The sequence below is a fragment of the Episyrphus balteatus genome, chromosome 2 (assembly GCF_945859705.1).
Source record: "Episyrphus balteatus chromosome 2, idEpiBalt1.1, whole genome shotgun sequence".
Lineage (NCBI taxonomy): Eukaryota > Metazoa > Arthropoda > Insecta > Diptera > Syrphidae > Episyrphus > Episyrphus balteatus.
Window position 1 is genome coordinate 81,077,200 of NC_079135.1, and position 72,089 is coordinate 81,149,288.

General features: G+C 31.2%; 5 protein-coding genes and 1 pseudogene across 5 annotated transcripts; 1 reads left to right on the forward strand and 5 right to left on the reverse strand.

Annotated features, from left to right (window-relative positions):
• Positions 1-5,719: 5,719 nt before the first annotated feature.
• On the forward strand, positions 5,720-6,690 carry LOC129909103 (survival motor neuron protein). The gene is made up of 2 exons (XM_055986065.1): positions 5,720-5,862; positions 5,923-6,690. The coding sequence occupies exons 1-2, from the start codon at positions 5,854-5,856 to the stop codon at positions 6,601-6,603; spliced, it is 690 nt and encodes a 229-aa protein (XP_055842040.1). The 5' UTR covers positions 5,720-5,853; the 3' UTR covers positions 6,604-6,690.
• Positions 6,680-10,704, reverse strand: LOC129909102 (katanin p60 ATPase-containing subunit A-like 2). The gene is made up of 7 exons (XM_055986064.1): positions 10,587-10,704; positions 10,053-10,522; positions 9,831-9,995; positions 9,646-9,769; positions 9,396-9,592; positions 9,172-9,335; positions 6,680-6,879 (listed from the first exon to the last, which is right to left on the reverse strand). The coding sequence occupies exons 1-7, from the start codon at positions 10,596-10,598 to the stop codon at positions 6,695-6,697; spliced, it is 1,317 nt and encodes a 438-aa protein (XP_055842039.1). The 5' UTR covers positions 10,599-10,704; the 3' UTR covers positions 6,680-6,694.
• A 1,120-nt stretch (positions 10,705-11,824) lies between these two features.
• On the reverse strand, positions 11,825-16,041 carry LOC129909104 (beta-parvin). Its single transcript, XM_055986066.1, has 7 exons — positions 15,762-16,041; positions 13,449-13,538; positions 13,228-13,382; positions 13,041-13,157; positions 12,779-12,963; positions 12,355-12,713; positions 11,825-12,270 (listed from the first exon to the last, which is right to left on the reverse strand). The coding sequence occupies exons 1-7, from the start codon at positions 15,880-15,882 to the stop codon at positions 12,194-12,196; spliced, it is 1,104 nt and encodes a 367-aa protein (XP_055842041.1). The 5' UTR covers positions 15,883-16,041; the 3' UTR covers positions 11,825-12,193.
• Positions 16,042-18,602: 2,561 nt separating this feature from the next.
• LOC129909105 (ras-related protein Rab-40C) lies at positions 18,603-27,266 on the reverse strand. The gene is made up of 5 exons (XM_055986067.1): positions 26,868-27,266; positions 19,901-20,046; positions 19,649-19,842; positions 19,352-19,574; positions 18,603-19,278 (listed from the first exon to the last, which is right to left on the reverse strand). Exons 2-5 carry the CDS (start codon positions 20,022-20,024, stop codon positions 19,058-19,060), a joined length of 762 nt encoding a protein of 253 aa, XP_055842042.1. The 5' UTR covers positions 20,025-20,046; positions 26,868-27,266; the 3' UTR covers positions 18,603-19,057.
• A 1,918-nt stretch (positions 27,267-29,184) lies between these two features.
• Positions 29,185-30,682, reverse strand: LOC129909107 (cytoplasmic dynein 1 intermediate chain-like; annotated as a pseudogene).
• Positions 30,683-36,247: 5,565 nt separating this feature from the next.
• Positions 36,248-53,015, reverse strand: LOC129909108 (ras-related protein Rab-18). Its single transcript, XM_055986068.1, has 3 exons — positions 52,780-53,015; positions 36,436-36,868; positions 36,248-36,370 (listed from the first exon to the last, which is right to left on the reverse strand). Exons 1-3 carry the CDS (start codon positions 52,836-52,838, stop codon positions 36,278-36,280), a joined length of 585 nt encoding a protein of 194 aa, XP_055842043.1. The 5' UTR covers positions 52,839-53,015; the 3' UTR covers positions 36,248-36,277.
• Between the last annotated feature and the right edge of the window lie 19,074 nt (positions 53,016-72,089).

A 72,089-nucleotide genomic window follows, 5' to 3' on the forward strand; every position in this document is an offset into this window, starting at 1 on the left:
TAGGGAACCCGGCCGAACAGCTCTGATGTTGACGATTTTTTTTTTCAAACGTAGGTAATTAAAAATACTTTAAAGTCTATAGATTAAAAATTGCCGGTGTTGCCGTATTGTTTTTTAAAATTAAAATTAATTTCTTTTTAACAAAACCATTTTTTTTTTGCTTAAATTTCATAAAACAAATGATAGCAAAAGATTCTCTAGGTAATTTAAGGAAAATATATAAAAGGCAGTAAGGGACAATCTTCCATCGTTTAAGCGATAAATGCAATTTTCTAACATTCTGACCTCACAAAAAAAAATATTTTGAAAACAACGGCAACACCTACAATATTTTAAAATACATTTTTAAAAAGCCAGAAGCTCATTCTTATCTCTTAAATTTAAATCCACTAAATTTAATCAAGACTTTTTGAAAAAATGGTCCTCAAACTCAGAATTAAAAAAAAAAAAAGTTATTAGAAAAATTTAAAATTACTTTTTTCCAAACTTTTTCTAATAAAAAATGAATTTATTTAAAAAAAATGTTTGGCCATAAATATTATCAGTTGAATTTCGAAGCAAAAAAGGTAAAATATATCACACTTTTGATAAAAAAAAATGAAAAATTACTTCAATTTCAATGGTTTTTTTTTATTAAAACTGAATTTTTGCATTGGAATAAATAATTTTCTCAAATACTGTGGTAAATAGGAACTTTAAATTTTTTCTATTTAACTTTCAACAGTAAGGGTTATTAAATGAATAAAAAATAATTTTATGTTTAGGTGTTGAACTTAAAAAAAAAATAAGTTACATTTTTTTTCAAAACTTTTATTAAAAAAAGTTCTTCGAAAATGAAATACTTTTTAATTTTTTTCATAAACCGTAATACATATTAACATTTCCTTTTATAATTTGAAATCGTAATAAATGCGGCCAAAAAAAATTGAAAATAAATGCATTTTACATTACGACCAAGTTTAAAAAACGACATGTTAAAATTTTTTCAATAATTTTTTTTTTTTTCAAAAATCTGAGTTCAATTACCATTCTTTCAAAAGCCGTTCATTCAATTAACTTCATTTTAATTTTACATATATGACTAAGCTTCTAGCTTTTAAAAAATGTATATTTGAATATTGTAGGTGTTGCCGTTGTGTTCAAATATTTTTTTTTGTGTTTGAAGTCAATTAATAAGAAAATTGCATCTATCGCTTGAACTATGGAAGATTGTCCCTCACTCCCATTAATTTTTTTTTCCTTGAATTTCCTAGACAATCTTTTGGCATCAATTAATTTATGAATTTTAAGAAAAATTTTTGAAAAAAATTTGTTTTTGTTCAAAAAAATCTTCAATTAAATTTAAAAAATCAAAACGGCAACACCGGCAATTTTTAATCTATAGACTTTAAAGTATTTTTAATTACCGACGTTTGAAAAAAAAGATCATCAAAATCTAAGCTGTTCGGCCGGGTTCCCTAATATTGCCAATTTTTGAGCTTTAGTTACTCCACTATACTTTTAATTTTTAAATCAAATTAAATTCAATGCACGACCTGGGTCGCACGTAGCTCTAATGTGAAAAATTGCTTTAATTTTGTTTTAGGTTTTTATGTAATTTAATTTAAAAATAAATGTTTAATGAAAAGTAAATAAAATGCGCGTACTTGCTGTTATGATAAAAGTTTCTTAAAATATTTACAGCGTCCATTAAAGAATAGTTTTAAATTAAATTTATTATAAGTTTTTAAAGAAAAGTATTAATAGTTGTTTTAACATAAATGTTTTGCAAATTTTAGCAGCCGTTTCATGAAGTAGTTTCTTGTATATAATGTAAAATTTTTCTAAAATTAAAAAAAAAAATGGTAGGTATGCCATTCTTAAGAAATTATTGGTTCACATAATTTGAAAAATAGTTAATTTACCTAATTCTTTTAATCTAAAATTGATATTTTTAAAAATGTTTCTATATTTTCAAATTAAGATTACTAATACGAATCTAAGAACCTTTTTGGAAAAAAAAACAACTTTATTCATTTTGGGCATAAAAAGCCTAAACAAAATTAATTTCCTTGAAAGCAAATAGTTTCAGTGGTTTGAGGAGTTTTGTAGCTCGAAAAATTAGCAGACACAGAGACAAGCAGATTTGAGAGACCCCACTTTTCTGACATTCTCCATCTTCATCGCCTCATTGTTTTTATATTTCAAATGTTTGTATCAAAATTTGGACACTATAAAAAAAAACATCTTAAATGAATTTTAGCTCGAAAAAATATATGCAATTTGATTTCTCTTATTAAAATGCATTTTTAGAAAAAAAAATATTTTTTTAATAAATATTTTGGTTTTCAAAAAAAAAATATTATAAAAATAACTTTTATTTGCCATTATTTAGCAAATATTAATAAACACTAAGAACCAAATTTTCCAAAAAACTAGAATTTAATTTTTGATTTAAACTAAATTAAAAAAATTATTTTTTATAAATATTTTTGTTTTGAAAAAAAAAAAAAAATATTTTAAAAATAAGGCTGTAGTGATTTATTTTTAAATGCATTCACTTTATCGGAAATTAGATTTTTCAAAAAAAAAAAAATTCAATCATTTTTTCAAAATTTAATTTTTGATTTAAATTAAATTGTTTAAATGTTTTTGCATTTAATTTTCGCTGCAATTGGACAAGGCCTTAGAAAGAAATGAAAAATTAAGAAAATATAAAAACGGCTCTGTGGAGGGTACCATTTATAATGTTTTTCTAAAAGAAAACTTTTTCATAAGAGATAGAGACTATAACTGTAAACACTTGATTTTTTTTTATAAAATCATTTTAGGTGTTTTTGAACAAAAAAATTGGTATGCTATTTTTATTTTTTTTTAATACAAAATAGAATGCAAAAAAAACAGACACGATTGAATAAAAATCTATCATTCTTATCTTAAATAAGTGATAAGAAATTTCGATTCCGATTAAGGGTTTATTTTTCATTCACTTTTGGACTTCCATTTGTTTTGTTTTTGCTATCTACTTAATTTAATTTTTTAAGCTGTAATGAAACTAAAATCTTAAAAACCATAAAACCTTTAAAATTAATTTTATTTTAAAAATTAATTTTTCATGAAATTTAATTTGTGGTTGTTTGCGAATTGCGAGGATGATTGTAATCAGAATTGTTAAATATTTTATAATTATTATTTTATTTAATGCAATACTTAGTAATTAAAAAAATAAAATATTTATTACAAATTAAAAAAATTGCATTAAAAAATATTTAATTCAACCGAAAATTATTTGCATTTGATAAACAAATATGTATTGCATTGCAACCAAAAACATTTTGCATCAAAAAAATTTTATTGCAAATAAAAAATGTCTGCATTAAAAAAAAATCAATGCAAAATGTGTGCATTAAATTATTTTTTTTTAATCTTCGTCGAATTTCTTACATTTTGGCTATTTGAATATAAATAAGCTATTTCAACTATTATAGCCCAGTTCCATTGGAGGTGGTAGTTTATTCGTGAGTAGAAATCTAGTACAACAACCAACGGCGGATGCCCCCCCCCCCCAGGACTGGTTCATACTTAAAGCAAATCAAATTTAAAGCGTTGTTAAAATATATGAATAATAACACAAAGAACTTGAGTGAAACTCTTGTCTATTTCTGGCTGGAAATGCGAATTAAATTGTTTGTTGCATCTCTTTCCCATGAAAAGTTCCACCTCACAAATAAATAAACGACTATTTGTTGGGTAAACACGAATTTTTTTTTGATAAAAAAAAGTGAATTTTCTAAGTGTTTTTTTTGTTTTTTTTAACTTCAAAGTGATTTTGATGAAAAATTTTGATATGGATATCGACAATCAAGGTATGAATGGTATTCTAAAAAAAAACATTTGTTCGTTTTTTTTTTTTAACATTAGTGTTTTTAAAATAGCGCAACACGCCACAACATTGCATAACCTATATATTATTGAACTGCTGGATATGTAGAAAACTCTTGCGTTTCAAGAGTTATCCCAAGTTTGCACCCCCGAAAATAAAAACAACTTGAAAAAAACTCCTCAAAAATTTACATAAGTATACCATAGTACATGTTCTCGGTAAATGCAAAAAGCTTGAATTCGAAAATGTTTGTATCAGTATTTAAAATTTTGGGTTATTTATTAAAATTTACACTTTAATTACTCAAAAACCGTAACATTAATCAATAGGTGTGTTTTTTATTACCACCGGTCTTAACTGGACAAAAAAAAAAACGCCTCGGGGCTTAACCTGAAATCTTGGCAGCACTGTATATCGAATGTTCAGCAGACACAACAAAAATTTAGAGGTGTCATATTTTTTGCTTTCGTCCTCTTCTTGAATTTTTCATGTATGTTTTACAAAGAGATACAAAAATGTATGTTAGCAAAACTATTTTAACACATTTTGTCCTTCCAAACGTCAGTTTTCACGTTTTTAAAGAAATTCTAAACAATTTATGAAACAAATAGTTTGGTAGCACAGATTTAAAACTCTTCAAAAAGTTAAGCCCAGATAAATCTCCGGGCTAAACAACTAAGCCCAAGGGGCTAAGGTGTTGTTGTATTACATGTAAATTGCTTAGCCCAGACTTCGTTTTTTTTGTCTAAATAAGACCGGTTATAATAAAAAAACACTCCTAATGTAACATAAAATCTTACGGTTTTTGAGTAATTAAAGTTTAAATTTTAATAAATAGGCCAAAATTTTAAATACTGATACAAACATTTTCGAATTCAAGCTTTTTGCATTTACCGAGAACATGTACTATGGTATACTAATGTAAATTTTTGTTTACACTATTGGAAAGTAGAGATTTTAACGAACAAAATTCCCACCGATTTTTTGAAAAAAGCTGATATTTTGACACGTGAATTTTCGATTAAAAATTAGGGTGTTTTTTTGGTATTAGTATTAGTATTCGGGACATAATAAGGTAAGTTTTCACCAAATTTCGTAGTAAAAAACATTTTTTTTTGAAAAAGATAAAAATAAAAAAACCAAAAACTCGGTTTTTTGAATTTTTCACATAAATTTTGAGGTTAGGTATGTCGAATTTTATTTTATTATTAAATCTTTAAGCCTAGTACTCTGCTGAAGCGAAACGAAAAATTTTGAAGTCACCAAAGTCTACAGCGAACATGTCAACGAAAAAATACCATCGGGTATTATAGAAAAATAAAAATAATAAAAGTACACATCAAAAAATTCAACAAAAAAAAACATCCGAAAATAAGTTTTAAAGCCTGGTACGCTGTTCGAGATAAATTTTAGCTCCCATACAAATTATCGAAAAATTTTAGCCGAGCTAAAATGGATCCCATACAAATTATCGATAACTTGTATGGAAATTTTATCTCGGCTAAAATTTAGCGCGAACAGCGTACCAGGCTTAAAGCAAAAACAAAACAAATTTTATTTCATTCAAGATTTCGTTAACGAAATTTTGTATGGAAAATTTCGTTCGCTTCAGCAGCGTACTAGACTTTAGCGCGATGTTTCGTATAAATCATAAACTATCTGTCTTTCAGCGAATTTTCATGATCATGATAATATTATTAGAATGTACATATAACGTAAAATTCAAAACAAATGTGCGATGAATGCGAACACAGCATTACACCAACAATTCACCAATAGTTAATTTCACCATCACTGAAGTGAAAATGTCCCACTGTCTGCTGTCAAATAAATAAAATAAATTATACAGCGCTGAACGTATTCATTCGGTCCGTGTCTGTAATTTCCTACACAAACCAAACAAAACAGATCGAAGAAAAAACGACAAACAAAAAATAACTTAACTGTTTTTAATCGTAAAAAAATAAAATCTTCGCATCAAAAATTTCAGAATGAGTGTGGTAAGAAATTTTGTTGATAATTAAACAAAATACTAAAACAATCTTAATTCATCTATTCAGATAAATACAACTGATTGGGATGATACACTTTTGGTCAAGGCCTATGAAAGTTCACTCAAATTGGCCCAAGAAGAACTAGCACGCCGCATTGCACGAGCAACAAATGGTAAGAAAGTTCCGACAAAAAATCGTGAAGATGCTGCACCTTCATCCGTCGTCGCTGAACCCACAGCTTGCACATCGAATTCTAAACAATCTGAAGAAGAAAATCCAAGTTTCACTCTTGGTGATTACGCCAGAGCCACTTACGACGATGGTGTCGATTATGAAGGTAAAATAATTGCTCTGGACGAAGAACAAGGTACTTGTCGAATTCGTTATATTGGTTACGAGAATGAACAAGAAGTTCGCATATGTGATTTGGTTCCATCTTGGGGCAAGAAGAATCGTCGTATGCAATTCAATCGGGCTAAACAAGAATTAGACCCTAACGAGGCTTCCACCAGTGGGTGCGATGCCAAGCAAAAAATCAAAACACAATTCCCAACGGCACCAAATGGTTTCCCGATTGGAGCTATACCACCACCGCCACCAATGCCACCAATGTTGGGTCAAGGTCAGTGTGAGAATTCGGAGCATCTGTCTGCCATGTTGATGTCGTGGTATATGAGTGGCTATTATACGGGAATTTATCAGGGCATGCAAATGGCCAAAGCAAATAATACCAAACAAAAGAAGTAGTAGACAACACGTTATCATTCTTATTAATCTTTTATTATTTCATTGTATAATCACACAAAAAACTATAAATAAAAAAATCAAAACATACGAATTATGATCCATTTATATTATTCCAAGTTGTATGCTTTTGGACGAGTTTTTCGTCAATAGGTTTTATTATTTTAAAAGCTTGTCTTAGATCTTCGATGGTAATTTGTTTTGTCTGAGGGTTTTGAGTGCTGATATTACGTATTTGATTCATTGCTGCTTCCTTGCATGCAAGACGGATTTGGTCCCCTTTAAATTAGAAAAAAAAGTTTAATTATTTGAAGAAAGCGTAATATTCAGCCTTAGCACGAATTCCATTCCTATCGGAAATATGCTACAGTTCCCGGAAAAAATCATGAAATCAGTTCTTAATGGAAAATTTTATACAAGTCGACACTACGATCGGATTTTGTGATTGTTTTTTTTTTTTCGAGAATGGTAGAAAATTTCCGATACGAATGGAATTCTTGATTAGGCCGATTAGTTTGAAGAGTAGGGGTAAGGACAGAAATAAAAAATACAAACATTCTTCTCTATATCCACCTTCAATTTTATAATTCGATTAGTTTATTTATTCCTTGGAATAAAAAGTTTTGTCTTAATACGAAAAAAAGGCTTGAAAGTTACTTTCCTCAATATTGTTTTATATTTGGGAGTAAGAAATTATCGCTTAGGCCTAAGTCAGAAAGAGTACTCCTTTTCTTTCCTTGTTAATTTTCTCTTATTCTGGGGTAAAAGCATGTAACTTGGTACAATGGAGTTAACTCGACGTAATTGGAACAGTGGCAGTACATAATTTGGTTCAAACAAGTGTTCTCCATTTAAAACCTTCGGTTGAACCAAGTTAGAGGCTGCCGATGCTAAATTTTATCGACCACACTCGATTGTATCAAGTAACATGCTGGGGTCTCTGACTTTTTTTCAAAAGGAATTCCACACTTGGTTGATGATGAAAGTTGTGTTAGCCCAGTTTTTCACTGTGAGATTAAAGGTAACCCCAAGTTTGCTTTTTTGTTTTAAAAAAGTATTTTGACCTTCGAACGAAACATGGCATTTGATTTCTTTTAAATTACAAGAAGTTTTAGAAAAAAGTTAGAGCAGGTTTTGTCTAAAAACGGAAACGAAAATTAAGTCCGTAGGGATTATATTATATATATTTATATATTTTTTATATATTTTACTTTTATATATATTATATATATTTATATATTTATATATTTTATATATTTTGTCAAAATGAGACAACAAAAGGTACAAAAATTTGTTTTTAAATTACAAAATTAAAAAAAAGATAAATAACAACATACATTATGTATATAGATAACAAGAATATAAATAAGATTTGAAAATAAATTAAAATATAAATGAGATGAAATAAATTGTTAATACATTTTTAAATTACTAAGAAAACGAATAACTAGGTATATAAAATTATTGACTTTAAACAATGAAAATAGAAAAACGACAAAGGCAACGTATCACGAAGATTCTTCATCTATCATTTTTTGCAAGATTTTTTTCTTAAAGCATTCTCTACTTATGTCAAATGAGAACAGGTCAGAGTATTTATTAAAAGTTTTTGAACATCTATTAAATGATTCATGGGAGGCATAATTAGTCTTTGAAAATGTTTCCTTTAAAAATCTGGTATGTCTTAGAGTGCGCACATTAGAATTGATTGTAATTTTAGAACATAAGTACGAGGATTCAATATTTTCTTTGAGAAGATCAAACGCGGATTGAAAACGATTGTTCTGATTTCCATTCGACTTTTTTGTTTGAGAATATTTTTTTCCGGATTGAAAACGGCAAAAATTTGTCGGATTGTAGATCCGTTCATTATTCGAAACTCCTATGAATCCGCAAAATGTGTTAGAATACGGAATTCGCAGCAGCTAAAATTCGAAAACGAAAGAAAAAAGAATTCGAATGGAAATCAGAACAGCCGTGTGAACCAAAATTTAAAATTGGTTTAGTTGTTTACAAGAAAATGAGAAAGCCGGAGAGCGGTTCTAAGACAATTACCATTAGAAACGGTTCCGCAATATTTTTTTAAAATTTTAAATCTAGGATCTTGAAAATTAAATTGAAAATTGATCTGCAGAAGTACAAATAGTACAAATTAGATGACAAGAATTTCAATGACTAGACACAATTTTCAAATTTTTAATCGCGGGAAGCATGTTGTGTTCACAGGCATTGAAATCCTTGTGATCCATTTTTGCGACTGAATAATTGCGCGACTAAAATCGCATGTGTGCGCCTAGCCTAAAAAGGAATCAATTTTCCCTTCTAATGAATCACATAAAACATTAACATACCAAGTTTTAAGAAAAACTTTGATTTGATATAAAAACTGATAGGCAAAACAAATAAACGTGAGAACCTTTTGAATCCTTAAATCATTACTAAACGCTAGAGTGATGAAAAAATCAAATCAAATTGCGTATTTTTTTTTCACAAATTCGTGAAAGCTTCCTAGTTTCCCTTTTTGTGAGCAATTTTTTAGCGAAAATCCAATGATTTTGTATTTTCAATTACCTGTAAAACCCTCACTTAATTTTGTCAACTCCTTCATCACATCAACTGTATATGTTTTTGAATTTTGCAAGTAATATTCAATCATAGAATACCTTGCGTCATTCGATGGTAAATTTATAAGAATTTTCTTTTCAAATCGCCGAAGAAATGCTGGATCAATGTCCCTTAAAAAAATAATCACTTTTTTTTAAATTTTCATTAATTAAAAAGAAACTCTTACTTACCATGGTATATTTGTACTTGCTAATACAAATATGGAAGTATTATTATCCTCTAAACCATCTAAAAGTTGTAAAAATTCATTTTTAAAACGTTTAGATGCTTCATGATCAGAAGCTCGATCGCGTCCAGATGTTAAAGCATCAATTTCATCTAAAAATATCACAGCAGGGGCATGCATTTTGGCATAATAAAATAAGACCTATAAGATAAGACATTTTTATCAAGATAACCTGAAGTTAAAAAAAAATAAACCTTAATAATTTTTTCGGACTCCCCTCTCCATTTCGATGTTACGCAACTAGATGTTACATTAAAAAACGTTATCTGACCTTGAGTTTCCGAACAAAGCACTCTTGCAAGTAAGGTTTTTCCTCCACCTAAAATAAAGACCCGAAAATTTTTAATCACTCTCATAAATCTTTGCTATATATAGCTTTCCTGGTGGCCCATGAAGCAGCAAAGATTTCCATGGCTTGAGTTTATCTGAAAATAGTTGAGGGTATTTTAGAGGCATTATTACTGCCTCTTTAATTGTTTCAACAGCTTTCGTATTTCCGAATATATCTTTCCATCGAAAACCAAGATCTTTATTAACAATTGTTCTAGAAATGAAAAAACTATATCAGACAAAAGGCTAAGATTGCCTGGTATCAGCCTACAATTTTACACATTCTTCAAGATATTTCCATCCTTCGATTATCAAATCACTAGGATTTAATTGAATGCCAAATTCGACTGGATTAACAGTTGTTTCGTGATTGCTGGCACTACTTGATATTTGCTTGATTTGCAAACTTTCATTAAAAGGTTCAGTTTTCTGTGGTGATTCTTCTTTCTTGCTTCTACTTGTAGCAGGACATTTTCTCGCTGTGTTATTAACTTGAATCTTAACACTTGGCGATAATTTCTTAAGAATTTTTGGATTTTTTCCAAATTTGACTTGATAAAAGCTCGCATATTCTAAATAAATCGAATCCAAATCGACATTATCACAAATTTCATAATCATTTTGGAGTCGAGCCTCGTTCTTCAGACATTCACAAGTATCATAAAATCCATTGTCTCTAAGATATCTTTCAATAAGATACAAAATATTACGGCGCCTTTTTCCTGCTGAACGAACGTCCTCCTAAACAGGTTTTCATTTTATTCAAATTTATTTATGTTCTTTGAACGAGTTTTTACCAATTTACCTCTTTTGACATTTTTTTTTTCTGAAGTATAAAAGGAATTAAGGATCGAATTAAAAATTTTCAATAAGAAAAGGTTTATTTTTTGTTTTTACGTTTATCGATTTAATAGTCAGTTGATAGTGCCGGCTACACTTAATTGGTCTCGCAGCAACAGTGTCGATTCAATAATGTTTGGGAAACAATACAAACAAAATGCATGAACTTGCTGTTGAGATTTCAACTTGCTTGAATTTTTAAAACTTGTGTGCCTATAAAAATTTGGTTAACTTCCTAAATGAATTTGAGCTTCAAAAAAGTTCGTTACTTGATTTATTTTATTCAGATGAATTTTTTAGAAAAAAAAAATCAAAATTTTCAGATGCAAAATAATTGAAAATACAAATTTAATAGATAAATATTGGATATTTAAAATATTGGTCGAGTTATCAAAAAAAATATGCCCTATAGATCAAAATAAAAAACGGGTCTGGGTAATTTCACAAAAATAATCCGTAGCTCTATGTACACATAGACGCACAAACCGAAGGACGGTATAACGAAAACCACTATTTTGAACTTCTCCCTCATCGTAATATTGCTTTTGAAACCCCGACAAATTTAAGCATTTTGTTAAGTTCCGACAACAAAAATTGAGGGTACGTATACTACGGAAACGTGGGGTAAAACTGATCATTTAAGCTCAAACATCAATAGGTTAGGTTAGGTTAATACATACATAAGCGCCATTTATGGAAACTTTTAAATTATACGGAAAATATTAATGTACATTTGCCAATTCAGTCTGGCTGCGTAATAAATTTTTTAACTAATCCCGTTATTGGAAAAGAGCTTCTTACCAGTAGCAATTTCATGCTTCGCGCCCACACCTAAATCAGTTTTTGTAGATGTATGCCAATTTGCAATTGAAGTCGATAAGATTTTCAAGATTTCCAAGATTTCTTCTAAGTTAAGATATGTTCTATTGCTTTTGTTGATTTGCCTGGCTGGTAGCTAAAATAGTACGTTCCATCAGAATGTTGCAGAATGGATTTAGATATTATATATAATCTGATATGCAAAAGAATGTCAATCAAACATTAAAATACTATTCGGAATATTTGGGTTAAAATTTGTAAATTTTATTTTAAAAAATATTCATTATTATATAATATTATGTAGTTAAAATACAAAACATTAATAAATTTTTTAATTCACTTATTGTTATTTTTATAATAAATTATAAGGCACATATTTTAAACTGTTAAACACAAAAAAAAAAAAAAAAACTGTAATAAGGGCAAGTTACAAAAACATTTAAAATAGTCGAAGTCGATTATTGGTGAAATTCATAGCAGTCACTCAAGTCGAAATTTTTTCAAAGTGAAAGTTTGTGCAGGCTTTTGACCACTTGTGCTACTTGTAATGTGAAGAAAACCAAATTGTTCGCTTATGAACACGAACCGAAGATATCCGGAAGTAAATGCTTGAGCAATACCTCACAAAATTCTTCTTAAACTTGTACCTGAAACAAATTATGACTTAAGTGACGACTACGAATTCCACCCTAGATTTTAATATTTTGAGTTCTTTGCTAGAAAATTTTTTAAATCTCAAAGAAAACTTTATGCTTAGGCAACATTCCTAAATTTGGTAAATAAGTTGTAAAGTACTCGAAGAGTTGATTTCAAATCCATGTTAACGACATCTGTAAGCAAAAAAAAAAAAAAAAACATTAACAAAAGAATTTAATAGAATTTATTAAAATGTTAAATCAAATTACAATAATTACCTTCAGGTCTAGCTTTTGGTTTTGGCAAGCCAACATCCTGCATAAGATCAAATGAGAATCCAACATTGTGGACCATTTGATCGACATCGCGAGGTGTCAAATGAAATTCGTAAAGTGGAACGAAAAATCCACCCAGTAGTCCCATCAACAAACACAAATAAACACCATCTCGAAAGTCGGTATTTAAGTCATTGACTTCGAAATTCAATTTTGCCAAGTGCTTGTTAACAAATGTAATCAATGATTTCTTGACTACAGCTAGCTTTTCAGGTGCAGAATCGAAGAGAGTGTCGAAAGCATCTTTTTCGCAGCGCATACCAACATCATCGTATTCGGAAGTTATTTGTTCTTGGAATTTTCTATTTAAATGAAATTGACTTGAAGTTTTTCATATATTAGTATAATTGATATAAGAAAAACTTACTGTGCGTTGAGAACTCCAGCGTTTTTCTGTGCAATAACTACTGTAACGAAAATATTTTCTGGCAAACGAATGGGAGCACGAAAATGACGAACTAGTGCAACCAACAAATGTAAAATTGCTACAAGATTCTTGGAGTGAACACTTTCAACAGACCATTTTGGAACTTTATGGTGGAAACCAAGAGTCTATACAAAACAATTTCATAAAATAGTCAAATTGTGTTCACAAGTGATTTAAATGAATATGACAAACAATAACTTACATGATTAACTGCTCTTAAGACAATACTAAGCTTTTGGCGTTGACCTTCTTCCGATTGGGTAACTTCCAATACATCAAGTTTTCTGCCTGTCAATTTTTCCCAAAGCTTATGGAGCACCTAAAAGAATAAGACAAATAATATTATAAGCTTAAACTCAACTATGATATTGTTTCCAATTATAACAAACCTGTCCATCATACATATCTTCATCAAGTCGCTGAACAATAATTCGTTGTTCAGCAAGTTCATCATTAATCCAATCGATCAAAATTTGTTGTAATTTAATTAACTCAGGATCCCTTGCTGATTGTGGATCTATTACAGCTCTTTGCTCTAGATCGCCTAAAATTGTTTATAATTTGAAGTTATAACATTTAATTAAATATAAGATCTCTTATAAACACTTACGAATAACATAATCCTCTGGAGGAATATCGCACTGATTTGGATAACCAGGCGAATCGATAGCATATTTTCCTTCTTCTTGAACTTCTTGAACTGAAGAAATAAAAATGGAAATGATTTATGAATTTTATATATTAAAAGACGGTGGTTATATGAAAAAATAATAAAAAAAAAAAATGCTAAAAATGGTGGAATGGTCGGAGTTGAATTGCCTTAAAAATTCTGAACTAAATACTAGATTCATTAAAAATCTTCACGACAGTATGGAGAAATGGTTTGCTATTTGAGGTCTTCTATTCTATTATATGCCTAGAATGGTTACAAAGTTCTAAATACGATGGAATTTGTGAATGACAAAAAGAAAATATAGATTTTTTTCCGTAAATTAGGCTACCAGCTTTTAATACCTTTTGAATAAAGGTGCAATTGGACATTTTGCTTGACCGCTTGATAGCCGAAAAGTAAACAAAGAGCGGTGGAACTATCGGATCCAGGAACTGTTATACCTGAGTTACTTTTTCAAAATGTGGGGATAAAACATAAGCTATATTTCTGAAGAGCGAGTTCCAAAAAGATTTCAATTTCCCTATGCAGGTGCTAAGAGCCAGCAAAAAACTGAAATACGAAACAACTTCGGATAAACGAATTAATATTATAGATGGAGCTACATTATTCCGTCACGATTTTCAAAGACACTTATTGATGTTTTATGATGGTAGAAATTGCAACTCAATCGAGCATATTGCAATCAATGAAAAGCACTCCTACAACAAACTGAAAATACGTATCTTCAGGTCAACTGAAAGGCGCTTTTTTTCTAATTCAGTATTGTAGCAGTTTCAATATTCCAATACAATGTTCCACCACGAAGTAAAAACAAAGGTAGGTCTAAAAACTCCTGGTACAAACAAATGCAAAAATACCAGCATTCAGTTGGCCTCAGAAATGGAACAATACGAAACCAGGAGACTTACCACAGATTCAAACTTGCCAAATGCCTATAATTGTTAATCACTGTTTCTATGGGTCCAAAAAAATTGTTTTATAAAACACTCATCATTCCAGTTCGATTTTAAAGTACAGAAGTGTTTCGTCTCTTGGAAGCGGATAAGAGCCATTTTGGCGTTGCTTCAATTGGCAGGAAAACATTTTAAAAAGATACAACGACGTACTGAAAGGTTTCTTCATGGACGTGTAACTGGTACAAAAAATACGTATTAAACATTTGAATGGGACACATAGAGCGAATTAACTTCGACAGTCCAGTCCGTAAAGTATTTAACGCCGAACCAGAGAATACAATTAATTGAGAGATTTCTAAAATGATTTTAATGGAACATTTTCGTTAAATTGTTTACAAGTCAGAAATGGAGAAAACGGTTTTATAATAGATACTGTTACATAAAAACTTCTAAAAAATATTTTTTTTATCAAAATCGTAAGACCTGATTTTTACCATTTTAATTTTATTTATTTTATTTGGTATTTTCCACCAGCCCTATAGACAGGCAATTTTCTAAAAAATTGACTTAATTTGGAGAAAAATATTACAAATCAGCGGTTACACCTACTATAAAGTTGTGTACCTTTTTGTTATCCAAAAACCTAGTCTATTTCCTTGTTTAAAGCTGTTTTATGAAATAGTTTTTCAAAAATTAATTTTCAAAATCAAAATTTTTTTTAATGCAAAACGTTAATTCTCTTCGAGGGAAGAACAAAATATTTCCGGGTGGAAAATTGTCCATGTAAAGCCCACAATAGGGCTAATTGACACCATGAAAGCTTTCGGACACATCATCAACGAAAAACCTTTATTTTTTTTTCGAATAAATCGAATGAAAGAAAATTCCTAGAATTAACCTACTCAACTATCAACTTATACACAATTGTTCCACTTCTTTGTTATTATAAACTATCGAGGTGCGTGGGATTAAATATGGCATCAGAACAGAAACTTCATAATAAGCAACCATGATAGTGAGAACTAAATCTAAAAACATAAATCCAATTGGTGCAAATTATAAACAACTTCCAGACTTTGCCAGCGGATGTGACTCATTTGGACCTTAAAATTATTTACTGTCACATTCAACTGAATAAAAATACAATTTTCTTAGAGCATAAATCTTGATCTTTGCTTTAGTTAGAAATAAATTGACGAATTTTGAAGAAACTCCGAAAATAAAATCATAAGTTAAGCACACATTCGATTTGGGAAATGATAACGCCCTAAATGGTAAAAAATTTCTAACACAATATTGAATGGAATTTTATTTTCGCATTATGTAAATTAGATCATTTTATTAACAAGTTTACCTTCCTTGATGCGCTTTTTCCTGCCAAGTGTTCCGAGTTTATCCCAGAAACTTTCTTCTTTTTCTCCACTTTTTATAGCATTAGGAGCCCGAGGTGATTTTGGACGAGGAATTGTTGACATTTTAATTTTTTTTTACAAAATTTCACTTTTCACAAGTCTGTGCGGAAATGTATGCTCCTTTTTGTTTATATTTTGCGCTGATGTCATGAAATGATGAACTGAAGACACTTTTTTTCTACGACTACGACATATGTCGACCATAGAATATAAATAAATAAAGATGTGAGAGGAGTGAGATGGATGTTTCTATTTTTCACCAACGTGTAATTGAAAGAGATAAACAGCTATACCTTAATTTTGTCTATCTCTTTCTTTCATTATTTTGACATCTATCAAAACCTAAACAGTATTCCCACTTTAAACAACAATTATTTAGCACTTTTCATTGACCATTTTTTAGTTTGATTTCTTCGATAAAAATGGGTTTGTAAAGATTTTTATTTGAGCTGTCAGTTTTTGTAAAATCAGTTGATCAAAAAAGGCTTTCTTTTTATTTATGTCGTTTTCGATTGGCTCTCCGGAAGCGTCCGGAATCATTCAGAAGCCTTCTGAAACCGTTTTATTGGCTTTGAAATGACAGCTAGAACGCTTTTCAGAAGAGAAATTCTCTTCTCGATTTCAATTCAGAACCCACTCAAGAAGCACTAATACATGAACACTCACATGTCAAAAAAAAGAAACTCCGTCAAAATTTTTGGTTTTTCATTCAAGAATTTATTATTTTTTGAAATTGAAATTAATTTCAAAACAAAAACGGATAAATAAATGCGATGATTTCATCATCTTCTTCAGCGTAGTCTTCAAAATTATAATTTTTCAATGTTTTTCGTTTGCAAGAAAAAAAAATACTAAAAATATTTGACATTTGAAATTTCACACAAACACAAAAAAACAAAATTGAGTGGAATGGATTCAAACTGTTTTATTGGATTTCAGAATGAGTGAATTCTTGAGTGAAACCAATCGAAAACGACATTAGTATCAATTTATCCCTTTCTGTCAGAGATGAGTATTTACTTCATATGTAGTAGATCTACTTCATTAATTTATATTTGTGTATCTGCTACGTAGCAACGTATTTCTACTTCGTTTGACTAATTTTTTATAACGAACAAAATTTCATTTAAGATGTGTTGTATTGATTCATTTTTTGTTAATCGAAAAATTCATTTAAGAAAATGCATTGTTGGTGCACTTTATTTTGGAATAAACTCACTAGGATCAGCAAAAATTTCTTATTTTATACATCCAAATCATGGAACTAAGAGCAAGTCAATCTGACTTTCCTGAAAATAGTTTTGCAATAAGAAACACTTCAAAATTTGAAATTAAAAATGATTACAGCAACTTCCGGGGATGTTTTTTTTAAGGAAAAAAATCATATTTGTTATCTACGATTGATGCGCTTTCAACCAATGTAGGTCTCATATTTTGTTTTATTTGTATATTTTTTGTTTTTCATTATCTGCTACATATTTTCCAAATCTACTTCGTTTTTTTGGGCAATATGCTTCACTTTCCGGGCTAAGCATTCTCATCCCTGCTTTCTGTACTAACATCACTACAAGTCCAAGGAGCCGAATTTGGAAAAAAATTGAGCTAAAAATAGCCGCTCTAAAAGAAACGCATACAAAGGAACGCGTACAAATTTTTTTAAGATGTTTTAATTTTATTTAATTTTCAGAATTTCAAGAACAGAATGTTTATCAGACTTCAAGTAACTATGATTATTTATTTATCAATTTTGGTTAAATGCTCATTGACGGACGTAAGATAAATTGAAATACATAAAAACGAAATATGTAGGAAAATTGAACAGAGACAGTTCATATCTATCGTCGATTTTTTGTAAAGTGCTTTAATTTTAAAAGAGCCTTAAATCGCCAAGTTTAAAATTTAAAGAGCCAAATTTTGATTAATAAGAAATCAAAATTTCAAGGACTAAAATGTAAAATGTTCAAGGAGCCTATATGGCGATAAACAGCTGGCTCTGACAACGCTGGTCCCACAGTCGCCGCCATAGATATAATCGTGGGTATTTGAAATAATTTTGAGTCAAAAAACGCACTCGGCAATATACTCAAATTTTGGAGTATTTATTCTTCTTTTAGGTTTTTTTTTTACAACAAAATAGGAATATGTTTTAAATTTTTAAACAAGAAAAAAAAAATAAACAAGTTACTAAATTAAAAAAAAAATTAATTTATTTTAAACAGTTTTTTAATGGTTAGACATCTTTTATATTTTCAAGATTTTCAAATATAACAGTCGAAGATTTTTATCCGTTTCAAAATTCAAAAATTTTATTTTTTTAAGTTTTACTTTAGTTTGTGGTTTGTTGTAAATTTGAAATGACTCAATCGATTTTTATTAGTTTTATAAGGACGGCAGTAATTTGTTATTACGATGCTCAAATTTCTATAATATATGTATAAGAATACAATATATGTATATGGAATATAGTATTCGGTCGCATGCGTGCAGAGCAATCCAATCCAATTGCCAAAATAACTTCGAAGATGATTTATACCTTTTTGTATGTTCGTTTGACTTTTTCCGTGGGAAAAAAGTTCATGGGGGATTCGCGATAGGAACATTTCTTCCGTGGTAATTTCCCATGGAAAAAAGTTCGCATAAGACTGGCTGAGAAAGATTTTCTATAGGTTGTCCTACTTAATTAGCCCTATCGCCAATTTTCAATTCAATTCAAATCAGAGATTTACACTTTGGGCTCTATTATCAGCTGAAAAAAAAAAAAACTTAAAAAACACAAGACAGTATCATAAATGTATTCATTTGATGTATATTAAAAAATATATTATATATACATGATCATATTTTACATTTTTTTGTTCTTTATAATATAGTTAACTTGTTGCTGTGGTGGTAGAAGTTTGATCTAATGTAAATGATTTAAAAATTTCTCAAGAACAGATATCATTTAAAATGATCTCTACACTTTGACAACCGAAAAAGGAATACAACAACTACTACCACTCTGCTTAAGCATAGCAAATGTTAATGATTAGACTTTATGTCGAATGTACGATAATGAAAGTACATAAAATACAAAATAAATATTATTAATTCATTAAATACGAGTTTTGTGTTGATTGGTAAAATAAATACTAATGTTAGGTTAGGTTTGTTTTTTTTTGTTTGTTTTTGTTTTGTTTTGCTTTTAAAAAAGGTTCAATCAATGAATCGAAGAAAGAACTAAATTTAAAAAAAAAAATCACGAAATGCTGCAGCTGTTTCTTGTACTATGACTCTGGGTTGGTGTCTTACATCGATTCTTACTCTTTGAATGGGTAAGAGTATTGAAACACTGATTCGTTGTAAGTGCATATGACTTGAGAGTCGATTTGACGGATGGTGGCAGAGGCAATGCCTCAATTGCGTAGACACTCGTCCTACGAACAATGGTCCGACAACAAAGCTCTTGAAGTGAAAGAACTAAAAATATAAATTAATAAAAATATAAAGACAACAAACTTATTTTGGTATTGAAAAATGTGTTAAAATATACCTTTATTAGTTCTCCATATTCTTTCCATTCCGTTGCGATGCAGAGCCATTCGGGCTAGTTCGCAAAACGATTCTCTTATGTTAAAATCACAAAGTGGCGAAATTTCAAAACACGACATATTATTCCTAGAGGCATACAGTTCCGCGTGTTTGGCAGCTACTTGCCGTTTAAATGCCAAATGCAGTCGATTGCCGACTAGTACTTTTGGTATCCCAGGAGCGTGCTGAAATTTGTATGGTTTTAATATTAGAAATCACTTTATTCAGAATAAAAATACTGCTTCAAAATAAATATTACCTCTTCGACTTCCTTTAACCATCGGTCTATACCATCGAAACTCCATTTATTTGTTATATCATATACTAATATAATTCCTTGTGCTCCTCGCGAATAAGATCTTATTATTGTACAAAAACGTCCTTGACCAGATGTATCCCAGAGCTGCAATTTAACTCGTTTACCCTCAAGTAAAATAGTTGTGGTTTTATAAGCTAAAAATAAGTAAAATCAAATAAAATCCAATAAATAAAATAAGACTTAAAAGATTACCACTTCCACTGCAGAATGGGCTCTCCGAAGAAGCATCTTCTAGTCCGGATAAGATTTCATGTTTTCCCACATCGCTATCTCCAACAAGAAGCACTTTTAACAAATAATCATAGTCCTTGGCCATTTTAGTGCGATTGTTTTACTATCTAAAAAATAAATTTAATTTACATTGAAAGTTAAATTCGACATATTAATGTAAATATTTCTTTCAAATTTGGAAGAGCTTATGACTCAAGGTTTTAATTAAATTTTGTAATATTCAAAGCAATTTATGTAATATTCAAACCAATGCATTTTTATACGTTAAAAGAATCGAACTCTAGATAACAACCAGACATGACATTACGATAATAGAGAATGCCAAAAAAGTGGGTCCGGCAGTTCTGTTTGTCTGTATATACATATCTACCTCGAGCTACAGCCTAAACCAGGTAAACGATTTTTTTTTTCAAACTTGGTAGTTAACAGTTTTGGGTGAGTGCCTAGACGAGAAATTAAATTTTTTTAGGACCCAAACTAAAAGTACCTGACATATAACGGAAATAGAAAAATAATTTTTTTTTTTCAAAAACGGCTTTTAACGATTTTGATTAAAATTTTTGTGTTCAATGTTATAAAGAAGACTCAACTTTTGAAATGAAAAAAATATTTATTAACAGTTATTAACTGTACCTGTCATAGAGCCGTTTTTTTTTGTTTCTGAATAACTTGTACAATTGTGTTCATAATAATAGCAGTGCTCCCCAAATAAAACAAAAAGGCTAATATTTTCAACGTCATAATATTTTTCACATAACTTCAAATAGCAAATTAAAGTATTTTATTAATATTACCAGAAAAAAATAAAATTGATTTTTTACCGTTGCTTTTGTCACGGATACATCAATTTTAAAAATTTGTGGTTGTTCACAAAAATAGCAGTGTATAGCATTTTACTGCATCTATAAGGCAAAAAGTAAGAAAACTATTAAAAGTTGTATGAAAGTGTGTTAATTATTAAAGATTACAATTAATACTTTGTGAAGTAACCATTATTTTAATTACTGGAATGCATCTTCGGGGCATAGAGTCCATTTAAATTTGACACTTCTCGACTGGTATTGAAATCCACGAATCTAGCACTAACTACCTCAAATCTTTCTAATTTTTTGGTTTCACCTCATGGACGTCATCTTTTACATTCCCCCATAAGTTTTCAAAGGGGTTAGGGTCGGGGGATTGTGCGGGCAATTTCCTAGCGCATACCTTTTTCTTCTGAAACCATCATTTTGTCGCTTTCGAAGTACGCTTTGGGCCATTATCTTGTCGTATACCCAAACCAAAGGCATTTCCTCTTTAGCATAGGATAACATAACCTCTTCGAGAATTTTTACGTACGCTAGAATACCCTTGATGGGCCCTGATGGGATTAATAGGCGCAACACCGTTGTATGAAAAGCATCAGTTTCGCTCTGACATGCTTCACCGTTTTCACGATGTATCGTGGATCGTTTGATGCATTTTTTGATCTTCTCACATACCCCTCTTGGGATCCAAGGGTCGTCGGGAGTATGTGAGAAGATCAAAAATTTAAATGGACTCTATGCCCCGAAGATGCATTCCAGTAATTAAAATAATGGTTACTCCACAAAGTATTAATGGTAATCTTTAATAATTAACACACTTTCATACAACTTTTAATAGTTTTCTTACTTTTTGCCTTATAGATGCAGTAAAATGCTATACACTGCTATTTTTGTGAACAACCACAAATTTTTAAAATTGATGTATCCGTGACAAAAGCAACGGTAAAAAATCAATTTAATTTTTTTCTGGTAATATTAATAAAATACTTTAATTTGCTATTTGAAGTTTTGTGAAAAATATTATAACGTTGAAAATATTAGCTTTTTTGTTTTATTTGGGGAGCACTGCTATTAATATGAACACAACTGTATATGACTAACCCGATTTCAAAGTAAATTTATATACAAAAGGGTAATTCCATGAAAAAGTGGACACGAATTTTGAACAAATTATGCAGTCTCTTTTACTTTTTTTATTAGCAAATTACTATTTACAAACGGCAACTCTTTATGCAAGTTGCAAGAAAAGATTCTTTGTTGTATCCCCTTATGGATAGACATAAAATTCAGGGAGTTTAATAATCTTAAAGCATTTTTATAGCATAAGCTTGCCAACAACAGAAGAATTTCACATGAAAATGACGGAAAAACAAGCAAACTGAAAATATGATGAGTCTAATAGTGACGATGACAATATCCCCTCGTGAGTGCTAAAATAAGTTAACATTTAAGCAAGCTTCGTTACACACTATACGATTAAAAAAAAACTTGAGTGAAAATGCATCTTTTCTTTACTTTTGGAACCACAAATCGCAGGTAACATGAGTTACCAAAATAATGTAACGTGAGTTACCTAAATATTTTGAAATTTTTCTTCGAAATATTGAAAAAATGTTTGGTTTTGTCACTCATATTAAAAGCTAATAATTTTGTATGTATGGAATCTTCATTGAAAACAAATTGAGATTCTTAATTTCACATAAAAACTTCATACTGTCGGACTCTTAAAATTCGTGTCCAACTTTTGTAACGTGAGTTACCATCAAACTTTTATTTTTCCCAAGCAAATGTTAAAAATAAAGACAATTTTTTTAGTTAATTATGAAAGTAATAGTTAAGCTCCATTCATGGATAGTAATTTCGTATCAATTTACATAAAAATTGAAAAAAAAAAGCGTTTAGGCAATCGTAATATTAAAATTTTAGAACTCCAGTTTTGAGTAAAACTGGAGGGTGACCGGGCAAAACGGACTTGAAATTCGGATTCAGCGGATTCAGATTTATGAAAAGATAAGTCTGGTTCCTGGTGCCTACAACTTTTTTTTTTGTATGCTGGCACTGTCGTTGTCATCTCCGGCACACAAAAAAAGTTTCATGTACCAGGAACCACACCTATCTTTCTATATGTTTTTGGACCCGCTGAATTAGAATTTCGTCCGTTTTGCCCGAACACACTCCAGTTTTGAGAAAAATGCAAAAAACTATAAGAAAGTCATACAAATTCAAACAAAATGCAGTCACAGCTCAAAACTAGAAATTCAGATTCAGCGCGTCTAACACTTTTTTTGTGTGTGCCGGTGTTATTAAAAAAAAAACGACTCTAACGATTTTCAAATTTTTGTTTTAAAAATTCCTTTTTTTATCAGTCATTTAAACGGTGTATCATTAATTATAAAAAAAGATTTTATGTATTGTATTTACTTTATAAAAAATGCTTTAAAAAAATCAAATTACAATTTTCCTTAGTTTTTTTTTTCCATAAAAAGATTTAAGATATGAGCTACTTTTAGCGTAATGGCCAGTCGTCCATTTTATTCTTAAAAGACTTACATAAAAGAAAAATCGAAAATGTGCCATAAGCTTAGATTGTTTTTTGAATGACGTTGTTTGCATGTTTTTAGGTAAAATGCACATGATAGACTAAGGACCCACGGCAATTATCTGGATCTGGGTGATGGCATAAAATGATTGATATCTTAGATGGGTCTATGAATTAGATGTATGAGATGTGAAATTCCTGCAGAGCTTAGTGGGCTACTTCCAAAATAAAATGCAAATAACAATGCATTTTTTTACTTACATGAGTGATTGATTTTCTTGAAGGTAATTTAAAGGGCTTAATTGACCGGTTTTTTTATTTTTTTAAAAATATTTTCCTAAAGTCTAAAACGTTTACCTCCAATATAATATTTTCAATGCATTACAACTTTTTCAAAAATGGCTCAATCGATTTCGATTAAATTTGGCGTACTAAGAATATCAAATTATACTAATAAAACTGCGTTTTATATTTCTCAAAAAAAATCGGATAAAGGAAATTATGGCATTTCGAGTTTCTGAATAAAAAAATATCTCATTTATGTCGGCTATATACAATTTTAAATGGTTAAAATTTATCATTTTTAATATGTAGTTTTTTAAGCAATTCTAAAGTAAGAAGAAATACGACAGCCTAACAATAAAAAAAAACGGATAAATTCTATAAACTTTCTAAAGCTTTTATGCGGAAAAACAATTAAGCTTAAAATTAGTTATTTTTCCTTAAAGATTGACTAAGTATAGGTAGGTAAGCTTTTTTGATGAAATTGTAACATACATATTTGTGTAGGTTTTACAATAATTATTGTATAGCCAAATATATACAGTTTACCTCCTCTAAGTTAACTTTCACGGAAAACGTAAATTCGAGTTCGAGTTAGAGGAAGTTCGACTTAGAGGAATTAATTTAATATTTTTGCTTCAAATTTTTTCATTACAATTGGTGAAAAAATTTGAGTTAGAGGGAAACTTGACTTAGAGAGATTTCGACTTAGAGGGAATTGACTGTATATTATTATTAATTTTTTAAACTCAAGCTACATATTAGCTTTTAAAAGCCAATAATGTTTATTATTTTTCACAAATTTTCATCATAATGCATAAAAATAGCAAATAATGCTTTTACTTGGAAAATTATAAAGTATGAACTTTTTTATCCACATTTTGTGCATATCAAACCTAGTTTACACTTATTAATTTCCTGTTGCTAGTATTTACTATTTTTTATACATACGGGATAATTTTTCGTCTTATTTGGCCTTTTACACCCCCTCGTCAATAAAACCTTACAGACCATAGAATTTGATTTTGTGATTTTTGAGTCTTCTCCCCTTATTCAATGGTGATTCATTAAAAGGGACAGCAATTGCGTTGACGGAGCATATTCATAATACAGAGATTCCTTACATCCCAGAAACCAAAACCCTTCTTAATGTTCTTTGAATAGCTTACGGCCAATTTCTTCACATAAGTCCTAAGTCAGCTTAGTACCCGGTCTAGCTAGGTCAGGTCCTAGCACTAGTACTCGGTCCTAAGGAAAAGTTAGTATCTGAGCATTTCTTCACATTTATAGGCCCTGATCTAAGTTCACAACGCGGTCCTAAGAAATAAATCGTATAAAAATGGTATAACTGTCATTTTGACAATATTTTGATGCTTGAAATATTTTATTTTGATATTTCAACAGATTTTACAAAATATTAACAGACAAAAAACAGTCCAATCATTAAATTAACATTAAAATAATTTAAAAAATATTGTGATGATTGAGAACAAAGACAACAAGAAAAGAAGATAAATTATATCAAGAACCTTCACTATCAAGAATGACGAGAATGTGACGATTTTGTGCATAAGTGCCGGCAAGCCTGATAGCTAGTTCACTAACGACTCTGGAAAACCTGGAAAATCCACAGATAAACCAGTTTATTTTATTATTAAAAAAGACAGTTCATATATGTATATCTCAATAAAAATAACATTTTTGAAAACTGAATCTTTATTGTCTTGGTGCAGTTTTGTTTTTTTTAGCAGTCATTGAATGAAGATAATTTTGATCATAGTCTGCAATACTATTTGTAAATAGAATCTTCTTGACATTGGAAATTGTTAGATAGATATCGGACGGCCATCACTGATGCCCGTAAAATAGAATATATTTTGAGTGAAAATTGTATGCAGGTGGCTTCAATTATACTTTCATAAACTGTGGTTTTCTTATTACAAATGGATAATCTTCTGCAGTGCCAACGATTTTGTTCCATAATAATTTATTCAAAGACTGCATTGCTATTGCGATACATCTTTAAAAAAAAATACAAATTACAAAATGCCAAAATTAGAATAAAATTCAATAAAATCAAAAATTACACATTTCAAAAGACACCAAAGCTCAAAAATGCTCATAAAATTTTAAAATAAATGCAAAAACTCAATAAGAATTGAGTATTAGCTGCGTTCCTTTGGAAATATTTATCTACTTTTTAGTACTTAAAGCTGCTTTGAACTACTTTTTCAGTATAGCAAAGTAGATCAAAGTAGTTTTAATTACTAAAAAGTTGATAAATATTTCCAAAGGAACGCAGCTATTATCGTCGCTAGACTGTCGATTTTTAGGTTCTAACTTTTACGAAGTCCTAAGTAAAACTCGGTACCAATTTGAGAGTACTACGACTTAGAACTTGTGTGAAGGTATCACTTGGTACCGATTTGAGTACTAACGATTGGTATAATAACCAGGTCCTAGCTTATTTTGAGGAGCTAGCTAGTACCGAGTCCTAAGTAGTACTCGGTCCTAAACTGACAGTTCTAGGGCTTAGTACTTGGGTGAAGAAATGAGTTGATACCGATTTGAGTACTAACTTTAGGACTAGGACCGGTACTAGCGCTAGGACTCTGTGAAGAAATTGGCCGTTAATCATTTTTACAAAATCGTTTGAATCATCAAAAAATCACGCTAGGTGATATTATTGCAGAATATTATTATATGGCAAATAACTTAATTTTTTTTTTGCTTTATACCAAAAATACCGTGAAACCAAAATCAATATAAAGAGGGAAAATGTAATGTTCCATTACTAAAGTGAAATATTGTTCTTAATAACTTCTAGCCCCTAGGCAATAGCTCTATTCCTAATGGGTTTAAATGTTGACATACATTTTCGGATTTTCTACTTAACTGCATTAAGAAAAAAAAATGACATCACTTATTTCCACCAACAACATTCTATTGCCTTTGGTACAAAAGCCTTAGTAGTTTGAACAGGTGCACTGCACACAGCACATTGCAAAAGTAATAATTGCCAAAGATTCACACGGCAAACGGTTGTGACTATATAGACTTTTCCATTCATTGTTCTCATTCTCCAAAGAGAATAATAATAATCTGTTGTCGAATATAAATACACCTAAGACGCAAGTATTAAAAAAAAAAAAGAAAACGAAAAACGATAAAAAAGTAACTACCAATACTAACAACTAGTTAATCAAACACAAAACAGAGAGCCCCACGCAAATAAACGCTAAAGACAAGTCAAGAAGTTAAAAATCAAAATTAAAAACATTTAAATGCAAATTTAGCTCACCTTTTTTTCCTTCCAGCTAAAATATTTAACAATGCGTTTTAGCTTGAATCGTTTGTTAAAAGATTCAACAAGATAGTTCGATTGCAAAAGATAATAATTCTTATTTAACAATATTATTTGAACAATAATTCACAGTAAATAGTTTACAAATCGAAAATATTCCCATATTATTTTGGAAATGTTATTTTAGGGCGTAATTATTCTACTACGACGATCGTAGTTGAGAAACCATTTAAATTTAAGCAAGTTTTGTTTTATTTATTCGATAGTGATCAATAGTTGATCAACAAATTGGATTTATAAATATTCATAATTTTATAATAATCAAGATAAAACAAAAAGTTAATTTACTAATTAAATAATTTCTAAATAATTCGTGTAGTTTTTTTTTTGCAATCCAAAATAAAATTCTCACTTTTATGTCAAGTGAATATTGGAGTGAAGTTAGGTGCATTTGATTTCGATGTAGTAAAAGTGAGGGTGCGTTCAAAAATACATATTTTAAGTGAATGCATTCAGAGAACAGAATTATAATAAATACATTTGCACATCGTCGCCTCAATAAAATAATAGGTGTGTTTTTTTGTTTATCTATATAGATTTTGTGCAAAAAAACGACATCGAGATTTTTGAAATGAAAACAATTTACGTGTTAATTACAACAAAAACTTTATCTGTATAGATTTTTGAAAAATCCAGATAATTATCCAGATTTTACTTTCTCTCGATAGAAAACAGTACTGCCAAGGTACATTACACTTATTAAATGTCAGATTCCAATAAACGACAGCTGCAGTTGACAGATATATGACAAAAAAAAAATTTAATATTTAAAATTGAATTCAATTAGGAATAACAAACAACACAAATCAATGTAAGTATAAGGATATTTTTTGGAAAAAGATGAAAATTGTACGATAAACTTTGGTTTTTTTTTAATTTAATAATTTTAGGATTCACGTGTTTGCAAGAGTGCGATATCTTCCCCAAAATTAAAGAGAAAAACCTGAAAAGGAGATGGAAAGTAAATCAATTTATTCTTACAATGAGCTAGCGTATTTATCTTTTTTTCTAGGAATTATTTCACAAAAATAGAATTGTGTACTGTGCGCTTGGGTCTTAATCGTGTCGGTACCTTCAACCCTCACAGCCAAAATGTAATGTAAAATTCTCTTGGAATGCCCGCTCGTTTGCGAAAACGTCTATTCTTAGACGATCAACATGAATAAATGATAACAAAGCTCTTGTTGTTAATAAATTGCCTCATTAGAATGCTCACCACAAAAACTCTTACATTTTTAAAATGATACACCTCATGTATGTGCGCTGCGAAGAAAAGCAAATACAAACATACCTCCCGAAAAATATTCCCCCAGGAAACACTTTTCATCCCAAACAGCATAAAAAGCAACAAGCAAGACAATCCTAACATTGCATTATGCAGCTCATTCAACACCCAAAAATCCTTCAGCTTCACTGCGTTCAAACTTGGACGACATGTGCATGATAAGTGAAGTGTGGAAACAAATGGCATTTTGAAAGTGGTAATCGTTTCAGAGCATCATTTAGCTCCCCAATTGGTTGCAGGTAATATTTTTATTGATTCTCCTTTTTTGGTTCGATATATTCCTTATGTACTCTGCCTGCATTGATGTCGTTTTGTTTCTGTAGGACATGTCTTCTACAAATGGGTCTAAAGCCCCCATCGAGATCCCGAGAAAATCTGCATGAATCTTCTTCGTAATTGCTTTCCCCTCCTAAACAGTTATGCAGAGGGAGGAATTAAGGCAAAACACATGGATTCCCAACCCAACTTAACCAACCCTACAACTGGACATCCGGGTCTGAACAACTCGAGTACAGCAGACTTTTTAAACTAAGTTTATCCATGTATTATATTTGTTTATATTTTATAACTTTGTCATTATTATTTAACGTCAGACCCCCTTTGTGCCATCAAAATTTTAAATGTATCTTAGAAATAAGTTATTTAATTATTAAATTGCAAATTGCAAAATTAAAACGTAATCCGTTTTGCTTTTTCTCATTAAGATTTATCTGACAAGTTTCCAATCCGATATGAAAATTAATTGAACAAATTTGTGCGCGCCTCACTGCATAATCTCGGAACTGCAACATCAGACTTACAAAATGTTTCCATAAAAAATTCAACACATAACTTTGTATTAGTTTTTAGAAATAAATAACATACTCAAAGAAAGAATTACTCAGCTTTTGACTAAATTTACCTATATATTTATTTAACATTTAACATTTTTGTTTCATGTTTTTTTTTTTCATAAGTAGGTACCTACTCAGTAAATACTCTTTTACTAATTTTCATTATCATACATACACAAAAAAAAAAAAAAAACAATCACCGATGCCGAGGGCACTTCGGTATTCCATAAATCAAGGCGACCACTGCCGTCGACAGAAGCGAACAAGGCGGGATGAATTGGAGACCATAACATAATTTGAATTTTCTTCAAATGAATATAATGGTTTAGTGTCCTACAAGTAAATACAAAAAATGTAATACATATTGGTCGTTATAGTAGATATTAAATTTCACCTTAAGACTCCATAACTTAATTGTCCAATCAATGAACGATGTAAGAAACAAATCATCAAAATCTGTTGTAGATTGATTTGGATGAGTTGATATTCCCGTCACTGGACCCAAATGTTTCTCATAGACTTCAGACACACCCGAACGTATTCCATGTCGATAAGCTTGAGTAGAAACAACAATTTATTTATAAGCAAATGGAAAATCACAACAAACTTTTACCATAATAAACATTGCCATCTTCACTACCCATAACCAGATTGTTAATCTCATTCGATGGAAAGGACATGCAACTGATAGCAATTGGGTTCGATTGCCGTGGCTGCAATTCCAGTGTATCTTGCGGCATCGACAACATATCCAAACTCCATGAGCAAAGCTTGCCATCGGCTGAGATCGATAACACATTGTCTGCATTCTGTGTGCCAACCATTTGCAAACAATACACTGGATGCGTATGTGCAGTTGCACTTAGAGGTGTCCTCTGGTCCTCTGGATGGGTGTGCGCTTTTCCACTCGATTATTCCATAATACAATATGACCGGAATACGTTCCACCGAGTATAAGGTTTTGATTGAATTTAGCAAAGCATGTTGACATAACGGCACTTTGACAATGGAATATATCTTCGGGTGTTTGTTTTTTATATTTTGTGTTCCAGACCATTACAACACCATCTGGTTCATTGTGACTCTCCTTAAAAAAGTTAGTGGGTTTTAGATAGAATCGTAGAAAAAAATACAAATGCAAACCTCATTATTGTGATATGAAACAACAACCAGTTCAGGAAAATGTGTTGACCAATCCATTGAAGTGATGCATCGATTCTTAGACCATCGGTCTTCGTGGAAATCTCGATTCAATGACAACCTAGCATGTGTCCTCTCATCGTTTGACTCCTATCACCAACTCCAATGTATTCGGTGTAGATGTCGACATTCTCAGATAGAGCCCTTTCGATGACACGTCTAGCGGGTAAAACAAACCTTTGAAAGTCCGCCGACAAGATGATCATCTGTTTTTGTTCTTCCGATAGTTCCTTAAGTGAAAGCACAAATGTTAAATTAATGTAAAGAGAGGAGAGAAAAAATTCACTTACTTTATTTTTCTCTTCAGGTTCTTTTTTGTATTCAAGTGGTGTTATGGCTGATGCAACTTTCTTCATAGTGGGCAAACCATGTGGTAGAATTCCTGGTGGTAGTTTGGAATGGTCTCTGTTCGTTATCTCCTGGGGCATCATAAGTAAGCATAGGTAAAACAGGAACAATTCTACGATTTTTTTTGTTTGTTTTTTTTTCTCTCATTTTGTTTAGAGCTTTGTTTTATTAAATTTTAATTTTTTAAATAAAAAAGCAAAAGCAAACTTTTTGACAGACAGTTGTCAAAGTTAATGTTCAGTGCTGCCAAACTTTAACACGGATTCCAAAAATCTCGATGTCGTTTTTTTGCACAAAATCTATATAGATAAACAAAAAAACACACCTACGGCCATATTATTCACTAGTTTAAAAAATACATCTGGATGTAAACAATGTCAAATGTCAAAAATAAATCCAATTCCATAATATTCACCACTTAAATCCAATCTTAAATCCAATTTTTTGAATCCAATCTCGTTAAATCCAAACAAATTTAAACTGCTCTCTGGAGGTCTGTTTAACTTTATAAATCCAGATGTAAAATTCATTTTCACAGTGTTCAGTTGTTTTGTCAAGTATTTTGTGAAGGAAAAATAAAGATAAATCCAAATTTAACAAAATTTATTGAACAATCACATAATTTATTTTGAGTGAATAATAAGAACAAAAAATTAAATCCTTGGATTTATGAAATTCAGATTTAATGGATTGGATTTAAAATTAACTTTAATCCAAACTAAATCCAGAGTGAATAATATGGCCGCTAATGTCGTATGTTACATTCGGCTACTTTTGGGAAAACGCAATCAAAGTTCAGAATTTTTTTTCTCGAAAACTGTACGGTGAATTTTTTTTTTAAAATATCATGGTATATACAGAAAACATTTGCCTATTGAATTGCGTTAGAATTATTTCAATATTCCAATCCAGAAACAAATAATAGTCAATTTTGTCCAATATGCCGTTGTCGTATGTAACGTTTTCACAGAAAAAATTTGTTAGTCAAACACATACGACAAATTGATGACACATACGACAAAAAATAAACAAAGTTTAATCCTACACTTGTTTACGACATACGACATAAAATAGAAATCAAGTTCGATGCGAAAAAAAAACACATAGAACAAGGTTTTTTCTTTTTAAACGGTTTACGTTAATTTATTATTTTAAAGTAGAACAACTTAACCCTTAATTCTTAAAATATATATTTTTTTTGTTTAAACAAAAGAAAAAAACTTAAAATAAAATTTAATTCACAGAAAAAATAATATTTTTATGTTATTTTTCAAAAAATTTTAGAACTCATGAGATGAACTTTTAATTCTCGGCCATTCCATTCGCATTTTTAGGACATTTTCACGCTTATTATCCAGTCTATCTCGTTGAAGAAGCAATCTTTTTTCTTGAAACTTGGTAGGTCTTAAGGGCACATTATAAAGTTGAAGTTCTAGAAGTTTCAAGAAAAACGAATTCAAAATAGCTAAATTATTAATAGACAAAGACGGTAGATTTGTACGCGTCTTCTCCGTTACCGCTTTATCTGTGAATAATTTGAGTACATTAAATTAGTTTTTCGGGAAACTAGTAGAACATCAACTTTATCATGAGCCCTTAACACCTACCAAGTTTCAAGAAAAATGGTTGCTTCTTCAACGAGATAGACTTAAAACAAAGTCAATGTTTGTGTCTGCTCCGTGTGGAATGGCCGTTCTTAAAATACCTATACTTTTTTTTGTATAAACAGAAAAAAACTTAAAATCACATTTAAAGGCTTAACTACATACACCACTTTTTGAAAAAGTACAAAAGTGAAAAGATTTTTTTTCTGGATATCGCAATTGTTTTGTGATAAAGAGTATAGAAATTATATTTTAGACCAAAAAATAAGCTTTCTGCATCATTTGTTTTAATTTTTCAGGCCGAAAAACTATACAAAAATGCGTTTGAAAATTTTCACTTTTGTACTTTTTCACTTTTTGAGCCAATGTAGTTAAGGCTTAACAATATCATGTGCAGCTTCATAAAAATTTCGGAGGGCCGAGTTTTCCTTTTGATTTTCTAACTGGTACGTGGGATCGTTATCTTCATCGTCTGCTGAAAAGTCCTTGTCACTGGATTCAGAACACTCATTGGGCGAACCTAATGGATCGACATCGAGGAATTCATCATCCAATATTTCGTTGCTCATGCTAAATAAAATAAAATCATTAAACCACTTTCTAAGCATTTAGTATGCATTATCATATTACGCATAAAAGCTGAAACACAATCACGCTTTGCCGTCGATTTTGACAACTGCGAAAAGTTCAACTATAGGAAATCTGTGTATCCTCACACAATGACGCTTTTCTTACGTACGCTTTTTTTGACAAACGTAAGGAAACGTAAGAAAGCGAGCAAAAGTTCAACCAGACTGAACTTTTGCTCGCTTTCTGACATTTAACAGACATAGTTACAGTCACCCACATTATTATTGCGCCAAATGTGAATAAAAAAAAATAAATTATTGCAAAACTATGTGTGTTTTTTAATTTCTCTATATAGATTTTGCACAAAAAAACGACATCGAGATATTTTAAATCAAAACAATTTACGTATTAAAAACAAAAAAAAATTAATGATGTTTTAGACTAAGTTTTATTGTTAAAAACAATATATTTTGATTGGTTTTGTTTTTATAACTATAGGATTAAAGAATAAACAAATTTCTATGCATTTTTTAAACACATTAATATCCTTTTTCATTTTTCCACAATTTAATCAAGATAGAGACTTGGCCCAATAATTTTGTGAGTGACTGTGTTTTTTTTATTTGACAGCAGATTTTATGTTGCAATCAGCTGTTCAAAGTCAAAGTGACAGAAGCGCGCTTTGAGGATTTCTCAACGTAACGCAACGAAGCGACGCTCTAAAGCGTGATTGTGTTTCAGCTTTAAAGCTCCTCCCATAAACTTGGCGCAGGTGACTCGTCCGCCCTGCTCGACATCTTAATTGCGACTGAAATAGAAATTACCCTCGTCTGTGTATTTCCTTATGAGACATACGACAAACGTTTACCGAAATTCCAGTAAAATATTGTCGTATGTGTAGCGAAAATAGCACATACTACAATTATTTACCGAACGAAGAAAAACACAGATTTTGTATGAAAAAATTGTAGTATGTGATAATTTTTGTCGTATGTGCACGTTTTCAGTGCACTTACGACAAATAGATACTGAAAATGTTTGTAAACCTACACATACGACAAAATGCATACTGATTATCTCGGAAACGAAGACAGATATCGAAAAACGGATTTCACAGAAAGAAAGAGAAAAAATCAATTAGCAAAACTGCATTCAAATCTCAAAACCTCAATTTTGCACATACGACAATATTTTATTGAGGCGACGACATGGTGGATGGTTATTTGTTGCCGATTAGACTTTTGCAAATTAGAGATACAATTGCTGATTTTTATTATTACCAGGGCAAGGATTTTTATGCACTTAAAAACCCAAAATATGTGCATAAAATATGCACCTTAAATCTGAAAATATGCGCTTAAAACAATGAAAATATGCATTAAAAAACACATTAAAAACCAAAAAATTAACTGAACTCCGCCAAAATTTAAACAAAATAAAAATATAAATAGAAAACATAAAATCTTCTAGAATAAAACACACAAAACATTAAATTTAAATTACATAATAGGTGTGTTTTTTATTACCACCGGTCTTAACTGGACAAAAAAAAAACGCAGTCGGGGCTAAGCAATTTACATGTTAAATGCAACAACACTTTAGCCCCTTGGGCTTAGTTGTTTAGCCCGGAGAATTCTCTGGGCTTAACTTTTTCAACAGATTTAAATCTGTGCTACCAAATTAACTTGTTCGTAAATTGTTTAGAATTTGTTTAAAAACATCAAAACTGATGTTTGGAATGACAATTATCATTTCAAATATTTATTAAATAGTTAGTTAAACTTTTTATTTTTCAAAAACATACTAGAAAACCCAAAAGCGAAAAATATGACAACTCTATAATTTTTTGTGTCAGCTGATTTCGGAATATTTAATATGCAGTGCTGCCAATTTTTCTCTGTAAGCCCCGAGGCGTGTTTTTTATCCACTTAAGACCGGTGGTAATAAAAAACACACCTAATATGTATGTATATGCAAACAAAGCATAAGAATAAATTTTTTTACACCACAAAATATTTCCTGAATTTTTTAATGATAAAATTCTGCCTATTTGGCCTGACATAGCTTTTGAACATGGAAAATTACTGTTCAAATTCAGTCGGTGTCATTGGAGCATTTTTGAACGCAAGTATCTCTCTACCCGAAAAGTTTACCAAAACCTCTTCATCGTCAGGTTTCGACGAAACGATTTTTTAGCATTAGGTGTGTTTTTTATTACAACCGGTCTTAACTGGACAAAAAAAACGCAGTCTGGGCTAAGCAATTTACATGTTAAATACAACAAGAACAACACCTTAGCCCCTTGGGCTTAGTTGTTTAGCCCGGAGATTTCTCTGGGCTTAACTTTTTGAAGAGTTTTAAATCTGTGCTACCAAATTAATTTTTTCATAAATTGTTTAGAATTTGTTTATAAACTTGAAAACTGACGTTTGGAAGGACAAAAGGTATTAAAATAGTTTTGCTAGCATACATTTTTGTATCTCTTTGTAAAACATACATACAAAATACAAGAAAAGGACGAAAGCGAAAAATATGACAACTCTAAATTTTTGTTGTGTTTGCTGTTTTCGGAACATTCAATATACAGTGCTGCCAAGATTTCAGGTTAAGTCCCGAGGCGTTTTTTTTGTCCAGTTAAGACCGGTGGTAATAAAAAACACACCTTCTGTTGTTTTTCAAGTTATTTGAAACAAACCGTTCGCACAAGCGAAAACGTTTGTTATTCACCCCCTTTCGCATTTGATACTATCAAGTCCTAAAAAAAACTCATCTGAGAAAATTTGCTGTTTTTTTTTTTTTAAACGGCCGTTTATGCACCAATATGCGTCTTTTTTGGGTCAAACTTTGCAAAATTCCAAGCCCCATAAAAAGCAGGTTACTAATCCCAAACGTAGGTATAAAATTACATTTTTGTGCGCTCTGAGTCGATTTCTTTCAATTAGGATACAAATCTAGCTTACGGTCTTTGTGGCTAAACTAAGCGTCCAATGCCCCTGAAAGTTGCAAAATTAAAAATGCTACCAAAACCAATTTTCTCGAAAATAGCTTGATCGATTTTGATTAATCTTTTTGCATGTGGTGTTAAACATGATTACAACGAAGCAACACATAAAATATGTCCATTTCCAGTACAGAATGAAAATTCATTATTTTAATTACAATGACTTGTATGTATATATTTATTCTTTGATTTATATAACAAAGCAGTATGATATCAAAAGTAAATAATTATTTTATATATACAAACTGTGTTGAATTACTTGAACAATAATTACATACTTTAGATATTTTGGTGTGAGTGTATTTTTTTTTGTTTTTGCTTACTTATGATTAGAACAGATAAAATGTACGTTTATAATTATTTATAGTTAAATTATTATGTATATAAAATACCGAACAATAAAACGTAACAAAATAATTTGCTTAATTTATTTATACTAATAATAATATACCCTATGAACAAAATATTATTTAAAATGATGTTTTTTGTTTAGTTTTTTTTTTATATTAACATCTGCATGTTGATTCGACAGCTTCTTCTCCTTCCGCAACATTAATGCCATTGCTTAAGTTCGTATTGAAATCATCGGATGTTATCGTCTGACAAAAATAAATATTTTATATTAATTTAGGATGTAAGCATCGACTTTTAAGGTAATACTCACTTTTCGTACAATTTCCTCAAACACATCGGCCACAGAGACGTTGTTTTTTGCTGAAGTTTCTAGAAATAAAGATCGATGTTTTCGTGCAAATTTAAGACCTTCTTCTCGGGTAATTGCACGTTCCATATCAATTTTATTGCCCACAACCATTGTGGGTACATTTCGGTTATTGCTGTAATTCTCCAATTCCAACAGCCACGATTCCAATTTTTGTAGAGATTCTCTACTTGTTATATCATAGACCAAGATAGCACACTTGGCATTTCTGTAGAAACTTGGTGTTAGACTACGGAATCTTTCAGCACCAGCAGTGTCCCATATGGCAAGTTTAAATTCAACTCCATCAATGTTCATTAGTTTGGTCTTGAAATCTACGCCTATTGTGACATCGTGATTGTCGTCGAATTGATCGTCAACAAAGCGACGGATTAAGCTGTAATAAGAGAAATTATTTTAATAAGAAATAAATGTGTTTGCCATCTTATAACTTTTTGACGAGGCAGTTTTGTTTAAAAAAAAATCGTGTAAGATAGAATGACCGTTACAATCTAACAACATTTGGACTTTTTTGGATGGAATGCTCCTTTCTGGCTCAACAATTATAAGTAAATTTATTTACAACTAGTACCGAAACACACCATGACTCTGACAAAATAATTTATGGACAGAGGACGAAAAGCAAAAAAAAAACTGGTTCAATTTATATTTGTGATCTTTACGATTCGAAATTTAGTGCCAAACGAACAGTTTCAGAGTAATCATTCGGAGTAATTCCGGATAGTCCTGAACGACCAAACGAAAACGCTATAAGTAAAAAAGACACATAGGATTTCAATTATGGTGTGTGTGCATTTTTTGCTTAGTAAGCCCTTTTTGCTTAATAAAATTATAGAAGGCGGATTATGTGCTTTTTTCTTTCATGTTTTTGAGCTAATTCTAGTTGGAAATGTGAATTTTGTTATATCACATAAAAATAAGGTGCTGTTTAACGTTTTCAAAAAACAACGTTTTTAATTTTGTAACGACGTTTCTTTCATGATTATGAACATCATCAGGTTTATTTAATAGTTGCTTTTGTTGTGATGAACATTTAAATTGTACAAGTATTTAACGTACGAACATTTATTTTAAACATTCTTTTTAAACATTCATATTGCGAAAAGATAACATTAATATTGCACTAAAAGTTAAAAAAGAAAAAAATAATAAAAAAGAAAGAATACAAAATAACACTTTTGTGCAATCTAATTGTGAAGATAAAAAATATAGTGAAAAAAATTGTTTGTCGAATATCATCATATGACACATGTTTTTAAGGTATTTTTTGATTGCTCTGATTAAATATTATTGCCGATTAAAAATAAGTGTGCTTGTTTTTTTCAGTTCAACAGGTAAAATATAATCAAAACCCATGTGGAAAACATGATACACTGATGAAATTTGGGATGAAGGTTTTGGATAAAGAAGGGATAAAGAACTCATAAAGTTATTAAAAATATTTTTGGTGAAAGGGTGTTTTTTTGAGGTGTGTGTGAGAAAGGTGTCATAACAGCTGACATACATTTTGTTAATTTTTTAAACTAAGAATCAATAGAGTCTACAAAATTATCTTGAGTGAAAGGGTGTTTTTTTTTTTAAGAAATGATAAAATTCGGAATTAGTACGACAAAAACTGGGAAAAAATTGTTACACCAATGAAAATTGGTACAAATGTTTTATTTATAACAGAAACCAAGAATTTAAGTACCTAGAAATAAGGGATAAGAGGTACCCTTACGAAATTTATTTAAAATGTCTTTGTCTTTCTCATGGGAATTACGAATAAAAATAATTTTATACATTTTTTTCATGTGAAAGGGTGATTTTTTTAGGTGTAAAGAAAATCTGAGTATATTGAAGAAAGTAAGTATTAATAATGGTAAACTATTGAAATTCAGCAATTATGATACTTTTGAAATTAGAAACAAGAATCTAAAGTGTCTATAAGAATATCATGGTTAAAAGGATGTTTTTTTGAGTGAAAACAAAAAATGATGGGCCACCCTAATGAAATTTGGTGAAAACTTTTAATTTGGGATCGAAAGCAAGAATATAGAGTTTTCATGAACAAAATTTAAATGAAAGTTTGTTTTTTCGAAGAGACAGTAAAATCTGTGATTGTTAATAAAAATCCAAAATTTCGTGTAAAACGTCTATAAACGTTCAATTTATAATCGAAACCAAAAATAAAATGAATCATTAAAAAAAACTTAAGGGAATTCAAATAGAATATTATGTCAAAATTTAAAAGCGATAGGTAAAGAACTTTTTGAACGAATATAAGATTTTTTTTGCATATAGAACATACACCAAACATTTTGAATTCAGCTTAAGATTTCTCAAAGAGGAAAAGTAGTCCCTCGATAATGTGAATTACCGATAGTGCGAATTTCTCTAAAATGCGAATCGCCAAAAATTATCATTGTCATCCATATAATGTGAACTTCGAAAATTTTTAAACTCTGTTAGTGGAGTAACTAAAGCAAATTATTAGGGAACCCGGCCTAACAGCTCTGATTTTGACGATTTTTTTTTTCAAACGTATATTTTATTTGCCGATATTGCCGTATTGTTTTTTAAAATTAAAATTATTTTTTTTTTTTTAACAAAACCATTTTTATTGCTTAAATTTCATAAAACAAATGATAGCAAAAGATTCTCTGGGTAATTTAAGGAAAAAAATATATGGCAGTAAGGGACAATCTTCCATCGTTTGAGCGATAAATACAATTTTCTCACAAACTAACTTCAAACACAAAGAAAAAATATTTGAACACAACGGCAACACCTACAATATTTACAGACAAGTTTTTGAAAAGCGAGAATCTCACTTCTATTTTTAAAATTTCAATCCACTAAATTGAATCAAGAGTTTTCGCGAATTATTAAAGAAAATTGTTTTTTTGATGACAGTTAATTCAAATCAGTCAAATTTTCGAGTTTAAAGTGAAAAATGCGAAAAGTTTTTTTTCAAACTCTTTTGTTATTAACAAAAACAACCATTATGAATATATTCTCTATTGTACTATATTCCGCCAGATATATTTCTTCCATTTCTTTGTTAATTCTTCACTTTTTCCAAAATGAAATTGAAAACCGAATAAAAAAAATGTTTACCCAGTGTTCTTCACCAATAACAAAAAAAAATCCTGTGCCATATAGCAAAAAAATCCCTTTTTTTCTGCGTTGATGGGACATTTTTGTTTTACAATTATCAAACTAAGGGTGTGTGTCAATTAGGCTGAAAACCCCGATCAGAAGCGTAATGAAAAATATACCAAAAGTAAAACTAAGTGCGCTTCTACACGAAGACGCAAAACGCGAGACGCACATAAGAGGAAGGGAGAAATAAAGTTCAAAAAAAGGGAAGGAAGATTTTCTCCCGTGAGTCTCCGGTAAAAAATTTTGTGACTCTTTTTGACATTTCTCTTTGATCTTGTTTATTTTTTGCTGTTCTGATTTATTTTATTTCGTCGGTCGCGCAGTCTTCTTCATCGGTTGTGTATAATTTGCGTGTATAGTAACGTTTTTAATTTATTCAAAAGTTTTCGTTGCACATTAGAGTGACCGCAAGAAATCGATTTTCGAAATTTGGTCGGGGGAACCCCATAAAATGTTCCGCCTTTGCAGATTTTTAGATAGCCAAAATTTCAGCTCGATTGGATAACTCTAAATGGTGCCGACACTCGCTCAAAGTATCAAAAATCTCTGTTTTTTCACTGTTTTTCGAAGAAAATTAGCTCTTGCTAAACAGATCGGGTTATTTTCACTTTTTATATATTTAATTAAAGGTAGTGTTGCTACACATAATTCAGATGCTAAATTTGTTTAGTTTTACTAAAAAAGAAAAATTTTGTCATCAATTTAAATTTTCAGTACTTACCTCAAAAAGAGCTGAAGTGCAAACTCGATTTAAAAAAAACATTTAACACTGTGTAAAATTTTTGACTCTATTGAGGTGAACAAAAAAATTTCAGCTGTATGGCTTATTGTTTAATATTTTTCTCTGCCTCTTTTCTGCTATGAAACTCCTTTTTAATAAAAAAAAAAAAACAAAACAAAACCATCTGCAAAAAAATTTAACTCAAATTTAACCAGGTCCCAGAGCCCAATAAATTTTTAACAGCTGAAAATTTTTTATTCACCTCAACAGTGTCAAATATTTTACACTATGTGAACTATTTTACGCAATTCACACACGGCCTAAAAAACAAAAAAAATAACATCGTGTTACATTTCTTATACATAATTAATGAAGTAAATACTAAAAAAATTTAATCAACAGATTTACAAAGTAGTTTTGGAAGCATCAGGATACAATTTTCGGCACTCACTGACTACTTAAAGTACATATTGTTTTTGTTCCTCATCTTTAGTTAAAAGGTTATTAAAATCCGTTATTAATTTGACTCCTCTTTCTGTCATGTCATTTACGACTTTAAGTGATTGCACTTTTTTAAAGCCTTCTTTAAAAAGCGGGTTTTCGGGCCAAAGATTTGGAGGTTCTTTGAGAAAACTTGTGTCTGTTTTCAATCGGCTGAAAAAGTTCAATGTTTCTTTGTTCACAATATTTTTTAACCCTGCTGTGAAAAATTGTTCATCTTCATGTGCCTGTAGCTTTGGATTTACTGTTCTGTTGGTTTCCGTTTCACTGGTTTTCAAAATTATGTTGGCCGTTTCTAATTTTGTTCGCCATCTGGTAAAGTTAGGTCAAAGAACGCCAGACCTGCCTGCTCTGAACTCAAATACCATAAATGGTTTGAGAATTTAGCAAGAGCCTTCTCTGAAATATCTTTGGCCCAGAGATAGAGAAACATCCATTCTATCCCAATCCGCAGAATAAAACAGTTAAAAAAAGTTTAATTTTAAATCGAGTTTGTACTTCAGCTCTTTTTGTGGTAAGTACTGAAAATTTAAATTGATGACAATATTTTTCTTTTTTAGTAAAACTAAACAAATTAAGCATCTGAATTAGGTGTAACAACACTACCTTTAATTAAATATATAAAAAGTGAAAATAACCCGATCTGTTTGGGAGCTAGAGCTAATTTTCTTCGAAAAACAGTGAAAAAACAGAGATTTTTGATAATTTGAGCGATTGTCGGCACCATTTAGAGTTATCCAATCGAGCTGAAATTTTGGCTATCTAAAAATCTGCAAAGGCGGAACATTTTATGGGGTTCCCCCGAAAAAAATTCGACAAAAAATTTTTTCTATGGGAGTTGCGGTTACTCTATTGCACATAGACCCCACTGGAGTTGTTTTTTTTTTTGTACATTTTGGTGTTTTTTTTTAGAATTAAAATACATAGTCTGCTTCTACACGAAGACGTAGATGCACAAGATGCACATAAGAGCAAAGGAAAAATTGATCTTTCTGTCTCCCTTGTTCTTTATGTGTATCTTGTGCGTCTACGTCTTCCTGTAGAAGTCATCATACGAAAACAAGAACAAAATATAAACAAAAAAATAGCTGTCAAATTTGCGTCTTCAAAAAAATACTACGTGTAGAAGCGCGTGACCAGGGTTCGGACTTCAGTTTCAAAATTTCGAAGCAAATTTGAAAAAAAAAGTGAAGTAGATCCCAAGTAGATTTCAAAATTAAACTTTCAGAATATTTATTTACAAAAATTTATTTTAAAAAAATTATTTTTCTTTACTTTTTTTATTATGATCTTTTCCAAAAAACCTTTCTCATCTAGTGGTTGTAACGGTGCTTTGGAATAAAACGGTTAATTCAGCATAATCTAACAAATTTTTGATCAGGAATTCTCAAAAATCAGTCAAAATTACTTTGATAAACTTTATTTATATCTTGAATTCGAAGAATAATTAACCTCCATTCATCATTTGAGATTTCAGTTGATAATCCAGTCAAATAAGGGTTTAACCTCGGAATGAATGTTAGTAGAAATTTTTTTTGCTCAATATCTTCCTTTTGCCATTCTATAACATATCTCAAAAGTCTAGAAAAATCTCATGTCCGCTTGTCGCGATTTCAAGGTCAAATCGCGAAATGCAGATTTTCAAAATTAGCAAAAATAGGCTATGGTATTATATACACATATGATACATGATTTCAAGCTATTTTTTAATGCTGATTTCAAAAAATCAAAAATCAAGACAATCTGACGTCTCTGGAAAAAGTTATACCTGTTTTTCATCTGTCAACTCATATTATTATAACAGTTGCAAGGTTAGGTTAGGTTAAATGGGCTGACAGTTGATCTTGTTACCGTCACACTTAGATCAATGTAGATCCCTTGTGATACCCTGAAGTATTGTAACTTCCTGAAAAAGTGATAACCTATGAATGCTATGGTTGTTCGAGCCATTTGGAGGACTTTACAAAGTTCAGTAGGCTATTGCCTGAAAGTTCCGAAAGTTCTTCTAATTCATTAAAGAAGTAGTTTCCTAAGAATTTTTTCCTAGTGCGACAGAGTGCTGGGCAGTGACAGAGGAAGTGAACAGTGTTTTCCTGTTCGTCCTCATTGCCGCAGCCTCTGCATAGATCATCCGTACTAAGCCCCATTTTCTTTTTGTGGTATCCTAGTAGGTTATGTCCCGTTAAGATGCCTATTAGTGATCTTAAGGAAGGTTTACTAAGTAGTAAGATCTTGTTTGATTTTTTCTCGTCGAAGTTCGGCCATAGTTTCCTGGTGTGACCGCAGGATTCTAGGAGGTTCCATCTTTCATTTGTTTTTTGTGAAATATTGTTGACAATATTTCGTTTTATTTCACATTGTGGGATTCTGATGTTATGGTCTATGAGAGAGGGATCAAGAACTGAGCCCTCCCTTGCAAGCTCATCCGCTTTTTCGTTGCCGAACACATCACTGTGGCCGGGAACCCAGCAGAGTCTTACATTATGCTGCATACCAAGAACCCTAAGCTCTTCGCGACAGCAAGAAACAAGCTTTGACTTGATTAAGGTGGCAGAAATCGCTTTTATTGCCGCTTGGCTATCAATGAAAAAGGTGATGTCAGCAGGTGATATCGCCATCATGGATATTTGTTTAGCAGCATTTTTCACTGCCAATATCTCGGCTTGGAAGACACTGCTGTGATCGGGGAGCCTGAAAGAACTGGCAAGGTTAAGGTTTTCTGAGTAAAAACCTGCACCAACCCCAGTATTCATTTTCGAACCATCAGTAAAGATGGTGATAGTCGACTCATTTGAGAAAGGTACACTATTTTCCCAATCTTGTCTGTTTGGGAAACTGACATTAAAAGACTTGTTGAATTCTAAGTAAGGGGTCATGTAATCTGTACTTACGTTGTTGCCAACATAGTTAGAAAGGATCGTAGTGTGGCCGTTTTGACTAGTATTCCAAATGTTGGTTTGACTGAGTCGTAGGGCGCTGTTTGCTGCTAATTCTTGTACAAATAGATCTAAGGGAGTGAGATTAAGGATTGCTTCCAGCCCTGCGGTTGGAGTGGACCTCATCACCCCCGTAGTGCTAATGCATGCTGTTCTCTGTACTTTGGTTAGGGTCTTCAAGTTCGTGGATTTCTCCAGAGCTTGCCACCAGACTAAGCTGCCATAAGTCAGAATGGGTCTGACAATGGCGGTATACATCCACATGATTATTTTAGGATTTGGTCCCCAGTTTCTGCCAAGAATTCGATTGCATGAGTAAAGTGCAAACGTGGCTTTCTTATATCTTTCTTGAGTGTTAGGACCCCAGTTAAGTTTCTTATCCAAGATCACTCCGAGATATTTCGCTTTATCCGAAATCTTAAGTGGGGTGCCATCAATTTTTGGCACTGCAAAAGGAGGAATTTTCCTTCTGTTTGTGAAAAGTACCATTTCTGTTTTAAGGGGGTTTACTTTGAGACCGCATCTCCTGGTCCAGTTACTGACCTTGGATAATGCGCTTTCTAATTGTTCGCTTACAGTGGTTAGGTATTTACCTGTCGCTAGAAGAGCTAGATCGTCTGCGTAGGCTATAACCTTGACACCGCTGTTATTCAGTTTGATGAGAATCTCATTCATCACCAAAATCCAAAGAAGAGGTGATAAAATACCGCCTTGCGGAGTTCCTCTAGATGCGTACATTTTTATATGTGACCCACCTAATTCACTATTTATTTGTCTGTTTTTCAACATGCACACGATCCATTTTATGACCGTGTCTTCTATTTTAAGATCAGTGAGTGCTTTTTCAATTGCACTATTATGAACATTATTGAATGCTCCTTCTATATCTAGAAATGCTGCGAGGGTATATTCTTTAACCACAAGTGACTTTTCTATTGTTCTGACTGCACAGTGTAAGGCTGTTTCTACACTTCTACCTTTTGTGTATGCATGCTGAAAGGGTGATATAGTCTCCGGTCTTAAATAACTGCGGATATGTATATCGATTAATCTTTCAAGAGTTTTGAGTGTAAAAGAAGTTAGACTGATAGGTCTGAAATCTTTTGGTTCTGTGTAACTGGATTTACCAGCTTTAGGTATAAAGACAACTTTGACTTCACGCCATGTTTTAGGGACATATCCCAGTTGTAGGCTATTTTGGAATATTGAGATCAGGTATGGAATAATGAATTCACTACTTTTTTGCAGCATCAAGGGGAAGACGCCGTCTAGGCCTGGAGATTTATAAGGAGAGAAGGAGTTGATGGCCCAGATCAACTTTTCTTTCGTAATAATTTCTCTAGGAATTTCACAAAATGAGTGCAAAGAGTTTGTGGAAACATTTTCCAATTCAGAGTTACTACCTGGGAAGTGAGCTTGCACCAGGAGTTTTAAGCTGTCTTGACAAGATTCAGTCCATTGGTTATCAGGCCCTTTTAGGGAGCCTATAGGAGTGACTGTTTTGGAGAGGATCTTCCTTAGTCTTGCCGAATGATTTGTACATTCGATAGTACTACAAAAGTTTCTCCAAGAACAGCGTTTGGCTCGTTGAGTTTCTGTCTTAAATTTTCTTTGACTGGTTTTGTAGGATTCCCAATCACTTTCAGCTCTAGTGCGTTTAGCACGATTGAAAAGTTTTCTAGTTTCTTTTCTTAAGTTACTGAGCTCAACTGTCCACCAGGGTGGTTTGTTGTTTTTCTTCGTCGCGGTAATAAGAGGACAACTTTTGTCCAATGCATCGCGTAGAATTCCTGTGAATTCCTCTGTCAATTTATCTAAGCCATTTGGGTCTAGATTATTATCAGTCCTCAGGGGACTGAGGTTCTTAACTATTTCCCTATTGAATACCTGCCAATCGGTACGCCTATTATTCCTAAAGGGCTTATTGTGCCTATCAGCATCAGGGATATAAAATTCTATTAGCCTATGATCGGAAAAAGAGATTTCATCTAAAACCTTCCATTTTTCTAATAGGCAAGTGTCTGAGTTATTCGTCAAAGTAATATCAAGAACCTCTTCACGTGTTTTTGTAACAAAGGTGGGGGTGTTGCCTCTGTTAGCTACCACAAGGTTATTTTCGATAATATACTCAAAGAGGGACTCGCCCCTAGTATTTATGTCAGTGCTTCCCCATTGCACATGATGTGAATTAGAATCACAACCTAAAATGATATCAAATTTGTTCTTACTTGCAAAAGATATCAACGTTTTAGTGATATCTGCCGGTGGTCCTTCTATGCTATCATACGGCATGTAGGTGGAAGATAAGATGAGCGTTGGAAGCCCATCGCGTTCCAGTTTAACCGTAGTCTGGTCAATGTTGCTGTAAGTAGTTAGAAGAAAAAGATTAAACTGTTTCTTAGCTACTATGCATGTTCTAGGGTTACTATTTTGACTGTCAAGATTTGACTTGTACAACAGTAGTTCTTTAGATTGTAGACCCTTGATATTCCCTCTTACAGCCCAGGGTTCCTGTATCAGGGCTACGTCGTATTGTCTACTCTCCATGAGGTAGACAAGGTTAGCAGTTGCGGCTTTACTATGATGAAGATTGATTTGTAAGATTTTCAATTCCATTTATATAATAAAGTTTAAGTTCAACGCATTACTAACCTGTTTTCTCTCGTTGCGAATCAATCTAAGTTTGCACCTAGTGATCCCAACGCGTACCTTAAAGTCAGCCTTCCTCAGGAGTGGTAAAGATTTGTGACTCAATCTCACCACCACTTCGGTGCCATCATTCGTTCTTTCACACTTGACCCATTCCCATTCTCTGCTTAAGAGATCACTATTCAGGGATAGGATGTATCTCTCAAGCCGTTCGCTGGGAAGGGCCGGGCCTTTGACCAACAGCCTTCCAAGAGGTCTGTTGAGATCTTTTATCTCCTTTACGTCGATGAGACGTAGTTCGGCGCCTTGCCATGGAGCTGATGTTTTCTGCAAGAACTCCCGAAGCCATTCGAGAGTCACGTCATTCTCACAGCACATCACCTTGAAACCATGGACAGTCTTGAGGTTACCGAAGAGTGGAACCGTCCAGCTCTTGACGATAGCCTCATTGACTTGCTCCAGGATTCTTAGTTCAAGGAGATGCCATTCGTCTTCAGTCAGTTTACGTGTAGGCTTACCATAGTCAGCTATAGCGACGTGGTGACCTTTTACGTTATCCTGAGAGGTTCTATACTTCTTCTTCGTCTTGTTAGGCGAAGAGCTGGTAGGTGAATTAGCATCGTTCCTAGCTCTTTTGGAGGTGCTAGGTGTGCTTTCAATTCCCTGTTCTGCCACTGCACGTAAACGCTGTTGTGATTTGTCCAGTGCTACTCGCTCTTTTGCCGTGAGGGACTCGGGAGTCCTCTTAGCAAAGCGACGGACAATCTTCTCAGCGTTTCGATTCTGACGGCGGCGAATCTCGCTTTCATCGATCGGTCTAGCCCTGGTCTTTTTGCGTATGACCGTAGCTAGGCTCTGGAACGTCGAATTGATCGATTGGTTTGCGGGATCGGGTTCGGTGGTAGTGTTTCGGTTATCCTGTGGGCTACGGCCCACCAAGTTAGCTTCGCACCCCACCTTACCTTTTCCCTCGACAGTATTGTCTAACTCACCAACTTTACCAGTCGTACCACCAGGCGGTAGGACTGATTTGGCAGAAGAAAGGTTACGGTTTACGTTTACAGATTTGATGGTGGTGTTTTGGGTAACCTGTGGGCTACGGCCCACCAAGTTATCCTTGCACCCCATCTTACCCGTCCCCTCGGTTACAGATAACAGTTGCAAACTTACTGCCGACAAACATTTAAAAGTTATGGTAGATGAACCAAATTTTGCATGAAGATTTTAGAATCCATCATTATTAAAAATCAAAACAATCCATTACAAAAAATATATATACCTACGAAATAATGGTATTTTTTTATGGAGCGGCAAATTTTAGGATATGCACTAAAGAAGATTCTTGTTCATCTAAGGAATAAGTGCTAATAGGCTAATTTTTTTCATTTTAATCTTTGTTTGGATATTCTTAAACTTCCCTCAAAAATCTAAAAAAATCTCATGTCCGCAAGTCCTAATTTTTTTGGTTTGAAAATAAGGTGCATATTTTAAAAAAGTTTAAATTTGTATATGTATACCAACATAAGCGACATGATTTAAAGGTATTTTTTAACACTTATTCCAACAAAACTCACAAACAAGTCAACCTGACCATCCCTGAAAAGTAATGCACCTTATTCATGTTGATCTGACACAAATATCTGAAGTGAAGTTTTTCAATCTTTTAAAATCTGCACCTTATTTTCAAACCAAGAAAATTAGGACTTGCGGACATGAGATTTTTTTTAGATTTTTGAGGGTAGTTAAAGAATATCCAAACAAAGATTAAAATGAAAAAAATAGCCTATTAGCACTTATTCCTAAGATGAACAAGAATCTTCTTTAGTGCATATCCTAAAATTTGCCGCTCCATAAAAAAATACCATTATTTCGTAGGTATATATATTTTTTGTAATGGATTGTTTTGATTTTTAATAATGATGGATTCTAAAATCTTCATGCAAAATTTGGTTCATCTACCATAACTTTTAAGGGTTTGTCGGCAGTAAGTTTGCAACTGTTATAATAATATGAGTTGACAGATGAAAAACAGGTATAACTTTTTCCAGAGACGTCAGATTGTCTTGATTTTTGATTTTTTGGAATCAGCATTAAAAAATAGCTTGAAATCATGTATCATATGTGTATATAATACCATAGCCTATTTTTGCTAATTTTGAAAATCTGCATTTCGCGATTTGACCTTGAAATCGCGACAAGCGGACATGAGATTTTTCTAGACTTTTGAGATATGTTATAGAATGGCAAAAGGAAGATATTGACCAAAAAAAATTTCTACTAACATTCATTCCGAGATTTACCCCTTTTTTCTCCTTATTTTACTGTATTATGAGCTTTATTTCTCAATGCCTCGACCAGATTTAAAATTGAAGTTAAATCCCTTTCTCTAAATTTATTATTTGAAAAATATTTTTCAATCAAAAAATAGAAGTAGATCCTGAAAAAGAGAAGTAGGGAAGTAGATTTTATTTTTTTCCCAAAATCGAAGTAAATCTACTTCGATCGAAGTAAAGTCCGAACCCTGCGCGTGACGCACCGAAATTCATAAAATTTTTCCTTAGGCCTGTTATCACTATTTTTTTCATGGAAATTATCCATTTTTGCCTTGTCACACACACAATTACAAAAAAAAATTACTCTAATTATGTTCTTTCACTCCAGAAAAAGGAGTAAAAATTTAGAGTACTCCATAATAGAGTGAAAGAAAACGACATAAGAAAAAATTTTCCTCGAGACAAGATTTTTCTTTACTCAAGTGACATCCCTATTTTCAATTCTTTTAAGCGATTGCTTGAAAAATTTCTCAACTTACTGAAGTTGAGAATTCCGCTCTAAAACAATGTAAAAAATGTCAAAACAGAAATCATATGATGAAACTAAGAGATTAACCAACTTACTGGTCGTAAAAAATCCAGTCCCTCTCATCTGCCACTATCATATAGAAATACTATTCTTTTAACAGACTCCGACAAGATAAATGCATTTCAAAATTTCTTTTCTGAATTATATGCAGATCATAGTATTTCGTTCAATCCAGTCACTGCACTTGAAGTTTCAACTTCAAAAAGTGCATTTCTCACTTATAATAACAACCCTACCATTTCTTCTTTTTCTCGACTAAACAAATCAGACTTTCCCTCCGAAAATAATTTCATTTCGACTTCCTATATTGAAAACACAATCCTAAACTTAAATAATAAAAAATCTTCGGGCCCTGACAAAATTTTTTTATTAAGAAATGCAACAAACCAATTTTAATCCCGCTAACTATAATAATTAACAACTGCTTAAATAATTCATACTTTCCCAAGGCTTGGAAGGAAGCCATTTTAATTCCAATTAAAAAAAAAGGAAATTGCAATAACATTGATAATTTTAGACCGATCTCACTAATTTCAAATCTGGGAAAAATTTTAGAACGCGCTATTTACAAACAAATTGAACCTTTCTGTGATGACAATAATACTATCCCAAATACTCAATTTGGGTTTAAAAAAGGTCACTCTACAGAGCATGCAATAATGATCTTAGAAAACCACATTTTAGAAAATTTGAGAAGACGAGAATGTACTGTCACATGCGCGTTAGATCTTAAGAAAGCATTTGATTCTATGTGGCATGACGGTCTCATCTTTAAAATGATCTCCTTAAATTTCCCTGTCAATGTTATTAAAATTTTAATCAGCTTTTTATCAAACCGTTATCTTAGAATCAAAATTGGTTCTAATTTTTCAAATCTAGTTCAAGTCCATTCTGGTGTCCAGCAGGGTTCCTTTCTGGGCCCTTTTCTTTACAACATTTTCATTCACGACTTTCCATCTTCGATAGGTGCCTCACGGAGTATTCAATACGCCGACGACACAATAATATTTGCCTCTCATGAAAGACCTCATGAAGGCCTTGAATTAATTAAATCTCACCTTAATCAAGCGATTACTTATTTTGATAAATGGGGCATTTCACTCAACTTCCAAAAGTGTGAATTAATATGTTTCAGAAATGCTTCTCCCAGAGGTCATTACCTGGCAGTAAGAGAGAGTAAGCAACTTAATCTCTCTATTCAAGGCAACACAATTCCACTAAAAAATCAAATAAAATACCTAGGCATAAACCTTCACCATAGATTAAAAATGAACATTCACGCTCGGCTTTCACTTAACAAGAGTAAGGCCGCTGCTGCTCAACTTAAATTTCTATTTCGATCTAGATTTGTCGATAAAAATACGAAGCTTTTTTTGTATAAATCACTTATTCGACCTATACTTGCTTATGGCTTTACTTCTTGGTTCAAAATCTCCCCTACAGTAGCCAAGGAATGCCAAATTTTCGAACGATACATATTACGAAATTGTGTCCATAAATATAGGAGACCTGGAGGAAAATGGTATAGAAACTCAATTATATATGACGAATCTGAAATCAAACCGCTGCTATCTTATCTTTCCGAATTAGCAATCAAAAGAATACATTCATTTCGTTACCACGAAAACCCACTTATAAGGAATTTGTATTCTGAAAATATTAATTTTAATTTAGAAGAGAGATACTACGCTTCTCCAATTAGTTTAGCCAATCCCAACTCTTTACAACTTCTACAACTCAATAATAACGAATTCCTTTCTGACTTCTTCAGGAGAAGTAGCCATGTCATAGATAGAGGATAACAATTCATAAAATTTTGTAAATACTTTTTTTTATCTTCAACCTTATTAAATATTTTATATAAAGATTAAAACTATAACTGATATTAAAAATTATTTGATAAATTACTATACGTTCCATTTGTCAAACTTTAGTCATTTCACTTAATGAATTGACAAATACACAAGCACTTTTTTTATTTTAATTACTTTTTAGTTTTTTTTTATTGTTTATTAGTTTTAAGTTGTATATACGTTTGTCTTTATATCTAGTTTTAAGAAAACCTACATATTTTGTAAATTTTGTAAGTGCCTTTGAGCAGCACTAAAATTGTTCCTTTTACTATATAAGTTTCTTACCTTAACATATTATAGAATTAACAAGTCTATTAATTTAAATATTGAAATGTTAAAGCTAGACCAATTCTAAGTCAGTTTTTTTTTAAATTTACTAATGTATTTCTAACATAAGTACTTTATTGTAATCAAAAATAAGTCTCAAAAAATCTAAATTTGAATTTGATGAAACTAAAGCTCTGAGGTGTTCGATGTAAAATGAAAACTCGAGAAACTCTAATTTTGTTTACAATTGATTGACATGACTCAGAGTGCTCTGGAGCGGGGAACAACGAACAGACCTAATGATACTCTTAGAAACTTTGTCAATTTATGGAAAATGACTGTAACCCGAATAATAGTTTAGAGGTCGAGACCTCTAAAAGCGTTGTACAACTATTGCGCCACGGGTACTACACCTTCAAAAATATATCTAATCTAAGAGCCAATTTATTCACACTCTATTGATCTTAAATTCTCCATTAAAATCAGAAAATTTTAAAATTTGTACGTGATTTGACAGATTTTTAGTTTTCAATGGGGACTTTAAATAAAATGGAGACTGAATAAATTGGGCCTAAGTCGCATACGGAATGGAATAGTCTACTTTCAGAAATCTTCATAACGACCTTCGATTTTGATGAACATTGTTCAAACTGAAAAAGAATAAAATGCGAGAGGACTAATGTCAAAGACAATTTTAACAAGGTAAATTATGGTAAAAATTTTATGTAAAAAAAAGTAAAAACTTTTGGCTTTCATATTTTTACCTATCCCATTTAATAATTTGTTACATTCTATTTCAATTCTTTTTCCCACGTAACCTACTCTTCCCCAATTTGTACATCGAGTTCCTTGCCTAGAACAAAAATAGATTTCTGGTCTCATTTGTTCTCAATTGATACTTAAATTTTTATAACAACAAACAAGGGAACTACATTAAAGTAGTTGTTGATGATTCACAAATTACAAACCACAAAGGTGTTTAAGTTCCAGTAGCAATTCAATTTGGTAAACGAAGGTGTAGGTCGGAGGAAAGCGTGTCATGTAAATGAATAAATAAAATACGCATTGGTAAAGTATGTCCATAATATTAGTCAAGTACCAAAGGTAAAAAGAATAAATTATTTGCCTCTGAAAAAATAGAATTAATTCTACAAAAAATAGAGTTTTTCGAATATAAAAAAGCATTCGACAAACGAAATTTTATAAAAACATGATGAAACCTATTATACCAATTATAGAATAAATTATCTTCTCCATTTAGAGCAAAATATTGTTTTTCTTTGTAGATTTATGATTGTTTAATTAAAAGTAAACAGCGAATTTTAGTTTTTTTTTTTGTTTTATTTATACAAACCTTGATTTGCCAACGCCACTCTCGCCGATTATTAGAATTTTTATTATTCGATCGCCCATTGTTTTGATTGTAAAGTAAACAAATTACTATTTATGAATATTCTTATCAAGGAATTGTGTATGCTGATATGCAATATTATTTAAAGAAAATTATATGAATACTCTTTATTTTGCAATATAAGGCAAAATATAAATTGCTATTAATTTATATTTTTTTTTCTATGACGTTATTTTTTTTTATGGTAGACTGAAATGTCAAACTGTAATGTCGGCAATGTAGTTTGGAAATTTACGAAATGGGTACGTTCGGAAAATCATAGGGTGATGAAAAAATTTGAATGCTCAAAGTCTTTTTACTGCGGTGCGTTCCATTGGTTTTTTTTATGAAGTCTTTATTTGCTGCATTTCGATCGGTGGGTTGAGATATTTTGATATTTTTGAAGGAATATGAAGGTTACACGAATTCAACTATGAATTTGATGAGTTTCAAGAACATTACATAATTTTTCGTATTTTAGTTTTTTCTTTTTATTGAAGTTATTCTTATGGGGACTTTTCTCGAGTCGATTTTTGCCGTGCAGCGAAGCTTTTCGACTCGTTTGAACGTAAGTCGCAGGCGACTAAAGTGACATTCCCCATAGAAAAATCCTAGTCGACATACATATCATGCGGCTAAAATCGACTCGTGAAAAGTCCCCATTATTTTGCGACGTTGAAGTATGAAAATTTATGAAATGTCAAACAGCTTGTATTGAGCTTGCTTCAGAATTTAATTGGTCATAGAAGTTCAAACTTCCTTAACAACTTCTAATAAGTTGTTTAAATACTGTTAAAGAAACTAAGCCCTGATTTTTCAATCGTCAGTTAGACTATCAGAAGAATAAAAGTCAATATAAAAAAAAACTTTTATTCCTAGGAATGAGCTCTATCTGAGGTTTATCTGACTATTGAAAAATTGGACCTTAATCGAAAAAAACTTGTTTTTCGGATAAGCTTGTTTAATTAATTTATAGAAGTTTTACAAAAACTACCAAGTTGTATTTGATTTTTGGTTTTGACATTGAATAATCTAGCTGGGACATTTTTTGGTTATTGACATTGAATAATTTAGCTCGGACATTTTTTGTTTTGCCATACCTAAAATAAAATCAAAACCAATTAAAAAAGAAAATTGTGTGTTTTTTTTGTAGTTGTTGTTTGTTTTTTTTTTTATAATTTCCATAAGATATGTATTAAAGAGCTATACAAGCTCTTCCGAAGCTATCTGTCAAATCTTAAACCTTTGGTCCTAAAGTGAATTTCTGTGAGTGAGAAGTGTGTACACACCAGGGTTGAAAAAAATAATTTTTTATTTAATGCATTTGCTTTGTATTACAAATTAAAAACAAAATATTTATTGCAAATAAAATAAAAAATTCAACTTAAATTATTTTGCATTAAAAAAATTTATTGCAACTGAAAAATATTTGCATTTAAGGGCTCAGTTATGGCTATCAGTAAAATCCATCAGTAAAAATTTTGTTTCGCTATTTTGAAAACTTTAATCTTATATTTTGTGGAAAATTGTATACACAAATTCATTTTTACCGACTTCCAAAAAGGAGGAGGTATTCAATTCGTCTGTATTTTTTTTTTTTTTTTTTTTTTTTTATGTTTGTTACCGCATAACTTTGGACTGAGTGAACCAATTTTGATAATTCTTTTTGTATTGGATAGCTGGTGGCTGCAGTGTGGTCCCATTTCAATTTTTTTCACTTTTTGCCATAGGAACTATTTTAAAAACCGTAAAACCCAGTTTTGATCCATGGAAGTCGGTTTTGTTTTTTTGCTAAAAATGATTATATAAATTTTACTGATGAAATTTCATTTTACTGAACAACTGACTGCCAAATGCCAAAAAAAAAATTCCATTTCGTTTTACTGATGACGTTCCATTTTTATACTGTTCGGTGCCATCATTAAAAAAATTACTGATGAAATCAACAATAAAAAAATTGTTTAATGAGCGAATGTCAAATAGGTAAGCATTTAATTTAATGACGTAAATTTACTGATTGCTATAAACGCTCATGAGTAAAAGATTTCAGATTCCTGATGTTTCAATTTTTACTGATGGATTTTACTGATAGCTATAACTGAGGCCTGAAAAAAAAGAATCATGTGCATAAAATATTTTTTTTTAATATTCGTCGGGTTTCTCAAAATTTTGGCTATTTGCTCAAACATAATGTATCCAACTATATTGAACCTAATGTTAGGCCATATAGCAAAAATTCTAGAAAATTTGACGATTAAAAAAAAAAAAAATAGGTACTTAATGCACAAATTTGGAATTTAATTTTCTTTCAATGCAAATATTTTTTTTAAGTTCAACCCTGGTACACACACTCTTTTTTTTTTAAATAAAAGCGATCAAAGTGTTTTTATATTTTTATTTGTTAATATAAGAAGAACATAGAAAAGGCTTTACCTATCTCCGAAAATAAACCAAATTTATGTAAACTGTTATTTCTCTCAAATAACGCAGCACCTCAACATCCTTTGTACCAAAAATTAAGAATCTTTTGATCATTCATCCTTATTACAAAAGCAAAATATTTGCCAAGTTTCATTAAAGTATCATTTTTTTGTTTTTATTTAGTGCCTATTTTACCTGTGCTTAGAGAGCTTGTTTCAGAATACGTGATTTTCATCACTATCTTAGACAGGGATGGCGAGCCAATGGCACGCGTGGGCGTGGCATGCCATAAAATATTTCCGGCACGCCACCAACTGAGTTATCCAATTGCACATTTGAGCGACGTTCAATGATTTGTCCAGTGAAGAGTTGTCTTCAGATTTGGCTAACTCTTTTCTATTTCTTCTCACTTAATAAAAAAATCGTCACTGAAAAAAGAAACATCCTGCTCAAAATTAACGCCATTTTGAAAATACAAAAAAAAAAACAAGAAAACTAAAAAAATATGCAGAAGAACACTAAACGTTCTTCACAAGAGTATAAAGATAATAACGACTATGTGAAGTTGGCACCCCCAAATGTTATTTTTTTTTTTCAAACCTGCCTGGTTTGATAACCTCAAAAATCACAAAAAATATTTTTTTTAATCAGTGTTAAAATTGTTGGTGGTTCGTTTCCCCAACTTCAGCCAAGGATGGCCCAACTTTGTTTTTCTTTTTTCTTTATTCCACTATTTTTTCAAAAAGAATTTTTTTCATATCAAAAACCGAAAATATTGTGATTTTTTTTCATGTGAAAAAATCGCGATTTGTTTGCCCAAGGTTAGCCCGGGATAGCCCAACTTTTATTTTCTCTATACTACACTTAGTTTAAAAATTATAGAAGAATTAGTTTTTATTCACCACACACAAAAAAAAGTACACATACACCACAGTGACCTTTTTTTAAATTTAAAGCTAGAGATTCTTATGTCGTTTTCGATTGGTTTCACTCAAGGATTCACTCATTCTGAAATCCAATAAAACAGTTTCAATCTTTTCCACTCAATTCTGAAATTTTATATCTGTATTGGTGAATAATCAAATAAAAATTTATTGCTTTTCTACTAGGAAATTTTGTTTGACATTTAATTATTTAAATATTAGTGATTTTGAGTGAATTCTGTTTTGAAATCAAGAAGAGAATTTTAATTCTGAGAAGCGTTCTGCCTGTCATATTTGGACGAATAAAACACTTTCAGAAGGCTTCTGAATGATTCCGGACGCTTCGGGAGAGCCAATCGAAAACGACATTAGTAAACTCTATCCATTCTTCTATAATTTTTAAATTAAGCGTAGGATAGACAAAATAAAAATTTGGCTATCCTGGGCTAACCTTGGGCAAACAAACCACGGTTTTAAACTAACTATTTTTTCACAAGAAAAAAAATCACAATTTTTTCGGTTTTTGATATGAAAAAAGTTTTTAGTTGTATCTTTTGAAAAAATAGTGGAATGAAGAAAAACAAAATTGGGCCATCCTGGGCAAACGAAATACAGTGCAAAACCAACAATTTTTACACTGAATTAAAAAAAAATAGTATTTGTGATTTTTGACGTGAAAAAAAATTCAGTTATAATTTATAGAACTAAAGGTGGGCAGTAGAATGCTTTTTTTTGTTGTAAAAAAAAAACAATTTTATAGTTTTTTCCAAACAAAAATTGCGCTAGAAAGAAAAAAAATTACTTTTCTAAATTTCCCACTTTGTTCAAAATGTGACCTTAAGCACCATCAAATCTAAAATTTCCAGCAGTTTTTTGTTTGTTTATAAATTCGGAAACATTTGAATTTATCTCAATTGTCGATGTTTTGATTTGGTTTGCATTCTCAAACAAATCTCAAAATAATAACTTCCGTAGCCTATCTTTGAATTTAGTTATCGTGTTCACAAATTAAAGAGTTTTCGCAAAAGTTATTATGTGCCCTGATACATAGCCGTAGCTAGGATTTCATTTCGGGGGGGGTTAGCTCAGACCAAACAAAAATTTTTTTAGAAATCACAATACTTTGTATCAACTATATGTAACTGCAGTCGATTCTAAATCCCGCTAAATCAAATAGTCATTTGAACTGTGTAGAATCGAAAAATTTGCCAATATCCTTTTTAAGTATTTTTAGGAGAGGAATTCGTAGTTAAAAGTTTAAAAAAGCCCTGCTTACGGTAAACGTAATTTAAAAATGGCCGAATATTCAGCGGCATCTCTAGTTTTGTAGGTACAAAGAGTGATAAGTTGGTTGATATAAATTGCGAGCGTTAGCGAGCAAGAAAATTTTTTTTAAGAAACAAATTTTAACCAATCTAAGGCTTTATAAAATAAAATGCACGACTGGAGCCGCACGTACTTGCTCTTATGGTAAAAGTAGCTTTTATGTCAAAGCTTTTTAAGAAAAATATTTTCAATTAGGTAGTCAAATTTGATTTTTTAACTATTTTCATAAGAAATGCAAAAATATGTACATTTTTTGCATGGTATTTCTTACGCTATTAGCTATAATAAAATCACTTAAAACATTATGTATGTCAGATTTAGTCTAAGTAAATCGTTAGACCCGTTTTCGAGAAAATTATAATCAACTTATTAACGATGTACGGGAAGAGCCGACATCCGCGATTAAAAAAAAATTTAGTGTCATATTTTCACTATCCGCATTTTTTGAGAAAAACTAAAAACGCAGTTATGTTAGAACTACGTACAGCATTACGTGTGTTAAATTTAATCAAAATCGTTAGAGCCGTTTTCGAGAAATTTGCAATAACTCGAAAATTTTGTATGGGAGGTATATGTTCTAAGCGAGATATTAAAAAACAAAAAAAAACCAACCTTGGAAATTACGAAAAAATCATCTGTACCAAATTTCAAGAAAATCCGTCCACCCGTTTAGCCTGCAGCTTCATGTACAGCTTTTTTTGACGACGCACCGACGCACCGACGCACAGACCGACGGACGTCATGACGAAAACTACTTTTTCGGACTTCTCCATCATCGTAATGTTAGTTTTGATTAAAACCTCGAATTATTTTTTTGACACGAAACCAATACTTGCCCTATTGAGCAAGTAAAAAATTATTTCGTACAATTTAATATATAAAACATTGAAAAATGTACTTTTTCTTGCACTGAAATTTTGTAGCAGAAAATTGACAGGTACTTTCTATCTATTGAGTTCTAAATGAAATTAGCAATACTTAAAAACCAACATTTTAAATAATCCAAGTTGTTTGACATGAGCTAATTACACTGGTCAACAAGGTTTTTGTTATAGAAACCAGGGTATAGGCTGAGCTCGAATCCGAGAAATTCGAGTCAGAAAAATTCTATCACATCACGTTTTGGAGATATTCCCGTTAGAAAATTGAAAATGCCGATTTTTACCAGTTTTCAAAGTTATTTTTTAGCGTTTACTTATTTTTTTTTAAATTAAATTTGTAACAGTTTCTAAAAGAATTGTGTCAAAATTTGAAAGCGATTGGTACAGAACTTTTCGATATTTGCAATTAAAATCAAATAAATATGAGATGCCCCAAGCACTTTGATTTCAAGTTATGATTTCCCGAGGAAGAAAATAGATATTTAAAAGATTTAAACGGATTTAGAGAGACAAAACTTAATTCTTTTAGAAACTGTTACAAATTCAATTTAAAAAGAAATAAGTAAACGCTAAAAAATAACCCTGAAAACTGGTAAAAAGCGGCATTTTCGATTTTCTAACGGGAATATCTCAAAAACTTGATGTGATCGAATTTTTCTGACTTCGGTTTCGAGCTCAGCACACAAAAAAAAAAACCTATAGAAGAGTATACCCTGGTTTCTGTAACAAAAAAGAAGTTTAATTTTGTTGACCAGTGTTATACTTCACTTTGAAAATTTTAATAAACTGAAATTGTTTAATATATATAATAATTTGAAACAAAATAATAACGAAATGTTGTAAATACAGTGCTTTGCAAAAGTATAATCGCACCATATAAAAATGCTATTTATATAAAACCGAGTATTGCAGCGCCACCCTACTATTTTTTTATTAAAGGGGATCAAAAAACAAGAATATTGAGAAGAACAAAATGTCCTGTTACTTTCTCTTATAATTTTTAGAAATAAAAACAAGTTTTTCTTCCATTGCAAAAGTATAATTACATTTTTTTTATTTTGAGTATGGCCAGCAAGGTTTTTGTTACAGAAACCAAGATATACTTTTCTAAAGGTTTTTTATGTGCTGAGCTCGAATCCGAACTCAGAAAAATTCTATCACATCGCGTTTTTGAGATATTTCTGTTAGAAAATCGAAAATCCCGCTTTTTACCAGTTTTCGAGGTTATTTCCTGGCGTTGCACAGTGGGACGAGTGTATGGGAAAAACGGCGAAATTAATATCTCTTGTTTTAATGATTGGAAACTAATTATTTTGCCTGTTATCACTTATTACATTTAATATCTATATTATAAACTCAAAAGTACATGCAGCAACCCGCTATTAATGCCCTCTCCCCCCACCTGCTATGGAAATAAAAGAGCTGAGCAGCGAACTTTTTTTTTGGAGTTCAACTTTTATTTTTTCTGATTTTTTTTAATGTTTCTTAAGCTTTATTTTGATTTTCAGTTGCAAATTGGATTGCTTAATAAACATCAAACTCATTATTTTTACGGATTTCTTACTTTCAATCCACGTTTTTAAAAGATCACAATTTTTGATTGTTGGAGTTAAGCCTACAAAAACGTCAATAATTAAAAAAGAGCAAATTTGCGCAAAACTTCTTTTCATGATTTAGTTAATATATATATAGAGCATCACAAAACAAGAAAAATATCAATATGAAAATTTAAGCGATTTTTAAAAACCTCACTTAAATCCGAAATTCACATTTAATAAAAAATTCATGCACTTCAGACTTCATATTAAATAAACCACGAAGTAAACACAATTTTTTGTATCAAAATATGATTTATTATACCTTTATCAATATTAATATCCGTGGCATAATTATTAGTTATGCGCACAATAAGATTAGCAATAAATTTAAATTATAATAAAAAAAAAACACTGTCTATGAAAAATTTCCACTAGTCACTGTTTGCCGCTCTGTAACTTTTGCACGAGTTTACAATTCCAAATAATTTTAACGCATTTAGACTAAGTACATATTTAAGATGTCCTACCAATCACTCAAAAGTACCGCTAAAATAGATGACTTTTTTATTTATTGCTATGGGTCGTCCCACTGTGCGTTGGTAGGTACTACAGTCTCTGAAAAAATCGATACATTTATTTTCGCTTACATACTGGATTTAAGGTTAACATAAAACAAAAGTGGGTAATAAGCAACTGAAGATATCTCGGACAGTAGAAAAGATGTCTGAAAGATTTAAATAGATTTAAGGGTAATATTTCAAAAACGAGATGTGATCGAATAAGTCCGTCTTTGGATTCGAGTTCGGCCACCAAAACCCTTTGAAAAAGCATAGTTTAGTCTCGGCACCAAAAACCCTGCATAAGTACTTGTGGTATTTAAAGGGTTCTTAAAAGAGCATTTTAAGGTATTAACATAGTGCTTAAGGAAATGGTCAAAGAGATAAAAACTCTTTGTGATGGACCAAACAATTTTTGTTTTCCTTTATACAAACTTCATCGACAGCTTTTGCAACAATGCAAAATTGGTAGTAATTTTAAGGGAGATTTTCATATAGGTAATCAAATCACTAAAATACAAAAACAAATCATTTAGTGCTGCACATATTAGACTTGTATATGTTTATAATATAGGTATCTTTTGATTTTATGAAAAAAATTTCGGGGGGGGGTTAAACACCCAAAACCCCCCCCCCCTAAATACGGCTATGCCCTGATATGGATTTATTAAGTAAACTTAACTTTTCAAAATTTGATTAGTTGGGAATTGAACACATTGAAATGCATCAGCTGAACGAATTTCAATCTAGTTCGATATGGACTCAAAAATTTGTCGAAACAAGGAAAGAGTTGGAATCAATCGAACTAAATAGGCTGGAAACGATAAAACAAATAAAATGCTGCGTAGTTTAAAATGATTTATTTTTGTTTCTAGTAGCAACAACAAAAAAATACCTAGCGTAATTTATCAACCCATTTTTCTCTGAGTGTAGGATTTTAAAATCTGATCAAATAATGCACAGCTAAGGGAAAAAGATATAACTTTGCTCGCAAAATGCTAGGCCATCGACTTAAAAATAATTTGTGAGCAACATTTTGGTATTTTCCACCTACATAAATAATAACAAGCAACATGTGTTTCAATTTAAATTGATAAAAATAATTAATAAATAATATACTAATTATCAATTTTTAATCAAACTCACATTATTCCATTTTTAGGGGGAGTTTCAATTTATTTAGGTTGACGTCAATGCAACTTTTGTTGTCTAAAGTACGTATAGGTAAAATAGCTGCTGTTCTCAAGTACCTATAGGCAAGGCAATTCCATTTTGGTACAATATCTAAAGGTGATAGGGTTATCAAAAAATGTTTTGATTTTGTTTACTTAAATTAAAAAAATTTTCTTGTTATGGCTTTGGTGGTAAATGCGGCAAATATTATGTTGTCTTATTGAAAATAAATAAAAAAAATTTTTTTTCAAAAAAAGAAATCCTAAATACACAGCAGATTTGGATTAAATACAAAAAAAAAAAAAAATGAATTATAAGTAACTATGGGCTGACAGAAAAAAAAAAATTGTGCAAGGAAGTCTTGAATACAACACTCGATCGACCAAATTTCTTTTCTTATCAACGAGTTTAAAGAACACAGTTGGTATATGTATACAATCGCTATCTGCAGTTTATTTGAGCTATGCCTCTTTGCCACTTAGACAACGTCTTTATGTTCTCTGGTTTCGTTTTCTGATAAAATAAAAATGTTTATTTTGTTTATTATATTTCAAAAAAGATGATAAAGTTGAGTGCGGAACTTTACTTCTCAAAAATACACTATTCTATAACGCACTACAGTGACTGAATTATACGATTGATATCAAATCATTTGGAGTAATTATGGTAATAGATAAGATAAGTCAGAATAAGATCCTTATCAAAAATCGTATCAAAAACTTCAATTTCGACCAACTGTTTTAAATAGAAATGAACTGGTCAATAAATACTCAAAAACCTAATCTACAATTGCATTTTTTGTAAAACTATGTTTTGTGACTTTAATTGCTCATGCAAATCATACATTTTAATCCTTGCTAGATCAAATATCACAGGGCACTGTCCGATAGGTGTTCTCACCTAAACTTGATATACAAAGAAGTAAAAGAGGCTTTTGGTGACCTAGACGAACAAAGCGATATCACTGATAACACTGGTCTGCAAAATTTAACTTTTTTTTTCTCCTTCAAATAATTTTTTGATATTATAAAAGATTAGACTTTCCTGAATCTAAATCTGGTTTCAGAAAAATTCTATCAGATACCATTTTTGTAAAAATGATTTTTGAAAAATGTGGGTAGTTTCTAAAAAATCAACCTTTTAGATTCATTTGAACTCGTGCAAAATTGAAACTATTTGTAGCATTGAGCTCAAATTTGGACTTATTCCTCGTAAAATGGCCTATCGATTGACACCAAATATGTCCTTTTACATTAATGTTTACTCATATTTTAAAATACTGATTTACAAAAAAAAAAACAGAAATATCGAAATCCTTCACTTTTTAGTAAATCCTACATGAACAAAAACACCTTAATTAAGGAAAATGTAAAATATCACCCATTATATTTAATAAGTCAAATATGTAAAGAAAACCATAATAAAATACATTAAACAAAATTTGTTAATGTTTTGTAATTTTATATACTATTTATCTATTTAGAAATATCTTATTTGTAATAAACCATTCGATAAACTGCCTTGTAAAGCATCAGATTAGTTTCTCCTAGAAACAAAAGTATACTTTACTTATAGTTTTTGATGTGCTGAGTTAGAATCCGAAGTCAAAAAATTCTATCACGTGAGGATTTTGAGATATTCGCATTAAAGTATCACAAAATCAAGTTTTTTCTTAGAAAATCTAAAAAAAAAAACTACTATATCTCACAAACCAGAGCTGACCGAAATTTTTTGAGTTCGGATTCAAAATCAGCACACTAAAGTCCATTAGAAAAGTATATTTTTGTTCTAAGGAGAAAGATATATTAATTTTTAGAGATCAGTTTTTTTATGGTAAGATATGCCAAACCTACTAAACTTACTTAAATTAAGATACCTCGGAGAAGAAAAGAGATATTCATGCCTATTATAGAAGACGCAGTGACTCAGTCCCCGGGAATCTACTCGATCCGCAACCGAATCAAATTTCAATCTGTGAACTCCCCGGGATGAACTGTATTATCCATCCACGAAAACACACTAAACTGCTTACCGACATATGTCATTGTTGACACTTACATAGCCAAATGTCTTTCTATCACTTCCGCACCGGCGGCTTCGGTAATACGAAATGTTGTGAAAGTGACTCTCACTCCCGCCGCAGTGCATCTGCGTCTTCGGTAATAGGCATGATTGAGAAGATTGAAACTGAATTTGAAAGAAAAAAATAAGTTCGTTCTTAAATCGTAACTATTTTAATTGAAGAATATTACATTAGGTATGCCAAAATATTTCTTCGAAAACAGCAAAAAAATGGGTTTTTGAGATTTTCTAACGGGAATATCTAAAAAACGTGACGTTCTAGATCAATTCTGACTTTGGATTCGGAATCAGCATACAAAAATCCTTTAGAAAAGTATAGTTTTATTTAAAGGAGGATTTCCTTGCAGACCAGTGAATTGAATCAAAGACATAATAATGAATGAAATTCACAGAAACGCTTTTGAGTATATACGAGACTTATGTACATTGGATATTCTGCTGATGAACTCGCTCTAGGCTCTGCTGTGGTGATTAGGTTTAAGTTAACGACAGAAGGCTGACAAGTAGATGACATGTTAGAATGGGATTGCTACAAGAGACTTTGACACTCCCAATTTTATTGACAGTTTAAAGTTCAATTTAAAGTTCTCGCATCAGAACCGGTATGTTAACCGATGGCTCGAATTGCTTTAAACTTCAAACTTTTTGAGAACCCTTGATAAGAGCTTATTTAAGCACAGCATAAAGGCGTTCAAGAAAATTGGCCAATATGTTCACTCTTTGAAGTCACCAAAACATCATCTTTACTCTTTCACCCAAATTTTATTGCCTTAAATACCTATTCGTCTTGATCTAAAAAAGTTTGATTTGAAATTGTCAGCTTTACAGTAGTATGACCTGGAGCAGGCCTTATTACCCGCACCTTCCTAATAAATAATTTATGCTATCCTTACCAATGTGGTTCTTAATGAACTACCACCCTAACAATTTGAAAAGAGCACATCGAGGCATAACTCGGCCAAATGTAAACAAAGCGAAAAGATTCCGGGTCCCCTAACAAATGCCCGCACAAAAATCCATATATCTATTCTCAGCATCATTGTTTTTCTGTTTTCTTTTTGTGAAGTGATTCAGTTTTCAGTAAGTCAAGAGTCTCAAATTAAGCGCAGATATTTTTATTGGCAAGGACAAAGAATCCCTCAAGGATAACCCATATAGCTCCCTTCGATAACTTAATTTTTAAACGTCAAAACTTAGTTAAAGATCATTATTTTGATAGTAAAGAAATATGCTAAAGCATTAATTTCCTGTTCTTAAGTTTTTAAAAAATACAAACTTAAGAGTTTGCGTCAAAATTTTTATTTCGAAAACAATCGAAAAACAAAAAAAATGTGTTATCTCTACAGCAGTATTTGCTGCCCGCACGCGAGTATTTGAGCCGTATAATATTTTATACTCAGTCAGTATAGGTATGTAAATATTATGGTTAGAGGGGCTCTACAGTTATCATCTCATAAGCCATCGCATTGCTTCTAATCAGTCAATTCATCGCGGATCAGAAGTCTTAACATTGATGTGAAAGAATGAGAACGTATTTCTTAACAAACAACCTTATCAGAATAAATAAAATAAGATCACTATACGAAAGAATACGTAGGTACATAATTCATAAACTGAAAAACAGTGCTGTGCAATAATAATTATTTATTTGTTTTTTTTTTTTTTTATTTTTCAAAGGTTTTTTTTTTTTTTAACTATGTAAATTTTTATCCGGAATTTTGCGGGATAATTGAAATCATGATTGCGTTCCAAGCTTTTACTCTACTTCATCTACATCAAAGTTGAAGGTAATAAATACAAAAATCTTTTCCCTAAATGTCTGCTGTTACTACAGATTTTGTTGACTTCTTTTATAATTTTTAATGTTTTAGTGTTCCTCCAAGAGAAAAACAAGAGAAAATCCTATGGTAAAGTACTTATGATACTTTTTTTCTCTCATGTTGAATGCAAAAAACGAATAGAGACCAGTTCATGTTTGAAATGAAAAATCTCACAACGAGTGTGTCAAAAAAGTTCTAAAAATGAAGTAAAAATGAAATTGTAAGAAATTTGTACCAGTGGCGTAGATAGGAGGGGGGGGGGATCAGGGGAATACATCCCCCCCCCCATTGGGATCGATAATTGTTTAAAATGAACAGTCATGAACAAATAAGTTAAAGAAACGCACTCCGAAATTTAGTTCCTAGGTTCCTACTTGAATTAAGTCTAGTTAGTACTCACAGGATCTGAATCTGTCGCGATAGATATCAAAATATCAAGCTATTTCCGTTTGTGTTCAAGACTCTTGACCAAATAAGATCATTGGAAAGTGACGCAAAGAACTTAAAAAACGTTATGGATTTCGAGTTCTTGACTATAGCTTAAAGGTTTTAAGTATGGTTTACCAACTCTCGTTGCGATTAAGTCGTGAGTTTTAAAGAGTGAATTTAGACTTGGTCCAAGCTATGGATATCGCCAAAGATTAAAGCGATCAACTTAAAATTAAACGGACAGAAGACGACTCACTTTCGAAAGTGTTTGAAGATGCGAAAAAATAGCTGACATTGGCGATAACTAACTTACTTCCTTAGCTCTACATTGGCGATAAACATAAGAGAATAGTTAAGCGACAAAAGAATTGTTCGAACCTGTCGGTTCAAAGTACAGATAAGAATATTTTCGTAAAACTGTTTTCAATCCGATTCCTATGTAATAGGCCTTGGAGAAAAATGTACAAACCATGAAAACATATATACTAGAAGGGTTTTCGGTTCTTTCCAAGAATTCTTCGTCTGAAATAGACAAAGCAGCTAAACATATTAATGAAACTGTTGAGTTTTACCAAACATTTGGCTGCATGGCCATCTTCTATTCTTGCACAGAGAAAACTAGACCACATAAAATAGAACAATAAGATTTTTTTATAGTTTTCATCCAAGAAAAAAATATTATTTAAGCAATCGGGTTTTCCTAATTGTTTTTAAATATGCACTTGTAGGGTTTTTCCAAGAAAAAAAAAATACAATCATGTCGGCGATCGAACTAAAGACTTCAACTCTCTATCTCTTGTCGCACATCTGCCACCTATTTCAACTCACTATAGAAAAATTCAATCACAATTCTTGTTCTAGTGGCAAGTTGATAAAAATATGAAATTTTTACTAAATTTTTTAAAACATTATTTCTCCATGAAAATAATAATAAATCTCTGTGGAAAAACCTTATAAATTCTTGATTTTAATAAGATTTCTTCATAAAACAGTTCAATAAGAAAATATGTTAGTTTTTAGGTGGTCATATTATTCTCTGTGTTAAAAACTCGGTAAAGATATTTGATCAGAATAATACTTCCTCTAAGAACTCATTGGAAGCGCTCGATAGCTCCCCCGAAGAAAGCTTTCCCAATATACATAATATTTTATTAAAGATATTAGCTACACTGCTGGCTTTAACGTCATCTACCGAAAGAACTTTCTCCAATTTAAAGATAATACAAATAATACAAAGAACATTAAAACTTTTAAAAAATGTGCGAACTATGTTGTAGATCTATCCCCCCCCCTTAGCGAAAAGCTATCTACGCCACTGATTTGTACATTAAAAATTAACAGATCAACATCAGACAGTTTGTTTATTGCTTCTTTTGTTATATTTTTGACCAGATATTAAGGAAACTTTTGGTTTTCAGTTATGAATACAGCTTAAAGAGACCTTTCTTTTGATGTCTCACTCGATGAATTTGGAGGAAATTTTTAAAAATGCATTATTTTTAGACAAGGGGTACCCCTTGGATTTTTTTTTTCGAAAATCCAAAAAAAAAAAAATTTAATTTTTTACCTGAATACAGGCCTGTTGATTACACTGTTCAAGTCGAAATCTTTGACATGTGAGCTGTAGACCGTTTCCCCCTATTTCGGACCTTAGAAATCGATTGGCATAATTAGCTTTTCCATTTGTCGGTAGGACTTCGAACAAAATTTTTTTCGGAAGTTTTTTTTTCAATAATTTTTATTATTTGCCCAGTTTAAAGTCTTTTTTTCATTTTTATTTTGCTATTTATTCTGCTCAAACGTTATTTACTACTTTGGAGTCGTCATATAATTATGATCATCATATAATTTTGATGACTCCCAAGGACTAGAGATCGGTTAAACCACTCAATACAGACCTCTGCTTCTAAATATGTTAGAGAATCCCATAAAAGGTGTTCAGCATCCTTAGGTCGACCTAACTGGAACTAGTTATGCTAAATTCTTTGACTTAATTCTTTCCCTTTTGTCTCCTCTGTGACACAAGTTCCGCCATCGCGTGCTCTAGACTTCATAATAGACAACAAATTATTTTAAAACTGTCAAGTTCTCGTAGCTATAGGCTAGCATCAATACTCGTATTGATAACACTGTTCGGCAAAAACAAACAAAATACATAAGTCGAAATCTACGTGAAAAACTTTGGTGACTTTGCTGTTCTGAATTCAAAACTGTTTACAGATTTATACTTTCACATTAAGTTTTTTGATAATTTTGCCCTCTTCATTGGGCGCCCCTGTCACTGGGCGTAGAAGTAAGACTATGGGCCTTACCAATAACCAAAATTAGAGAGTGCTTAAATATTTAAGTAGACTCTAAATATTTTTCCATACCAATAACACTGGTTAACAAAATTATACAAAAAAATACTTTTCTGAAGGTTTTCGGTGTGCTGAACTCGAATGCGAAGAAAATGCAGTACTTCGGACCTTATTCTTTTATATAAGGAAAATTGTTTCAGCATATTTAGTAACGGTTTTTATATGGACTATTTTTCACCTTTTTAAATCTGTTTAAATCTTTCCGATATCTTTTTTACTGCCCGAGATATAATCAGTTGTTTGCTATTTTTATAAATTTTTATAACGTCATTATCTCCTATATGATATATGAAGCCAAACCCACATATTTCATTTAAAGATATCTCGGGCAATACAAAAGATATTGAAAAGATTTAAACAGGTATCGAATGATGGAAGACAGTTCTAATAGAAACCGTTACTAAATATGCTCAAACAATTTTTCTTATACAAAAGAATAAGGTCCGAAGAACTCAAAAAAACGTTTTTTTTTTGCATTCTAACGGTAATATCTCAAAAACGGGAGCTGATTAGTTGTTTCTGACCTCGGATTCGAGTTCAGCACACTAAAAACCTTTAAGTACATTTTTGTTTCGGCAACAAAACCCTTGTAAACCAGTGTAATCAATTTAATACTCAACTTATTGCTAAAAGTCACCTTAAATTTTAAAGTAGAAAACCCATGTTTAATTTCATATAGTTAAACGTACATGCGTATGAATCAACTACAAACCTCGGGTATGGATGATCCAAATGCTACGACGCCCTAGTATCTAATTAAAAATTTATTGGACAATGAATTTTGATTCTACACGTGGCATGTTCGAACCGTAAGACAAAGGCAGTCCGAATAATTATATTGGAGATCCTGTTGAGATACAAAAGTAACATAAATGTCATCTAGGAAGATCGATGGGATAACCAGGATATACGCATTAAGAAAACGTGCCATATTTCAAATAGAGGAAGTGTCAGAAGAAGCAGAAACAGTGTTTGAGGTATTCAAGTAACTCAAGTAACGAGTACCGAAATATGTTATCTTAAACAATGTCGTTTATCGTTCTACTACCTACATATGTATGTATGTTTCGCTTGCTACTAAACAAGTATCGATACATACAAATAACGCTGAGATTCCTATACCAATAACAAATCGAATTATACAAGATACGAAACGAAAACGATATGGTAGCATCAATTTTCCTGCACAGCACTGTGGCTTGTACCTTAGTAGATATAGTTGCCGAGTCGGATATTGGTTTTCGTTTATTTTATAATGAAACCAAAAAAAAAAATATGAGAAATGAATTACATTTGCTTATCTAAAACTATCATACATCTAGATTAATAGTATCCGTCAATTCCATCCATGAAGACACTTTTCTAGCCAGAGATAGTGGAGTTCGTTTATCTTTTAAGTTGTTTTTTTTTTTTTTTATTTTCGTTTTTTTAAATTACTTGGTAATGGTAAAAAAAATATGAAATAATTTCCTTTGCGTTGGTAAATCAAATAAAAATGTACAAACAAAAAACTCTGCTTTCTTCGTATGAGGTTATAGAGTTTGTCATTGTTTGTCGCCGCTGCCGATACTATGCATGTGTGTCTATTTTAGATAGATAGTTCACGTTCAGTGTTTTGCTGACGTTCTTTTCGTCTTTGTTTTTCTTTTTTTGTCTATGACTCCCAACAGAGACCTTTTTACAGAGATAATCACTTTAGGTCATTTGGTTTTTATGGCAGTTTGAGGAACATGAATACATTAAGACAATCGCATCTCGTCGTTCTTCGTATGGATGATGTACTTTTCATCTTTTCTTCTAGCACTCAACGCCCTTTTTTTTTTAAATTCTATTTCGTTTTATAGATAGATTATGCTTGAATCCCATATTGGTAATAAAGTTTATTTATATATGGTCAGCACTTCTTTAACGAATCAACGGGTTAAGACCTTTTGATAAGAAACTGTCAAGAAAAAAAGGTCAAATGTGATTGCATTGTCAATTTTGTCTTATCAATTTTATATACATACAGCTTAACGGAGACTATTTGAAATTACTGTCTTTTCTTTTTAATGGTTTCTTTAAGCTCATAAATAAAGAAGGGTTTTAATAAGTATGTACGTATACATTTTTTATATGAATGTTGGTAAATAGATATGTGATAATAAATAGCGTTTTTTTGTTTGTAGCTGAATTTTAATGGAATTATTGATAATACAAAAAATATTGAACAATTTTCCAGCTGTCAGATATAAAATGTTATTTGGTAATTAGTCAACCCCCCTTGATTACGACTTATTTTGATCAGTAATCTTAAAGTCGCCTAAAAACAAAACGACTTTTATCGCTATGATAGTGGCGTCACCTAAAGCGTCAATTTCTTAAGAATAGATTCTAACTCATAGAATTTAGTCACTACCTGAATAATAGATATAGGCTCTTTAAATTAAGTTATTACTTTAAAAATTAATTAAAATATTATCTTCCTAGAAATTATTTTTTTGAACCACCTAGAAAATTTTCTAAGTTATCAATGATTGAAATCATTTTATAAGCAATGCAGTCAAGATTTAAGAGTTTATATTCATTCAATTCATAACCATAACAATGTTATTTCTCGATCCAGCTATAGCGCTATAATAAGCAGAATATAGTTGTCATTTTCGTACTAAAAACTTACCAAAACGCCTTTCATACAACTGAAATAAAGAGTGTGCTATACATTTATTCACTAGATTTTCTTCAAATGTTTCCTTTAACCCAAGAAAAACCATTTTATGAATATGGGAGAGTTTGAAGTGTTATTCAAAATATTCACTACACTCACAGCAATGATCAATTTATTGTTCGGTTTCTTAGCCAAATAACCTTATTCCAGAGGAAAGCAGTGCGTCAAATCTGATAATTCTGATTTTTGCTATATAGTGGAGTCAAATTAGCTTTATACCTCGGAATCCAGGGAAAGTCGATGCATCTGAAAAACGAGTATAGGACTGCATTATAAAAGGGTCAAATAAGAAAGTTAAAAAAAAAAATTTCACCGCTCTCGATTACAACAGTTTTTATGGACCGTTAACTGTCATTCCGTATGCAAGCGTTAATCGGAATTGCTGTCTCATTTTAGATTTTGATCAAACTTTGTAGGGATGTTCTCTAGGACTGTAAGGAAGCAAATCCATGATGATTTAATTTTAAGTTTCGTGGTTTCCCCGCTACCCGCATTCGAACTTTTTCAGAAGGTCATTTTTATGGTATTATAACTTTGCGTCTACTAAAGATATCTTTTTGTTTGAAACGCCGTTTTAAAGCTTAAGAATAGTTATTTTTGAATATATATTAAAAAATTACGTAATAATTATCCCTGAATTAAAAATAATTTTTAAAAAACTGGTAATTTTGCTGATTTCTCATGGTTTTTGACTGGCTCCAGAACCTTGGCTATTATATGTAGGAAGCTTATACTAATAATAATAATTTTTTTATTTTCAAAAATTATTGGCACTGATCTAATTGCAATTTTGATGAACTAAATAATATAGAGATTGAAGCTAATTACAAAATGCACAATCAACACAAAAAGCCGGTATACTGTATTTACAAAATTTGGGTTAATAAAATTGGGGTAACAAAAAAACCCATTGCCATCTTCTTCTCATTATTTATTAAATAAATACATACATTTGTATGTATGTGTTACTGATATAATGATATAAACATTAAAAAAAAAAACATGAATAATTGTTTTTTTTACAACCGAACGGGAGGCTTGCTTGGCGGTTGGAGCG

What these genes read in the sequence shown, in the direction of transcription:
- LOC129909108 (XM_055986068.1), bottom strand. Translation starts at nt 52,838, where the DNA reads ATGGGCGATCGAATAATAAAAATTCTAATAATCGGCGAGAGTGGCGTT. An exon ending in AGTGGCGTTGGCAAATCAAG is followed by an intron (nt 36,869 to 52,779) that starts GTTTGTATAAAT and finishes CTCTTATTACAG; the next exon opens with CTTAATCCGTCGCTTTGTTG. An exon ending in TTGAGGAAATTGTACGAAAA is followed by an intron (nt 36,371 to 36,435) that starts GTGAGTATTACC and finishes TATTTTTGTCAG; the next exon opens with ACGATAACATCCGATGATTT.
- LOC129909105 (XM_055986067.1), bottom strand. Translation starts at nt 20,024, where the DNA reads ATGGCCAAGGACTATGATTATTTGTTAAAAGTGCTTCTTGTTGGAGAT. An exon ending in GGTTAAAGGAAGTCGAAGAG is followed by an intron (nt 19,575 to 19,648) that starts GTAATATTTATT and finishes TACAAATTTCAG; the next exon opens with CACGCTCCTGGGATACCAAA. An exon ending in AATATGGAGAACTAATAAAG is followed by an intron (nt 19,279 to 19,351) that starts GTATATTTTAAC and finishes TTATATTTTTAG; the next exon opens with TTCTTTCACTTCAAGAGCTT.
- LOC129909102 (XM_055986064.1), bottom strand. An exon ending in CTTGAAGAATGTGTAAAATT is followed by an intron (nt 9,996 to 10,052) that starts GTAGGCTGATAC and finishes TTTCATTTCTAG; the next exon opens with AACAATTGTTAATAAAGATC. An exon ending in AGTCCGAAAAAATTATTAAG is followed by an intron (nt 9,593 to 9,645) that starts GTTTATTTTTTT and finishes CTTATCTTATAG; the next exon opens with GTCTTATTTTATTATGCCAA.
- LOC129909104 (XM_055986066.1), bottom strand. Translation starts at nt 15,882, where the DNA reads ATGTCAACAATTCCTCGTCCAAAATCACCTCGGGCTCCTAATGCTATA. An exon ending in TCCAGAGGATTATGTTATTC is followed by an intron (nt 13,383 to 13,448) that starts GTAAGTGTTTAT and finishes AAACAATTTTAG; the next exon opens with GCGATCTAGAGCAAAGAGCT. An exon ending in GCTGGAGTTCTCAACGCACA is followed by an intron (nt 12,714 to 12,778) that starts GTAAGTTTTTCT and finishes TCATTTAAATAG; the next exon opens with AAAATTCCAAGAACAAATAA.